The sequence below is a fragment of the Miscanthus floridulus genome, chromosome 4 (assembly GCF_019320115.1).
Source record: "Miscanthus floridulus cultivar M001 chromosome 4, ASM1932011v1, whole genome shotgun sequence".
NCBI lineage: Eukaryota > Viridiplantae > Streptophyta > Magnoliopsida > Poales > Poaceae > Miscanthus > Miscanthus floridulus.
The window spans coordinates 96,010,679-96,082,767 of record NC_089583.1 but is presented as its reverse complement, the minus strand read 5'-3'; the positions used below and the strand labels follow the sequence as shown (position 1 = coordinate 96,082,767).

General features: G+C 45.6%; 3 protein-coding genes and 1 pseudogene across 3 annotated transcripts; 3 read left to right on the top strand and 1 right to left on the bottom strand.

Moving 5' to 3' along the window:
- The first annotated feature begins 2,345 nt into the window (after window positions 1-2,345).
- LOC136548854 (extracellular ribonuclease LE-like) lies at window positions 2,346-4,319 on the top strand (annotated as a pseudogene).
- Window positions 4,320-31,593: 27,274 nt separating this feature from the next.
- On the top strand, window positions 31,594-33,873 carry LOC136552206 (ribonuclease 3-like). Its single transcript, XM_066543742.1, has 3 exons — window positions 31,594-31,752; window positions 33,025-33,186; window positions 33,334-33,873. Exons 1-3 carry the CDS (start codon window positions 31,657-31,659, stop codon window positions 33,835-33,837), a joined length of 762 nt encoding a protein of 253 aa, XP_066399839.1. The 5' UTR covers window positions 31,594-31,656; the 3' UTR covers window positions 33,838-33,873.
- Window positions 33,874-41,373: 7,500 nt separating this feature from the next.
- Window positions 41,374-44,382, bottom strand: LOC136552205 (peptidyl-prolyl cis-trans isomerase CYP21-1-like). Its single transcript, XM_066543741.1, has 7 exons — window positions 44,114-44,382; window positions 43,396-43,471; window positions 43,200-43,247; window positions 42,687-42,710; window positions 42,421-42,603; window positions 41,895-41,970; window positions 41,374-41,819 (listed from the first exon to the last, which is right to left on the bottom strand). The coding sequence occupies exons 1-7, from the start codon at window positions 44,189-44,191 to the stop codon at window positions 41,654-41,656; spliced, it is 651 nt and encodes a 216-aa protein (XP_066399838.1). The 5' UTR covers window positions 44,192-44,382; the 3' UTR covers window positions 41,374-41,653.
- A 4,806-nt stretch (window positions 44,383-49,188) lies between these two features.
- LOC136548853 (uncharacterized) lies at window positions 49,189-50,232 on the top strand. The gene has a single exon (XM_066540230.1). The coding sequence runs from the start codon at window positions 49,189-49,191 to the stop codon at window positions 50,230-50,232; it is 1,044 nt and encodes a 347-aa protein (XP_066396327.1).
- The last annotated feature ends 21,857 nt before the right edge of the window (window positions 50,233-72,089 follow it).

Sequence of the window (72,089 nt, the reverse complement as noted above, 5' to 3'; positions counted from 1 at the left end):
CTTGACTCTCAAGGGAATATAGAGAGATATAAAGCGTGACTTATGACAAAAGGCTTTACACAAAGATAAGGGATTGATTATAATGAGACCTTTTCTCTAGTCTCATGTAAGGATTCCTTTAGAATCATAATGGCATTAGTGGCATATTACGATTTAGAATTACTATCAGATGGATATAAAGACGACATTTCTCAACTGGGGACTTTGGAGGAAAATGTTTATATGGCATAATCGAAAGGTTTTGTCATGAAGGAAAAGAACGAATGGGATGCCGCCTAAAGAAATCCATTTATAGATTAAAACAAGCTTCAAGATAGTGGTACTTGAAGTTTGATCAGACAATAAGGAATTTTGGGTTTAAAGAGAAAGTAAACGACAATTGTGTCTATGCAAAGTTTAAGAATGGGAAGTTTATCTTCCTTGTCCTGTATGTGGATGATATCTTACTTGCTAATAGTGATGTCAGTCTACTACTGGAGATAAAGAAGTTTTTGTCCTCAAAATTTGATATGAAAGATCTTGGTGAAGCTTCATTCGTTCTAGGGATCGAGATTCACTGAGATAGAAGTAAAGGGGTATTAGGACTGTCACAAAAGGCATACATAGAAAAGATCTTAAAGAAATTCAATATGCACAAATGTAGTCCCTCACCTGCTCCTATAGTTAAGGGCGACAGATATGGGGATTTTCAATACCCTAGGAATCAGTATGAGATCGATCAAATAAAAATGGTTCCATATGCTTCAGCTGTCGGAAGCTTGCAATATGCTCAAATATGTACGCGCCCTGACTTGGCATTTGTTACCAGATTACTTTGCATATTCCAGAGCAATCCTAGAACAGAACACTGGAAATTAGTAAAGAAAGTCTTATGTTATTTGCAAGGAACGAAAAGTCCTCATGATGACTGTATAGAAGATCATATTCACTCCATATAGTGGGATATTCAGATTCTGATTATGCGGGAGATGATAGAAAATCCTACGTCTGGATATGTATTCACTCTCAGTAGGGGAGCTATTTCATGGAAAAAGCTCAAAGCAAACCGTCACTACATCGTCCACAATGTATGCCGAGTTTGTAGCGTGTTATGAGGCAACGGGGCAGGTGAACTGGCTAAAAAAGTTTATACCCGGTTTGAAGGTGATTGACGACATCTATAGACCACTTAAGTTATATTACGATAATAATCCGCAGTACAGTATGCTCACAATAATAAGTCAAGTGGTGCTGCCAAACACATTGACATAAAGTATTATATTGTGAAAGATAAAGTCCAAGATCATGTCATAAGTCTTGAGCATATAAGTATCAAAAAGATGCTCGCGGGTCCGCTTACAAAAGGCTTAACACCCAACATGTTCAGAGAACATGTAGCCGACATGGGTTTAAGAGAAAACCTATAATTCCTTGATAAAAGAAGGCCCAAAGTTAAGTATCTATTTCAAAACAGAGTGGTGTGTTGTAGTTGTTAAATCTATTGGCAATTGACCGTGATGATGATACATGCTCTGTGCGCTAATCTGTAATGGAATGAACAAAAGAAAATGATATGAAATTGAAAGATGTAAGGTGAGATCAACGCCCTGATCGGGGGCGTTCAACCATTTCATGGTTGGTGGGCCCCTGTCGCATAGCACTATAAAGAGAGGTGGGGACCAGGGCTCTAACTACGAGGTTGACCTGAGCCGCCATGACCCACCAATAGACAAACATAACCCGATCTAAAGAGGGTGCTGCCAGCGACGGGAAGACCCACTGACTTCGCCGTCACCACCAGACCGCGGCACCTCGCGTCACCGTCGCCTCTGCATCGCCACCACTACGCTGGACTCCATCGCGCCTGAGCTCCCACGACACCGGCGTCCACGCGGCTGCGGCACAACTGCGCTAGGGCGAAGTAGAGGAATCAGTTTCTTCATCTAAGTAAGATGTTTATCCCCTGATCTACGTTTCAGAGGTACTGTGTTCCTAACAAAAAGAACTCATGCAGCTTTCTGGTAATAACATTTCCTTGTACACACAAATGTTTGCTTAATGAGTATGCACCGAATCCTAGTTTGGCTTGGGTTCATATCATACCAGACGCTTGCGCTTATTGCAGTGGATGAGAGAGGAGCACAGCACAGCATACCCGTTTGAATGAATATGAGACCCAAACGGAGTTTAAATGAATATGAGACTCAAATGGAGTTTAAGGACCGAAAATGACATACTTTCTGAGTTCGGTGACCGGGATGACATACCCTCGTAGTTCGAGGACCGACCATGAACTTTACTCTAAATAAAAATGAGCGAGGAAAGTGGTACGGACGCGCGCTCGTCTACCTATAAGTACCCACGCGATGGAGGCCATGCTCATCTCGGTGCCATTCGTGGTAGATGGTGAGTCGCTAGCTAGGCATCCATCGTTTTGGTGTCCACGATAATACCGTGATAGGTAGCGAGGGGGTCCATTATTCCATATGGCTTCCAGGATCCCTGCTCCTGTGCCTTCCTTGGCTCGCTGCTGCTAGTAGCTTCGCCCGCAATTGCTGCTGATGACTCCGGTATCTACGTACTACCAGCTTGCTCTTCTGGTACGCACAGGAGCTAGCTATTTCTTCTTCACTCACTATATGTATTTTGTACTGTTAGTTTCAGTTAATTGAGATAGGTCTTACGGTCAGGTTAATTCAGTTATAATGGCATAAAAAAAACATGTGTACAATCCAAGAACACTAACGCATGATCTTAAAATTTGTGTGTCCTGCTAGTGCTAACGGAGTAGCTATAAGAAGGCTAAACCTGCATGGATTATGTATATATGCACGGATGTCGTTCTCATTAGTCATTATTAATTAATATATGTAGATTGGGCTGTAATGTAATAGGAGTATACACACACACATATATATATATAAATAACAAGTGAAATGAGCAACTCCGGAGACGATGCATGTGGAACCCATCCATAAGCAGATTTGTCATGGACCACTGGCCTGCATGTTTTTCCGGATTGGATGATAATTTGATTGGTACGTGAGGCAAATTATGGCACTGGCCTTGTCATCACAGATAGTAGTAGGCATGGACGTATACGAGAGAACGTACAATCACTTGTATAATGGCTGAACGTCCGACCGCGCATTATTACCGGGCCGCTCCATCAATTCCCTGATCAACTCTATCTCGCGCATGATGGTGTGCTCGATCATGGACGCACGCAGTGGCCCGGAGCATACTGCGAAGCAGACCAGAGCTGGATGCTGCAAGCCGACGACCGGCGTCTCGCCGGCGCGCGACTTCTACATAACGGGCCTCACCGTCTACAACGCGACCACCGACGCTGCAGTCACGGAATGCAGCAATCAAGCTCCTTACAACCCTAACCTGGTTCATACGCAGACTCTCGCTCCAGCTCGACATATATATGCACATGTAGTACGTGTTGTAGGTGTGACACCTTTAATTTGTGTGTGTGCAACAATGTCCATCGACAGATTACCGGCATCGGCCTGGAGCAGTACTGGAGCAACATCAAGTGCCCCAGCAACAACGGCCAGAGCAGCTGGAAGAACGCCTGGAAGAAGGCCGGCGCCTGCTCCGGCCTCGACGAGAAAGCCTACTTCGAGAAGGCCCTCTCCTTCCGTAGCCGGATCAACCCCCTCGTTCGCCTAAAAAAAATGGTAAATTAAACATGCATAGATCGAGCTGACAAGTCCTATGTTACACGACCTGGCTGGCCTATCTTTTGCTGCAGGTATCCAGGATGACTTCGACCTCTACGGCCTGAAGGCGATCAAGAAGGTGTTCAAGAGCGGAATCAACGCGGAGCCGGTGATCCAGTGCAGCAAGGGCCCCTTCGACAAGTACATGCTGTACCAGCTCTACTTCTGCGCGAACGGTAACGGGACGTTCATCGACTGCCCCGCAGCCGCCGCAGTACACGTGCTCCAAGACCGTCCTCTTCCACCCCTACAAGAAGTGGATGCTCAAGCAGCAGCTCAACGACGACTCCGCCGAGTTCTACGAGGCCGCCGCCGACCCTTTCCAGCTGCCTGGCCTCGCCATGGACAACTGATGATCTGCGATCGTCGTCTGCATTTTCGTGAGTCTGCGTTTCGTCGTCGGAGCCACCCGCCGATCCATCATCCATCTACCTCGCTCGTCGTTCGTGAGTTTGCGTACGTTTCAGTGACGTGCGCAAGGAATAATAATGTTTTCTGCCTTGATCCTCACTCGCTCTGGGCAATGCACGGTGATGCCCAACGAATAATGTGGCTTTGTTTATTCGACTTTTCCCCCCTCTGTATTATGGAAATAAACCTTGAGACGTACCCGGTGGCCCTTCCAATCGTCTATTCTATTTTCTATTTCCTAATATTAAAGATCAAAAGGTTTATTTTGTTCATAATAGATTCGATGGGGATATCGATCCATGGACTCAATCTCTCTCTCCCGTACCTGTACAAGTAAGAGTAGCGTATTAGTACGATACCAAACGAATTGAAATACAAAGTGTTTCCATGGTCCACCAATCTCTCAGTATGTCCATACGAGAGTTAAGTGTTTAGGCGTGGTGTGGAGTTCGATCTCAAAATGAAATGAACACGTGAGGAAATAGTTGATGATTCACATAGCACGGAGTCGGAGTTCAATTCCTAGATGAATTGAAATACATGGCATGATCGCTAAATAAATCTTGAAGCCACAAGTTGTCTAAGCAGACACGCAACAAACTGAACATCCTGTTGCGACACACATGTATGTTTGCTAGTTAAAAAAGGAGAAAACCTACACGTACAAGTCTGAAACGCTTAGTATGGTACCTACATGATATAATATATAGTTACACGTACTAGTAATTAAGTTAATCTTAATTTACCATGGGCAATTTAATTAATAGTGCAATCCTAATTGCTGACCACCCAAAACAGTGGATGATGAGGAATAAGGGTATAGTATATACCTAAGTAGAAGTAGATTGATTAATCTAAAGGACACAAAGAACGAAGATTTTGAGTAATACAAATACGTATGTGTGTCCCATTTTCCAATGTACGTGAGAACGTCCTTAATCATGAACCCTAAGTTGGACAGTATATTAACAGAAGCAATGCTAGGCGCAAAGGAAATGATTAGATCAGGTCAAATAATGAGACTCGTGACACTAGTAGAGAACAGACCTTTGATCCTCGATCAAAATGGGCTCTAGTCCCGGAATTTTTTGCCCCCGGGACTAGAAATACCTTTAGTCCCGATTGGAGGCTTCATCTGGGACTAAAGGTCCCTGCCCAACGGCTACTGCGCCAGACAGAGGTGGCAGGGACCTTTAGTCCCGGTTGGAGCCACCAACCGGGACTAAAGGTATACTTTTACTCCCGGTTGATGGCTCCAACCGGGAGTAAAGGTCTACTCCCGGGCCGTGGCTGCGCCCGGGGTTGGAAAGTTACCTTTAGTCCCGGTTGGATCCATCAACCGGGACTAAATGTTCTCCCTTTATAAATCGGCCGTCTCCTCCTTCCTCCCGGCCCCGAGCCCGAGCTCAGCACATTTTGAAGCTCACTGCAGTAGTGTTCTTGCTTCCTCCCTCTCTCCATTGTTCCTCCATCCATTCTTCGATTCCTCCGTCGATTTCTTCGATTCCTCCGTCGATTCTTCAATTGTAAAGGTTACCAATCTCATACTCTCATTTTTTACCATTATCTTATGCCGTTTTGTTCACTATATATATTTATGGTTCTTTATTGTGGTTTTTTTCATTTGTAAGCAATTTGAGCTCAAAATCACTTCAAGCTTGTATATTTACATGAAAGAAGGTTAAAGTATATATAAATATAAAGTTAGAAAATAGTTAAAAAATTATAGCAAATCCTTACTAGTTGAACTTGCGGACCGTGTTCAGGTCGGCAAGGATGTTCTCTACCGAGCGGTAACGGACGTCAAGGAGGAGCTTTGATTCTACGAGGGAGAGCGACAACGGTCGTGGAAGACCGTATTCCCTTCCTCGTAGAATCGGAGCTCTTCCTTGACCAAGTACGGTGTCGTTCAGTGGAGAAATGCTCGCCGAGCTGATCACGTAAGCAAGGTCAACTAGTACGGATGGTTATTTATTCACATGTCCCGATATCGTCGCAGTAGTCTGTCAATCACCGTACCTAAACGTAGTAGTCTGTTATGTGTGTACATTCCCATTCTTCTGTTAATTTGCGGAAATATCATATGAATTACTTACCTGCCGCAGTAAAAGACGAGAACACAATGACCATTAAAAATATCATTGTTTAGAGATCTAGATAATTTTATAGTTTGTTAATTTTATTTGTTTATAAAAGGAGAAATTTATAGTGTATTAAAAAATGAGTATAGAGAGTAGATGGCAACTGCTTCCGGGTCCTCGGCCTCTCATGGGTTTCCAAAGCGACTTAGGCCGGGCCTTCCTCTCATTCCATGCGGCAAGTGTCGTGATGAGACGAATATTGTGATGGAGTACCGAGTGAAGAAGGAGGGTCCCAACAAGGATCGTATCTTCTACAAGTGTCCGGATCGCAATGTGAGTTATTTTATCGTATTTAATGATTATGGTTAGTTTATACCTATTTTCATGATGGTTGTGATTAAAGTTCTAATTTTTTGTTTTAATTTCAGTGGGATGGCAGTGGACGATGTTCAGGCTTCTACTGGGAGGAAGAGTATGTTGAACTCGTGCAAAAATATCTTGCACAACAGGCAGATACGGCGGCTAATGAGGCAGTGATCCAGCCGAAGAAGCCTAAAGATGTTGCACAATCGGGGGATCTATCTGTTTTAGTTGAGATTGGTCGCGAAATCCTTGTGCTCCTGAAATGTATTTTAGCTTTAGTTCTTTTAGTGGTAGTTGGGATTGTCTACATTGTAGCGATGCTTTCATAAATTTGTATCTTTTGTGGTGGCACGCATGTTGTATAAATAATTAATTATGATCTAGGTTTTAATATGATATTTATGTCATGTAATGCAGATGAGCCGTTATTGGATGTATAATGCTGATCGCCGCTCCCAAGAGTTAATTGACGGCGTGCATTCTTTGTTACGTGCGGCCGAGGCAAACAAACGCGACTGTTTCATGTGCTGCCCATGTGCCATATGTAAGAATACGGTGGAATATCCTTGCTCAAGGACTCTTCATTCACACTTGTTCAAGTCGGGTTTCATGCCAAACTATATTTGTTAGGCAAAGCACGGAGAAACCGGTGTTGTAATGGAAGAAGGTGAAGAAGAACAATGGGACGACAATGATATTATTCCTGATGGTGCGTGCTTCAATGATACTGCAATGGGAGAAGCTGAAGAAGAGGTAGCCGCAGAAGATGAGCCGGCTGATGATCTTTGTCAGGTCATTCGTGATGCACAAAGAGAATGTGAAAGTGAAAAGGAGAAGATCAAGTTCGAGCGGATGCTAGAAGATCACAAGAAATTGTTGTACCCAACTTGTGATGCAGGGCAGAAAAAATTGGGAACCACACTAGAATTGCTGCAATGGAAGGCAAAGAATGGTGTATCTGACAAGGGATTTGGAGAGTTACTAAAAATCCAAAAGAAGATGCTTCCGAAGTACAATGAATTGCCCGCCACTACCTACGAAGCAAAACAAGTTGTCTGTCCTATGGGGCTAGAAATAGAGAAGATACATGCATGTCCTAATGACTGCATCCTATACCGTGGCAAAGAGTACGAGAAATTGGATGCATGCCCGGTATGCCATGTGTCGCGGTATAAGATCAGGCGAGATGACCCTGGTGATGTTGAGGGCGAACGTCCACGTAAGAAAATCCCTGCCAAGGTTATGTGGTATGCTCCTATAATACTACGCTTGAAACGTCTGTTCAGAAACAAAGAACATGCAAAATTGTTACGATGGCACAAAGAAGACCGTAAGGTAGACAATATGTTGAGACACCCTGCTGATGGGTCCCAGTGGAGAGCAATCGACAGAGAATTCCCGGAGTTTGCAAATGACACAAGAAACTTAAGGTTTGCTTTAAGTACAGATGGTATCAATCCTTTTGGAGAGCAGAACAGTAGTCATAGCACTTGGCCTGTTACTCTAAGTATCTACAACATTCCTCCTTGGTTATGCATGAAGCGGAAGTTCATTATGATGCCTGTGCTCATCCAAGGCCCGAAGCAACCTGGCAATGACATCGATGTGTACCTGAGACCACTTATTGACGAACTTCTCATTTTGTGGAATAAAGAAGATGTACGTGTGTGGGATGAGTACAAACAGGAACACTTTGATCTGCGAGCATTGTTGTTCGTAACAATCAATGATTGGCCTGCTCTAAGTAATCTTTTAGGACAGTCAAACAAGGGATATAATGCATGCACACACTGCTTCGGTGATATTAGAGGTGTATTCTTGAAAAAATGTCGAAAGGTCGTGTACCTTGGCCATCGTCGATTTCTTCCTGCAAATCACCCCGTAAGAAAGAAAGGTAAGCATTTTAAAGGGAAGGCAGACCACCTGACCAAGCCTCGCAAACCGAACCGGTGAGGATGTACTCGATATGGTCAATGATGTGAAAGTCGTCTTTGGAAAAGGACATGGAAGCCAACCTATTCCGAAAGACGCTAATGGTCATGCACCCATGTGGAAGAAAAAGTCCATATTTTAGGACCTACCCTATTAGCAAGTCCTGGAGGTCCGTAGCTCGATTGACGTGATGCACGTGACGAAGAATCTTTGTGTGAACCTGCTAGGCTTTATGGGTGTGTATGGAAAGCCTAAGGACACATTTGAAGCACGACAGGACCTGCGTTGTTTGAGAGAAAGAGACAACCTGCATCCAGAGAAGACAGATGATGGACGCCATTACTTACGTCCTGCTAGCTACACTCTAAGCAAAGAGGAGAAGGAAATCATGTTTGAATGCTTAAACAACATCAAGGTACCATCTGGATTCTCCTCGAATATAAAGGGTATTATAAATGTGCCAGAGAAGAAATTCTATAACTTAAAGTCCCATGACTGTCATGTTCTCATGACGCAATTACTTCCAGTTGCATTAAGAGGAATTCTACCTCCAAATGTACGTCTAGCCACCGTAAAGCTATGTGCATTCCTCAATGCAATTTCTCAGAAGGCAATTGATCCAACTGATCTAGCTAAACTACAGAATGATGTGGTTCAATGTCTCATCAGCTTTGAGTTAGTGTTCCCTCCTTCCTTCTTTGATATTATGACACACCTCCTAGTTCACCTAGTCAAGGAGATTTTCACTCTCGGTCCTGTGTTCCTACACAACATGTTCCCCTTAGAGAGATTCATGGGAGTCCTGAAGAAATATGTTCACAACCATGCTCGCCCAGAAGGAAGCATCGCCAAGGGCTATGGAACAGAAGAGGTCATTGAGTTCTGTGTTGACTTTATTCCTGACCTTGACTCGATTGGTGTTCCTGAATCGAGACATGAGGGGAGACTAAGCGGAAAGGGGACACTAGGGAGGAAAACATATATTGGTACGGATGATGATTATTTCAATAAAGCGCACTACACAGTTCTACAGAACTCCTCTTTGGTAGATCCGTATATTGAGACACACAAGGATCTCTTACGATCCGAGTTTCCAGGGAAGACTGAAGCTTGGATTACGCATAAGCACATGGAAACTTTCGGCGGTTGGTTGCGAAAAAAATGTCAAGGTGATGAGAGCATCCATGAGCAACTGTATTTATTGGCTATGCAACCATCATGGCATATCGTCACATATAAAGGGTACGAGATAAATGGGAATATATTCTACACAGTAGCCCAAGATAAAAGGAGTACCAACTAAAACAGTGGTGTCCGCATAGATGCCACAGACCCGAATGGGAATAAGCAGACATATTATGGACGCATAGATGAAATATGGGAACTAGAATATGCACCTACTTTGAAGATCCCATTGTTCAAGTGCCAATGGGTCAAGGTGACCGGAGGCGGGGTAACAGTAGACAACGAGTATGGAATGACAACAGTAGACCTTAGTAATATTGGGTACAAAGACGAACCATTCGTCCTTGCCAAGGATGTGAATCAGGTGTTCTATGTCAATGATATGTCTACCAAACCAAAAAGAGGGAAAAACGATAATGACTCAACCAAAGAGCCAAAGCGCCACATAGTTCTTTCAGGGAAAAGAGTCATCGTGGGAATTGAGGACAAGTCGAACATGTCAGAAGAATATGAAAAGGATGACCGAATTCCGCCCTTCAAAGTGAACAAAGACCCTAGCATCTTGGTAAATGATGAGGACACTCCATGGTTACGAAGCGATCATAACCAAGGGACATACGTAAAGAAGAAGTTCACTGCTGTGCCCACTTGATGATATAGTGATTTAATATAGTGTGTGTTTGAGATATTATGTAATAATTGTGAATTCAGATGTTTATTATGTCATGTTTCAAATTAAATCAATGTTTGATTTGGTGGGATTTCTCTCTCAAAAAGGTAAATTAGGATACTGAGTGATGAAAAATTAAAATATTAACGTTAAAATGATGTGAAAACAAATTTCCTGTCCAAAACCAATAATTTTAATAATTTTAATTAAACACTACATTTTTGCATTAACGAAATAATAAATATTAGTTACATTATGTTTTATAATTCTAACAAAAAATAAAAAAAGTTAGGTTATCGATTTTTCCTATGTGCAATAAACAAAAATAAAATTCATATTTTTAACAAAATAATTTTATGCCTTTTATTTAATTTACTATGTATTTAATAAAAACTATTGCATTTCTATTGTATTTAACAAGACTATTGCTTAAAACAGGCGGGAAACAAAACTGCAGGCCACCTTTACTCCCGGGTGGGAAGCCCACCCGGGAGTAAAGGTGGGCTGCAGTTTCGTTACTCCCGGTTGGTAACACGCACCGGGAGTAAAGGCACATTTACTCCTGGTTGGTAATACGCACCGGGAGTAAAGGGTTTTTACTCCCGGTTGGTGGCTGGCACCGGGAGTAATTCTCTCTGCTATATAACCTCCAGCGCCTGGCAGATCGATCCGCTCGTCTTCTTCCTCGTCGAACACCGCCGCCCTCTTCTTCCTCGCGCCGCGTCCGTTCGCCTTCCGTGACACCGGCGCCGCCGTCTTCTTCCTCGTGCGGCCTCCACCGCGCGCGCCCGTGCCCCTCCTCCGCGCTTGCCCGTGGCCCTCCACCGCGCCCTCCTCCGCGCCCGAGGCCCTCCACCGCGCGTTGCCCCACCGCGCCGGCCCGAGGCCCTCCAGTACACTGCCGAGCTTGATCGAGGTGATATATTCGTCGATCTCTTTGTACATTCGTCCGAGCCCTCCACTGCCGAGTTATAGATCACGTCGAAAACTACAACTTTGGTGTAAGCCATGTCAACGGTCGAGGTCGATTGAAAATTTCAAATTTTGAATCACAAAATCTAGAAACTAAAAATGAATATTTGGAACTCTAAATGATTTTAAATAAAAACATATCTTAAGGCAAGTTTTGAATATTTGGATATTATATGGATAAATTAGCAAGTTTAATTAGAGTGTCAAAAACTGCATTTTATGGTACAAAAATACATTTTAAGATCACTGGGACCTGAACTCATGACAAGTATAATTAAGGATCACCAATGAAATTACTTTAGAAATTAATTAGATCGATGTAAATACATGGCTTGTATAATAAACACGCTATATATTATTTGGAAACAACGCTACGAACCATCCGCTAATGATCCAGCCCATCAACCGCCATATATTCATCACTATATGATATGCCATTATTTCAAGATGCAGTTTCAATAGAAGAATTTTTTCTATCTTCATAGATCAATGTTTGTTAACGAAATTTTATCCAAATATATTCATGTAGGGTCTTTTTTTTAAGGATTTGTTGTAGGATATATAATGGTCAAATAGGAACTCAATTTTGATACCTAGTTTGTAAACTAAGCGTTTTTTAGTTTATCAAAAATATCACATGTGATGATGTTAGCAGTTTTTGTTGGACTTGCATGCATGGCTACAGACAAATGAAGGAAAACTTCAATGTTTCTTCATTTGTGAACTTTGAATATACAGATATAATATATTAATGTTGCTAAAGTAATATGAGCATTACATATTTTTTTCCGGGAAGACTATCTTCAAACTTTATATCATAGCATCAGAGATCGCCTGTAGAAGAAGAAAATAAATTCTTATCATTTCGGAAATAGTAATGGTTATATGAGCAATAAGACACATATACTTACATTTCATAATGACTTATACTTACATTATTAACATAGAATTTTCTCATATGATGAATGACTACATGGTTCACATGGTACATAGGATCACAACATCACGCACCGACACCGCCCCGGCCCGCCTCATGTCGTCGTCGTCGTCAGCACGCCGGCCCGCCTCACGTCATCGTCGTCAGCACACCGGCCACCGCGCCGACACGTATATATACGTCATTTGTATTCATATGCATTTCGTCCATGCGTTTCTATGTATACGGCGGAGCACCGCCGCCCTCGTTCACCCATGTGTACAGACATATATACGGCGGAGTGGAGCACCGCCACTCTTGTCACACCGCCCTTTCTCGTGCCCTAATTCGCCCTAGTACCGACGTAGTTCGTCCTAGTGTGGCGAATTGCGTCCGTGATCGAGGGGCAAGATTTAATAATTCATATTGTTTGTAGATTTTACGCATGTAATAAGCAAAGATTTGACGTACTATATATTGGTTTTGTTTTTTGAAGCTAGATGGCCGACCCGAGAAATATGGATGATGAGGAGTTGATGATGAATTTGATCAACACTGGCACTCAAGTTGCCGGCGATGATGGTGCTAAAAATAACGTGCAAGAGGATGTAGATGACGGGAGTCAGTACTTAGCTCTTGAACAAAATGAGCAACAACATATTGGCCAAGTATATATTTTTTATTATTAGCTATATATATATATTATCATATGTCTTATGTGTGCTCATGACATTAAAAATAATGTTTATGTTTTGTAGCCCTCTGGATCGACATCAACAACTACAACGAAGAGTAAAAATGTTCGAGGTCCCAAAAAGCCATTGGAGGGTCGCTTCATCATCTCGGAGTTCAATGTGGATACAGGAGAACCGGGGGGGCCGAATAAAATGAAATTTGTGCACCACTGTGGTTACCTTGTACGGGACCGGCTCCCGATTAGTACCCGTGAATGGAAGAAGAAGACCAATGCTCCTCATATCAGTTTTGTCTCCGATCGTGACAAGGCGTTAATTTGGAATGATGTCTTGGTACATTTCATGCTCCAAACAGATGGTTATGATGATATAATAGATGGTGATGAATTGAAGGAGCGAGTTAGGGATTGGGCAATGAAGAAGATGGCCACCCAGTTTCAGACTTGGAAGAAACACCTATACACGACGTATGTCAAGAAGAACATAGCACCAGATTTTACTGTCCCAGGCCCGATCTCAAAGCAGAGGCCCTATTGGGATGAGTTTGTACAGTACAAGACTTCGGAAGAGGGTGTGAGTCGGGTGATAAAGAACCAACGTAATGCCCAACAGAAGACATACCACCATACCTTGGGATCAGGTGGCTACCCGACTACCATTAAGAAGTGGAACAAAATGGAAGCAGACCTTCTTGCCAAGGGTATCAGACCAGAATCACTCGAGTGGGGAGAACGTGCAAAGAATTGGTTTTTCGCTCATGGGGGAACACTAGACCAGGAGACAGGGAAGTGCGTTTATGGCGCAAGACTACAAGAAGCAGCAGAAAGATTGTTTTATGCTCAGAGAGCTACTGCTAGTGGTGCGTTCAGGCCCAACAGAGAGAAGGATGAGCTGACATACGCCATCGGGACTATTGAACATGGTGGCCGAACTAGAGGCAAAGGAAGTGTCTCGTGGGAGCATGGATTCCCTCAGGACAGACCTTCCTATAGAAGTCGCCAGAGAAAGAAGGAAGAAGAGGCACAGCGGCTCCAGAGGTTGGAGGAAGCGGTGCGTGAAGCACAGGAGCGGGAAAAAACCTTGAAGCGAGATACAGGAGGAAATCAAAAGGCAAGTGCAAATAGCAGTGAGTGCAAGCAAGCAGGCATCAGAGCCAGGAATCAACATTAGCCAATCTGTTCAGTTGAAAAGCAGCTGCGCTTCCATGGAGATACCAAATCAAGGGGACACAGGACTGCGCTTCCCTGTGGATGACGTCACTGAACCTTGTACAACGTGTGAGCTACACATTCCGAAGGAGAATTCCACAATCAAGGTGGCTATCGGTCTTGTTAATCCTATCGACCGAACCAAGACACCAAGGATTCATGGGAATATAATCCAAGAAGGATATGCTACCATCTCGGTAGATAAAGCTGAAAAAGGTTTTAGTGATTTGCCTCTTGACATTCCTGGAGGTGATGGCGAGAAGACTCTAGGAGAAGCGGAAAAGACATTCATTCTATGGCGCAAGCGCTACATCATCATTCCAGGGATGTCGGCTCCACCTCCTCCTGAACTACCTCACCATAGGTACGTGCGGATGAAAACACTACATCATTAATTTGTATTGGCTTAAATAATTAACAATCTGCTCATAATAATATGTCATTCCTTTTTTTGTAGCAGATCCTCCCCCAACCTAAATCCAATTGTTCAATCGCCAGATCATCATAGTGCTCTATACGATGACATTGTGTTGGAAGACGAGGCTGCATCCACACCCTCTCCAAGGAGGTCTCCAACGCCGCAGCCGCCACCTCCAAGGAGGTCTCCAACGCCGCTGCCAACACCTCTAAGGAGGTCTCCAACGCCTCCCCCGCCCCCGCCTACCAAGAAGCCTAGCAAGAGGCCAGCCCCTCAAACGAAGAACCAGTCCCCGCCTGCAAAGAAAGCCACCGTGAAACCAAGGGCTATTCCTAAAATAATATCTGAAGAGAAGGAAGAAGGAACTGATGCATATAAAAAAGACATGTCTAGATTCTATGACAAACTTAAAATGAATCAAGAAGCAAGGAGAAACCTAGAGAAACCGTACTTCTTCGTAGCTCCGGATATTTTAAGAAAAAAGGTGACTTCTTACCAGCAACAACAGCGGGAATCTCGTAAGCCGTCCAAATCAACGTTATCAGACTATGACCGCACTCTCACCAAGTCAATTGAGGCGGCACAGAAAAAGAAGCGGGCAGGGAAAGGAGTTGCCCAACTTGGACAACAAGCGCACCAATCAATCCCCCCGCTAGTTGTTGGTAATGAATATGGTTCGAATTTAGGATTAATGCATCAGGCAAACATACCTCCGGATGTCGATTTGGATCACCTTGGTGAATTTCTTGATGAGACTGGTCTCGACCGTTACCAGATGTTTGGTGATGGAAACATTGAGAGTGCGGCGGAGGTTGATATTTGGAAGAAAAAAATTGTACTAGGCCAGAGTCTATACAACCCTCAAGCCTTATCTGATCTGGGGATGCAAATGTACCTGCTAAACAAGTGGTACATGCAGGCGTCTACCAGTGGAGACTTCTGCGTTGGTGTCAGAATTAGAGACGAACATTGGTTCCGTGGCGATGATGTTATGTATGTTGACTTTGCAGAATTTCATCAACTATGCCACCTGACCTCTCTGGACAAAGTTATCATTAGCTGCTATTGCCTGTAAGTAATAATTCTTTCGATCTATTATTAAACTCATCATATGTGTGTATATGCATATAAATTATCCTAACAAGTACTATATATATGCAGATTTACAATGACAGAGCTCAGAAAGGAAGGCTGCAATGAAATTGGTTTTGTTGATCCCCATATAGTATTCAAAGACCCAATTACTCCAATGGCTAATTGGAAGTCTGAGTCAGAGAGTAACCTCATGAACTTCTTAGTGAACCAACGCCACAAGAAGGATATACTCTTTCCCTATAACTTCAAGTGAGTGTTAATCATGTCGATCATAGCCTTAATGGCTCATATGTTGATTCTAGTTAATTAATGAGTGTTATGCGTTATATCCTATAAACACATGCAACAATCACTGGATATTGATGGACATCGATCTGGTGAAAAGTCACTTGATAATCTATGACTCGATGAGAAAACCACAACAAGACTACCAAGATATGATAGATATTATCCAGAGGTAATTTCGGGATCTCTAGCAACTATATATACACACAAACATGATGATTAACTATATCTGATGACGTGGCAAATTTTTTATTGGGCAGTGTTTGGAAAACCTTTATTGAGAAGCAACACATGGAAAAATGCAAAGCGCCACTGAATGTAATCCCATTGAAAGTAAGTCCCCTGAATCGCATCATCTTTATTAATTAAACATATAGCTTTCACCGGATCACCAGATTGGATGACAAATCTTTTTCTCGTAAAGTGGTGTCTGAGGCAGGAATAGGGGAACAACTACTGTGGTTACTATGTTTGCAAGTTTATCAAGGTGCTCTCCCAAAGAACTCCTACAGAGAGACTCAAAGTACGTTAAAAATACACTATATATTCATTTAATTATTATTATTGATTGTGTTACTATGTCTTTATATATATATATATGTACATATATTAATTTATTTTCCTTTAATTCAAACCTGTAGACTCGATGGTTGGAGGAAAAGGTCATACGGCAAGACCAAATCAAAGCAATTCAAGAGTCTATAGCCGGATTTTTTAATGAGCAGGTCATCGATTCCAAGGGCGAGTTCTACTTCGACCCAACACTGCCATTGAAGCCAAGCTAGAGGATGAGAAGAAACTTGTTATGTCACAACAACTATAATGCAATCTTTTGTAATATATGCACATGAAATAATATAATGTAAAATACACATATGCATGCATGCATGTATATATATATATATATATATATATATATATATATATATATATATATATATATATATATATATATATATATATATATATATATATATATATATATATATATTTCTATGCTTGAATTGTGTGATTTAATACGTTCATTGTGCTTGAACCGAAACATACTATATGCGCGTATAAATGTATAATTAGCAGCGTACAATACGACTTCGAAAACCTATTTTGAAAAGAAAACAAAAAAATGAAAAGAAAAGAAAAAAGAAAAAAACCTTTAGTCCCGGTTCGTATTACCAACCGGGACTAAAGGTGCCGGCCATCGTGGCATGTCAGGAGGCACCTTTAGTCCCGGTTGGTGTTACCCACCGGGACTAAAGGTCATTCTTTAGTCCCGGTTCCTGACCCGGGACTAAAGGACCCCCCTTTAATCCCGGATGCTTGCTCCCGGGTGGGGAACCGGGACTAGAGGGGGTTCCCCACCGGGAGTAAAGCTCGGTTCTCTACCAGTGCGACGTAGGATGTATGGTATTGCTTCACATTATGTATTAGGTACGAATGCACATTATTGAAATAGTACATAACAAGCACGAAAAAGAAGAACATTTTCTCAAAGTAACTCCATTGATTTAGTGATTAGTGTGTAAGTGACTTCACCGATAGGTTTTAAGTCGACAATCTCGAAGAAATTAAATTGGAAGAGATCGGACAAATGAGCTCAGGATATGCACCGGGTGGTTGGGACGACCTACTTAGGGGATCATCCGGTGGCACCGTGTACAACTCAGTTTGAACTTGATCGCTGTAGTGTGTTGCAACGTATGATCCGTTGAGCTTGAGTGGCTCACAGAGTAACAGTGGATCATCTTGTGGTACTGTGACTTGACCGTGTCAAGTAGACAAGGTACTATGTTTCACCGTATGATCTGGTGCACCTGCGTGGAGCATGACGGATCACCCATTGATGGTGAACACATTAAGCTTATGGTCTATTTTTGGTGCATGCTTCTTATGGTGCGATTCCACAGCATATGAAGCTGATATATTTAACGATGTCATTAATGATCAAAGGGTCGAAGGCAACCTAACAATGATATCAATGTGTATTTGGAACCATTGTTCCACGATGTACTCAAGTTGTGGAATTAAGGTGTCAATGTGCGGGATGAGCATACGTGACAACACTTCAAACTAAAGGGACTGTTGTTTGTAACAATCACTGACCTGGGCTAGGTACCTTACTAGGCCAAGTTATTTATAATAGATGTGTAATGTGCTTGGGGACACTAATGCTCAATGGTTGAATCAAAACAGCACTCAAGCGATTGGTGTTACCAACTAGCCCTTATATTTCTAGAAATGCGATTTTCAAAGACAGTTAGTAATTTGAACCAACCTGTAAATAAGTGCCACAAAAAAAATCAGACTTTTTTGTATGAGGTTGAAGACAAACTTTATATTAAAAACGTAGATCTAAAAATATGTAGTTGATATTATCTAAAACGATGTCATTGATGAGTTTTATATTTGAAATCGTTTAAGAACCCAAAGATACGTTTTAAGTTCTCGGATCTTATAATTCAAATTTAGAATTTTTCAAATGACCTCGTATGGGGAGGCACAAGTGCTCTACAAGAGTTTTTCATTTGAGATAGTCTTCGAAAATATTATGTGCCATAGTGCAAGAAGATGGTCTACGTGCGTCATCGCATGTACCGCTGGAACAAGAAAATCATTTGATGGGAATTAGACAGATATTTAAAGTAGTGAATCGACTTAGAGTTGTGCTTGGAAAGGGCAAAGAAGTGTACGCGCACTGGCTAGTTCTATGTTGATAAAAATGTCGGTGTTACAGAAATTGGTCTTATAGGTTTATGGTTGAAGTAATGTGGAGGTTCCATTGAAAGCCTTTTAGTAGTCCATTTAGCAATACCTAGACATTTTTACGATTTACCTATTTGACTTGGTTGATGTTAATATTCATCTCCATAAATTTAGTTAAACTTAGGATGGATATCATAATATATTTTATTTGACTAGCAAACATGTATGCTCGTGTGTTTTAATTGGACATACAATTTGTTGTGCAGTGCTCATGTCAATGATAATGAGGTAGCCATTTTTGTTGCATTTAATCGGGTTTGACCCAACCTTTAAATCAAATAATTCCAAGCATGACCCATAATAAATGCCAGTGCAATGGCTCGCATGAGAAATTGATACGAGATTGACTTTAGCTTAAATAGGTGATCGACTGTATCACCCTGTGTGAGTTTAAGAAAGGCGGAAGAGGAGCCATGACGCGAACGGGCTCGAGCGACCAAAGGATCGAAAAGGGATAAGGGATGAGCGAACAAATGTTTTTATGACTCCCAACTCAAAACATGACGGATAAGAGTGAGAGACGATGACCAAAGGACCGAAGGAAAAATGATAGAAGATCGAGAGGTGGTGGACGAACCAGAGTTAAAAATGAAAGAAAGAAATTTTCGTTCTTTCTTCAATAAGTTGCGAATATATATATACTGCTTTAATTATAAACAGTCCAAACAGCTAGCGTGTACTGGGAAAGCGTACTATGCGTCGTCACTTGGCTTGTCACCTTGTTCGGCGATATCCGAGAGATCGACTCCGATCCGCTCGACGTACGACGTGCGTGGCCGGTCGAGCACGCTCTGTCATGCAGGACGATGGGCGTGGCGGCCCAGCTGCCCACGCAGACTGAATTATTGTCCTCCCCGTCCGCTAGGTTGCTGTTGCTGTGTCGTTGCAGCGTCGAGTATAATTTGTCAGACGCGGGTGGGCGTCGATGTCGATGCATGCTGCGACGACTCGTGCGCGTCCACGGACGCACCTTTCAGCTGCTCGTGCTATAGCTAACCTCCTGGCTCCCGCCCGGAATATGCTCTGGTCCTCTCGTCTCGTGTGCCTGGTGATGATATCGCCGTCCTAGCTCGTCTCGTGTGCACTTGCACGCAGCAGCTCGGCGCGCGCTCCTCCCTCCGCGCAATTGGAGAGAGGAGGACGACGACGCGCACGTTAATGGTCGAGGAGAGACTGGAATGATGAATGCCTAGTCTCATATATACGGTGTGGTAGCTCCGTGTGCTAAATAGGCTAGGCACCACACAGCTAGTGATATGATGTCCGGTTTGGCCGGGCCCCGGCCGCTCCTTTCGTTCGGCCACTTGTCTACGTATACATGCAGACGCTGGCGTTACATGCCGACCAGATCGAGACACGCGTATTGTACTCACTACTCACGTGCATTGTAGCACGTTGCGGAATATCCTCGTCCCGTATATATACGACGACGCACAATGCATGCGACGACGGGTTGGGCCCGTCTGATTGTAACATTATCCGTCTGCGTCGATCTCGATCAATGGGCCGGCGGCCCCGGCCGCGTGACCGCGCTCATTCTCCCTCCATCTCTAATACATAAATAAAAAATCCTACAGATCTTAAGCCATTTTTTTATGTCTAACTAAACTTATAAAAATTTATAACATCAAGCTACTATCATTAAATAATACCATAAAATATATTTTCATAATATGTCTATTTGGTTTATTCTTTTCTATAAATTTAGTCAGCTAGCGCTCGCGGTATAAGAGGGTCCTTTTGTGAAGAAAAAAAGTGGTAAGTTGTAACCCTCACCGTCACGAAGATGGCATGCCCAATTAGGGGCGGATCCAACGTGGAGTCAAGAGAGAGGCCGGGCTCCAACCTCTCTTAAAGCATCTCCAAAGAGTCGTTTTAAAATTTTACTCTCTAAAAGATCATTTAGATAGTTTTTTTTTAAATAAACGACAGGAGCTCTGCCTCTCAATTAAGGAATGAATGAATAAAGGAAGTTTATCTACATGTCGTAGTCTGACACATTGGGTAAACTAAAGAAATAAGAAGCGGCAAACACGAAGAAGAAAAGCCCGGATTCAGCACAATCTCCGGCTTACATTATTTGGATAGTCATTTGAGTAAAAATTGCTTTGTATATCTCGTCTCCAACAGTTTTTCTATATCTATGTGCACTCTAGAGATTTATTCTCGCTCTCCATCTTAGGCTAGCGAGAAATCTGAAATAGAGATGTCTATATTTGAATATCCAAAGAAGTTGTTGGAGAATATTTTTTCACTAAAATTTTCATTCCTATAAATTATGAAGCATATAAAGAGTCTCTTGGAGTTACTCTCACCCATGTTGGTACCAACGAAGACAGGAGACACTATTTTGTGACGATTAGAACCACACATCTTCTCGTGCAGCACCTTTCAGTTTCACATTCAACAATATTTTGTGAGATTATGTGAAAAGGTCTAAATGGACACTGTGTGTATATGTTTGATACAATCCAATGAGTTGATTGATAGAACCTTGTATTGTACTCCTCTATTCCATTCTAAATGGTAAGTCGTTCAGCCTTTTTTTACTTAGTTTTTATTGTCTATATCTAAGTATATAACACAAGTTATGTACCTCAAAAATCTAAAATAACATAATTATAATTTAAAATTGAGGAAGCATAATATATGATGTGACAATTCAGAAAGGCAAATATCACCTTCCTGTTAGATTGATCTCCACCAGTTAGCCCAACGGCCAATTGAGCCCTTGATCCACGCCCTGATCGGGGCACCCAGCCGTTCTCCTAGCTGATGGGCCCCCATCGCGCAGTGCTATAAAGAGGAAGGTGGGGGCCGGGGCCCAAGGTACGAGGTACATTACCAAGTCTGCTTATCTAAGTTAAGAAATTCCCCACTGATCTGCACCTAGAGGTCCTACAAGTCTATTAATGGTATCAGAGACATGGTCCTAGTGTGTAGATCTAGAAGATTGGGATAGAAAATAGAATAGAAATCAAGAATCAAGTGATTCAAAGCGGATCGACCCCAACTCGAAACCCTAACCCTAACCCTAGAGTAAGGACGAAGGAGGGGAGGACCTACCTGGACTCCCCGCCGTGTGTCACCACTGCCGTCGCGCGGGCAGAATGGGCCAAGCCGCCGCTCGACACTTGATCATCGGCGCGTGGGCTCAGGACGCCAACACAGGACCGCTCGACGGCGACGCGCTCACCCACTGGGGAGCGTGGGTCCGACAAGGGGACCCACGGCGGTGTCGCACTGTTCGCCTCCGACGTCGGCCGCAATGAGGAGAAAGGGGAAGATCTAGGGTTTAGGGCGAGTCCACCGTAGCACGTGTGGGGAATGGGGCACGGTCGCCTAGACCGCTCAACAGCGGCGCACTCATCCTAGGGCGAGCGCACGCCCCGGTGAGGGGACTAGCGGCGGCACCGCTACCGCTGCTCTTTTCACTACTCGACTGCGTGTGCGGCGAAGAGAGAGAAGGCCAGGGAAGAAATGAGTTAGGGTTTCAGGCGCAATGCCGCGGTTGCCGTTTTTATTCCGAGCAAAACGCGCGGACGACCGTCGAATGTAGATCAACCTCTCAGAACGCATCAGGCCGAAAGCAGCCCAGGCGGGATCGGAGATTCCCGGCCTAGGCCCAGCTTGAGGCATGGGCACGGGGGAGCAGGCGCGCGGGCGGTGTTTCGCTATTGGGCCACGTACTATTTCAACAGGCTGGGCAAAATGAACAGTAGATACCAAGTCATGTTTATTCATTTTCAGAAGCAAAATTTAATAATTTTTTGTCTAGTTTAAATCCCTGTCAAAATTTGAACCAACGGGATAATTTTTTCAGAGAGTAGATGAGTACAGTGAAATGCTTCTGAAAAGTAGATAAACTATTTTTTCATGTTTCCGCTGCAAAGTTTAATGTTGATTATCTTCTAATTAAATTCGAATCAACAGGAGAATTTAATTTGAAGAGCAGTTACTTTTAGTAAATTATGATTATGTTTATCCTCTAATTAAATTAGAACCAACGGAAAAATTTAAATTAGAGTAGTCTAATTTGTTTATGTTAAATTATAGTATTGTTATTTTCTGACCAACGTTGATGATAACAATATTATAATTTGTTTAAGGTTAAAGTTTAAATATCTGATAAATTTAACACCAACATGGTCAATTTTTCAGAGAGTAGATAAAGATCAAGAAATGCTCCGGAACTAATAGAATGTATTTTATTATCGTGTTTCGCTGCAATGATGTTGATTATCTTCTAATTAAATTTGAACCAATGGGAGAATTTAATTTTAAAGAGTAGTTATATGTCTTTCAATTTAATTTATGAGTTTTATGCATTAATTCTATTTTTTGCCCAACGGTGATGTAGAATTGATGCAGAAGCATCTTGTAAGTTTTATTTTTTAACCGACGAGATCACTCGGCTGCAATGCTGGGGTATGTGAATGAAAAGGCTTGAGTCAAACCAGTTCAGGACAGTTTTTTGTTAGTTTACTAATTTTCTAATTAAATTAGAACCAAGAGAAAGATTTAATTGGAAAATGAGATATAAGTGAATGTTTTAGTCATCGTGACTAAATTTTTCGTTACGGTAATTTGTATATAGATTTAACCAGCATGAGGAGAAGTTTGGTATAGTACTTATGCTAGTCAATCCTATATGGCGGGAGAAGTTTTGTGATGACTCATATATTTTTATATCCCGCATAACGAGAGAAGTTTGGGTAGCTCTTATGCTATCCGAGTATTGACCATGGCACAATAGAAATACACCATCATGGTCAATACTAATTAAAGGACAAGAAAAAGATGCAAGCGTGACTTGCAAAAGTACAGTTAATAAAAGACCTAGTCGAGTTCGTGAAGTGGAATGAGGAAAGTGCACTCCTATACGGATCAAGAAATAACTTTATTTGCATGGCATAATCATGTAAATGAAGTAAGTCATAAGTGTCTCCTCGTTCACAGTTTTCTAAATAGTTCTCAAAATTATGGTAGTATAGTTCATGCCATATTTCGAGGAGGAGAATTATGAGATGAATTAAGAGTAAGAATTAAGATCAATTAAGAAACTACTCTTCATTAATAGTGAGATAAAGATGTTGATGAATATGTACTCTTCATTAAGAGTGAGATATAGATTTTGTAAGAAACTATGTGAGATAAAGATTTTGCTGAATATGACCATCGGTCATAACAATGATACCCCTAAGCAGAGAAACAGCTAAATTCCTAGATTTTTTAAAGTTCCGAGAGGAAGATAGCGCAGTCACCATCAAAGATATTAAAGCGATGCTTAAAGTGCCATATAAGGTTTTAACAGATTGAACCCAAATAAGAAATTGGAAGATACATTATCTTTATAAAAGATGGGACGATCTAGGGGAGCACGGTATGTAGAGACCTCTGACTTGAAGAGAAGCGAAACTGCGTGCCCACTTCGGTGATTCAAAACAATGAATTTCTCGATACCTGTTGATGTTGCATGACTTATACAACACCTGTTGTTAGCTCTTCGAAGAAGATGAATAATATAAACAAGGACCTTGTGATACAGGAGCCTGTAGAATCAATTGCTTCTTAGCAATGAAGAGCAACAACAGCCCCACATAAAAGTGCTAGTAGCTGAGGCCCCAGAAGGTCTCAAAGAATTAGTAAACCAGTTTTCTAATAACTATGAAGTCTATGTTAGTGAAGAAATTCAAATGGAGGGTGATCCCACCTCATTTGTAGAAGCTATGAGAAGTGTTTACTTATTTGAATGGCAAGAAGCTATGAAAGTTGAAATAAATTTAATGAATACCAACGATGTTTGAGACTTAGAAAAAATTCCTAATGGAGCCAAAACAGTAGGCTGTGAAAGGGTCTACAAGATAAAATGTGACTCCAAAGAGAATGTGGAAAGATATAAAGCATGACTTGTAGCAAAAGGCTTTACGCAAAGAAAATGAATAGATTACGATGAGAGTTTTCTCTTGAGTCTCTTGTAAGGATTCTTTTAGAATCATAATGGTGTTATTGGTATATTATGATTTAGAGTTACATCAGATGGGTGTAAAGACGGCATTCCTCAATGGGGATTTATATGAAAACGTTTACATGGCACAACCCAAAGGTTTTGTCATGGAAGAAAAAGAACGTATGAGATGCTGCCCGTAGAAATCCATTTATGGATTAAAACAAGTCTCTAGATAATAGTATTTGAAGTTGATGAAATGATAAGAAAGTTTAGGTTTAAAAAAATGATAAGGACAATAACGTTTATGTGAAGTTCTAGAATGGAAAATTCTTTTTCCACATCCTGTGTATAGATAACATCCTACTCGCTAGTAGTAATGTTAATCTGCCATTGGAGAAGAAGTCTTTGTCCTCAAGTTTCAATGTGAATGATCTTGATGAAGCCTCATTGGTTCTAGGAATTGAAATTCATCGAGATAGATGAAAAGGGGTATTAGGACTATCGCAAAGACATACTTAGAAAAGATTCTAAAGAAATAAAGTATGCATGCGAGTAAACCTACGTCTGCTCCTATAGTCAAGGGTAATAGATTTGGGAACTTTCAGTGTTCCAGGAACCGATATGAGATCGATCAAATAAACATGGTTCCATATGCTTCAGCTATTGGAAGCTTAATGAATATACAAGTAAGAACTTACCCTAACGTAGTTTACGTATCTAGGATATTTTGGCAGAAGTCCAGTCTAGATATAGATCACTGAAATGGAGTTAAGAATGTCTTACAATTTTTGCAAAGTATCATAGGCCTCATGCTGAGTAAGAAAGAACAAGTACCCTCAAATAGTTGTGGGTACAAATGTTAAGTTTTGGCGAGATGTGTAGTGAAATCTACAGTACTTGCTAACACTCACAGTTGAAGTATTATTGTGGTAAAGCTCCAATAAAATAATTATGGTGTCATCAATGTTGCATACCATAGTATAGCTTGTCATGAGGCCTCAAGAACAGGTAAAACTGGTTAAGGGAATATGTACCCGGATTTAACAATGGTAGTCAATAGCAATAACCATTTAAAGTAGTTAACTCCGAAGACAACAGGTCAAGTGTGCTACCAAACACATTGACATTAAGTTATATGTTGTAATGGAGAAAATCTAGAATCATTTTGAAAGCATTGAGCATATAAGTACCAAGCAAGTACTTGCGGATCCGCTTACCAAAGGCTAATCACCTAGTGTGTTCAGAAAACACACAGTCGACATGGGTTTGCAGAAAAGTCTATGATTTTTAGATACTAAGGGCCTAGTTAAGAATTTATTTCAAAATAGAGAGGTGCATTGTAGCTATTTAATCTAATGGCAACTGACCGTGATGATGAGGCATGCTCTATGCACTGATATGCGATGGAATGGGAAAAGATAAAGTAAGTTAAGTTTAAGTCATAAGGTGAGATCAAGGGGGAGAATGTTAGATTGATCTCTACTAGTTAGACCAACGGCCAATTGGGCCCTTGATCCGTGCCCTGATCGGGGGCACCCAGCCGTTCTCCTGGCTGATGGGCCCCATCACGCAGCGCTATAAAGAGGAAAGTGGGGGCCAGGGTGCAAGGTATGAGGTTGTGACAGAACCATCCAAAATAACGCACTTACGGAGGCGCTCGTCTACCACTAGACACTAAGCACCCCAAGAGCGAGCTACATCAGGTGGATTCCGTCGGGCACACCCCAAGGGAGAGCCCGAATAATCCACATTTTTCCTACAGGATCCAATAATGAGACGAGTTTACATTACTTAGTCCATATCATACATTAAGAGTTCTCAGAAAATATATTATTACAGTACCAAATTCAGAGTGCGGAAATTTAACAGCGGAATAAAAAGAAACATCTATCGATAATAAACAAGGATCCATCTGTGCCCACCAGAAGAATCCTTCACACAACGGCTACTCCTCAAGCAGTACCTGCAACAAGGGTAAATAAACCCTGAGTACACAATATACTCGTAAGACTTATCCAACTAGTGGGAATAGTTTCCCGACTCTAAGAAATATGATAAGCTTTATGGTTTGCTTGGTTCTCTTTTTGCGGAAAGCAATACTAATAGTGAATCCTTATTTATGTTATTATTAGCAGTCATGATTAATTTATTATCTAGCCATTCTATGTAAGCACCTGTTCTACTTTCAAACAAGAGTTGAGCAAACAGTTCTATTTCATCACCTTTCATCTTTTAGTTCTTACTATGGTGCTAGACTATAGACAAGTCGTACTGGAACACCGGCGATTCGTGAATCAATGTGCCCAGCTGGGTACCTGGAAACACACGCCTCGCTTGTACCCTAGGCACAAGCAGGACCAGCCCATCACTCTCCTGTCATGGGGTCTAGGTCCCCGTCCAAACTTAGACTCTAAACCCCCGCTCTTGAGTCCCGGACTCAGTGTGGTGCTTAGACCCCCACCATCCCCGCCTCCAATCAGCCGGTCTGGAAAGAGTCGAAACCCACGATAAGAGAGCAACAAGCCTTTCCTACGCCCATACCCAAGTATGTGCTTGGGATAATAAGTCTGTGACTTGCCTAGAACCCAATGCAACAATCGGTCCTTAACCGACATAGATAGGGAAAAAGTGTAACCAAGCTATGCCCTGTTGGTCGTAGGACACAACCTCTTACACCCACCAATATCCAAACCAAATCCCTGCCCGGTCTCCATTTTCCTTTCCACCATTTTATCATGAGTGATCTTAATATCGATTTCCTCTAATATGATAAAACAAGGAGTACTAGTTACTCTATTTATCAACCTACTCTAGGCTATAAAAATTATAGTGAGCACATAATAATCTAATGAACCTACTGCAAAAATTTCATGGCTAAAGCTATCACCAATTTGCCACAAAAATTCCTACAAATATTAAGCTAAATAATACTAAACGTTCCTAAACGAATTAATGATTCTATCATTATCATAGATAACGGTAAACTAACTACACCAACAGATAGATAACATTTTTGTGAACCTAACAAATTTTGTTTCATTATTTTTGGACACCTACAGAATTTACTACAATTTTCCAAAGATCAGCTCAAAACTAAATTGAATAAACATTTACTAATTCCCTGGAAAAAGGAAACCAAAATCCATCCGCGCGGCCCATGAGAGAGCGACGCGGCCCACGCACGCGCCGCGCACGTGCAAGCGTGACTCGCCAGCGCGGCCCACACAGGGCACGTCCCAACCGGGCGGCACGGCCCGCGACGGGGAGGCCCGCGCACACCGGTCACTTATGCGAAAATCCCCTTGACCTACCAATGAATCATCCTGCGACCCACGACACTATTCCTACAGTCAATTCTTTTACAAACACATCCCTCCCCTTTTCTTCTTTACCACCGACAGGTCCTCCGACCACACCCGCGCGCACCGACGCGACGGGCTGGCATAGGACCGCCACGCCGGGCATCCTGGCCTCTCTCCACCCCTGATAGTGAGCCAATGCTCACCTAGGCACAAACATGAAGCGGTGGGCGGCGAAGCGACGATCGGACATGCGGTCTAGAGCCCCCCTCACCGGTGGTGGACAACCTACGACAGCGGCAACTCCGTTCAGTCGAGCTCCACCATCGGAGAAGAAATACAGTTAGCGAATAAGCTATAGGGTCTCACCGTGATACTACCCAAAGTGGTGGTGCGTCCAGAGACTGCCCCAGTTGAGCCGGCCACGTGCGCGCGGCAAGGCGATGGTGAGCCACGTAGACACGGCCACGTCAGTGCCGCGAGGGAAACAGTGAGGGCTTGGCTAAGGTGCGCACGTCAAGGAGGGCTATGAGGTGAGGCTGGGGGTGCAACCAATTGGGCTCAGGAAAACCAGGCGGGTAATGTCCACCGCAATGGCGGCTAAGACTTAAATGGCACGACGGCGGACGCCGGCTCCAAATTGGAGCTTGCCTAAGCACGATTGGACCCGATGCGGGGTCGGTTGGCCAGCAGACTTGAAGGCAGAGTCAGAAGCGCGTTGAATTGAATGGACACGACCTCACCGTGTCAGATTGAAAGCGCGGCCTGGCTGGCCCGACAGTAGAGGAGGGAGGAGAAAAGAAAAAAACGGGGTCCGACTGCTTGCCCGAGCCTTGGCGGGACGTGACGACCGCACCCAAGAAATCAATGCGAGCCAGTGTAGCCAAAAGAGGGAGCATACCTGCGTTCGGGCGGTGGCAGCGCAGCGGTGCGGCCGTGGCGCCATTAATGGCGAACGATAAGCGGTGGCCTCGGCAAGGCCACATGCACTAAATCGAGACGGCAATGACGTAGAGGCATAGGTAGACGCGACGACACATGTAGTGGCGCGACGGTGACAGCACAGGAAGCACGATGACGAGACGGCAGCGTGGCGACGCAGGCGGACGTGACGCAAGCAGTGTGGGTGCAAGCGGGCGACCCAGCACTCACGACCGCAGCTAGCAGCAACGCGATGACACAGCGAGGCAGGCGGTAGCGGATCGGCCAGGGCAATCGGGCCCACGACGATAGCGGCGGAGCAGAGCGGCCAGGCCCGCCGACCCCCACCGTCCCGCCGAGCGTGGTGGTGCGCATGAGTGCGGGCGTGCTTGCGTGCGTGAGTCACGGGTGCGGCAGCGGCGATGCGGGGCCTGCTCGATGGTGCGCGCATTGGGCACGCCGGCGCGGCGACGCCGAGAGCCGAGGCATGGTGACCGCGCTCAGTCGCTGAAACCGGCCAGAAACGTGCCGTGCATGCTTTTTAAAGCGTCCAAATAAACCTAAAATATTAATCTAATCGACAAACCACCTATGTAATTCTTAAGAGGGCATATTACGCTATCAAAAGCAGCCATGAAACCATACCACTAATTAATCCAATTCTCCTACAAAAATTACCAAACTTGGCCTTGTCAAATCACTTTTCAAACTTACGAAATCAACTAAGTCTTGATTGGATTCGCAGCAAATTCGATTTCCAAGCTATTAAGTATGCTAGCTAGTGAATTCTTTTCTCGACCGCATGTATTTCATCGCCATCTACAAAGTTCATACTTCTAACTCTACTAAAATTCCGTATATACATTCTATAGTGTTTTCGTTTAATAAAAATTGATTTAAAACCCTAAGTGATATAACTTGACTATGAAATGTAACTTTCGTTTCGCGTTTTCGATGATCGTTTCAAGTTACAAAATTGATCTATCCTTTATATTACATGCATTAACACATAACCATGATGCTCATGACATGTTTTACCAAAAGATTTACAGTGTAACACCGAGGGTGTTACAGAGGTACATTACCAAGTCTGCTTATCTAAGTTAAGAATTTCTCCACTGATCTACACTTAGAGGTCCTACAAGTCTATCACTTCCTTCGTTGGAAATTAAGCTAGCGGGGCCACACACCGAAACAATATAGTCCTATATACCTATCTAGTGCTTTCTTCTCCACAAACCATAAAGCACGATTTTAACTTGGAGTAGTCTTCAAAATCATATTTTGACCGCTAACTATTTTCCTATATATAATACATAATTTGTGGAAACAAAAGTTTCATCATTAGAAAGTATGTATAAATATAAATCTCATGTGACCACTTTTGTAGTATAAACTTTTCATATCATTTGCTAGTCAAAGATAACAAAGTTTAAATTTTAAAATATATGCATGGCTTATATTTTAGGATAGAGGGGGTAGGACACTACTACATAAATTATTTTACCAACGCTATTTTTACCATCAGTTCTGTTAAAACTGCATTGATATATTATCATGGCCAATTCATTACGAACCAGTGGTGAAAATCATTTGCACCCTTGGTTTGTAAGATAACCGACATTGGTAATGACTTTCACCACAGGTTTGTGTATTCAACCAGTGTTGAAAACCAGCCTCAAGTATATATATATACGCTCAAACCCTAGCTTCTCTCTCACACCCACACCTATTGTCGAAGGAATTACCACTGACAGGGCAGATGTTTGTGCGAATGGAATTGGGTGGGTAGCAAGGACAAATATTTATACTGAATTCTTAGTGGGCTAGATGAACTTGGGCTCAAGGAGTAGTTTTAAGTTTAGAACAATAGCAAGGCTAAATAAAGAAGGTGTTATACCCAACCCTCCAAGTTTGATCGTTATACTTTTGATACCTCCTATAGAAAGTGTCGAGGGGGTATTTATACATATAATGGACTTGAGTGGTGACCAAAGATGGGGAAGGGGTGAATTGGGTCAGTAAAGACTTAGCTATGTGTACTATTCATCATCCTGTGCTTTATCCGGTGGAGAATATTCTCCTAGGGTCTATAGTACTATTCATCATTAGGTCGTAGTTTGTTCTTGTCGCAATCTTGTCAGATCATCTAGTGCTCTCAATTGCACAGAGTTGTAACTGCACAACACTACGGATTGGACTACACCTAATTATCTACTAGATGTTAATTCCTTGCCGCCAGACCTTCCGACGCGTGCAATGTTTACACACTTCGTCATTTTAACTATGTTTCTTTGTCAGTCTTTGCACCAGACTATTGCTTATCTTATAGTATTTTTTTCTCACACCATTTCAGTCAGAACAGTGTTTTCAATCACTTTCAGCCAAGTTTCAGTAAACCGAACGGGACCTTAGTTGTAGTGCTTGTTGTCATCTAAATCACTATAAAACCATATATGATCGTACATTTGGGCACATGATTCTTACAGCCTGTATCGTTCTTGGACTATGCTAGAGGAGAAACAATTTTTGCGATCTTATTGAACAAATTAAATAAGTATTCAAGCAAGAGTATATATGATTATATTCATGGAGGAAAATAAACAGAGAAAAATTATCGGAGGGTCGTCACTCCTTTGCGCTTCATTTGAGGTCGACTTCTATGGAGGATGTTGCTCCGCTCCGCCGATGACACTCGACCTCCTCACTATAAATACCACCTACAGGATCGCTTGAACAGGCAGCCTGCAGCAAACAGCCTTTCCCCGTTGCCAAAATAGCAGAGATGGGAGGCCGCAGAACAATCGTGTTGAGCCTGATCCTTGGCTTACTGGTAGCTGCCAATGCGGTGCCCTTTGATTTCTTTTACCTTATCCTCATGGTATGAACCTTATCAAATGCTTAATCTCCTGTTCACAGTTAACAGTCTACTAACATTGCTAAATCTGATGACTGTACACAGTTTACTTTTCTTGACCGATCTGGAATCACAAAATTACATTTATTGTTATTTTCTGTCTATAATATTTCTCTTCCGATTACAAGGTGACTCACATAGTCCCTCTATCCCTAAATATTGGTCGCTACGGTTTACGTGCCAATAAGTTTGGCTAGATTTGTAAAAAATATTAGCAACGTCTGTATCTCCAAATAAATTTATTATCAAAATAGATTCAACGATTTATCTAATGATATTAATTATATATCATAAATATTAATATTATATATATATATATATTTAGTCAAAGTTACTACTCGAGAAATAAAAACGACAGTTAAAAAAAGACGGAGGGAGTACACCACTAAGCACACTTGCGCCTGATGCTACATTTCAAAGTGCATTTATATTAAACAAAAATGTCATTTAGAATTTGTTTCTTCTACCGTAGAATCGTGTTGTACTACAAAAGTAATAAGTTCCAAACTGACAATTTTGTTTAATATAAAAATGATGTGTGTACCTCTAATCTATTTACTCTCCCCGTGTGTTGGGTTGACCAAGACAATTGTATCCATAAACTTCATTGTCATCATGCAAGTGTATAACACTCTTCTTTATGACAGCATATCTAGAATTGAGGGCCCTATAAATTATTTGTAAGCTAAAATTGCTTTTTTTACAACATTTGAATGTTAAGATTGGATTGTTTCTGAGACGGCGGATTCAATCTGGAGATCAAAATGAACCTGCAGAAAATAATAATGTTGATAATTTTTTTCCTTAAGACAATCGCCAAACAGATTCAAAGTTCAAAGTAGAAACCCAAATAAAGATAAGAAAAATGTGTGAGTAATGGGGAGGTAAAGAAAATCCTTGATTTTGTTATCTTACCGGTGCAAAAATTATCTTTTCAACTACAAGGCCCCTGTTTATAGGTAAAACCGTAAAAGTGAATCGACTCCGGGTTATTTTGTCATTTTGCTATTGTTACTTCCTACAGTTTTTGAAAAAATCCGGGTGCACACTCGAGGGCAAACTGGTTATTAGATAAATCAATTTACATTACAGAATTGGTATTTGTTGAGTTGATGTCATCTTCATCGAGAGCTTCCTAGCTAATCCCATAATTAGTAGTGTCGTTGTTAGTAGGCCAGTGAAATCATTGCAGGCTTGCTAGCTAATAAATCGATGGATGGATTGCTGTGTATGCAGTGGCCTGGTGCATACTGCGAGGACAGCGACAATGGTTGCTGCGTGCCCAAGTACGGCTACCCGGCGGAGGATTTCTTCGTCGAGTTCTTCCAAACCTTCGACGTGTCCATTAACAAGCCCGTAGTCCGTTGCAGCAACGGCAGCCCCTTCGATGCTAAAAAGGTTAACTAACTCACCTCTCTCTTAAACCCCCTTAATCAACCACACGCATCGCATGCATCACCTGGCCACGTACACAGCAGCTCTGTCTCACCTGACGCACTGCATATATGCATGCACATGATCCCCATTCATCGATCGATCGATCAGCTCGACAAGATCGAGAACAACATCAACCACTACTGGAGCAAGATCAAGTGCCCGCCCACCGACGGCGTGAACGCGTGGAAGAGCGCCTGGAACAGCTACGGCGTCTGCTCGGGCCTAAAGCAGCTGGACTACTTCAAGGCGGCGCTCAACCTGAGGAGGCAAGCGGACCTCCTCGGCGCTCTCGCCGACCAGGGCATCCTGCCGGACTACAAGCTGTACAGCACGGCGAAGATCAAGTACGCGGTGACTCAGAAGCTTGGCGTCGAGCCGGGGCTGCAGTGCCGGGACGGGCCTTTCGGCAAGAAGCAGCTGTACCAGGTCTACCTCTGCGTGGACACGGACGCCAAGACCTTCATCAAGTGCCCCAAGCTGCCGGCCACACTGAGCTGCCCCGCGTCCGTCGTATTCCACCCGTTCTACACCTGGATGCTCAACTCCACCGCCACCGCCGCCGCCGCCTTCGACTCCAAGATCCTGCTCCCCACTCAGACCATGTTGAACTGATCGATGAGCTGATCGATCGGACTCGATTATATTATTATTATTATATATATATATATATATATATATATATATATATATATATATATATATATATATATATATATATATATATATATATATATATATATATATATATATATATATATATATATATACTATCCTGTAGTTGGCTACAGAATAACTTATTCTGTAGCCACTTTGAGTTATGATAATTACTATGTTAATTTACGAGATTATAGTAACTCCTTACTAAGTGGTTTAATATAACGTTATGGTAAATATCCCCATGTGTTATAGTAACCCAACTATTGTAAAATATGTATTGACATTATGGTAAATTAGTATATAAAATTATAGTAAATAGAGGTGGCTACAGAATAACTTATTTTGTAGCCGGCTACTGAATAGTCTCTCCCTATATATATATATATATATATATATATATCGATTTCCAAGCGCTAGCTAGCCTTGCAACCGCATGCGTGGCTGCTAGTCGTCATCAGCTTAATTAATCTGCTCTGTCAAACCGGCCGGCCGAGAGCAGCATGCCAGTTGCTCCCGGTGAATGGATCGGTGCTTTTTTTATTGTCCCCATAAATAATAAACCATCCTGTAATGGTATATGTTTAAGATCTTTCAGATCTGCGAGCTACATGCCTACATGTATGCAAATATATATGTGCAAATAAATGTAATAGCAATAATAAATATACAAGAGTGTATGCATATGCTACCAAGTATCGTGTTGTCGTATTTGATTCAAGGCCTGATATGGGCAATGCAAGCTAGTTCTTCAACATGGACTGGTACCCCGACTCGCCTTCTGCTCTGCCCATCTCATGCCGTGTTCCCGTGACAGCGCACCATTTTGTTTATCCTGCTAATCGTCGAGATGTTTTTGGCGCCGGTGCCGCCAGCGATATAGGCGTGGGGTCGGGAGGAACGGATGATACTATCCATTTTATCTGGCGTAAGTGAGTAGAATGATACGATCTTTTAGATTATACTTTTATCATTCATTTGCTTTATATTATATTATTTATGCTTATAAATTTATAATTATTGTATAGTATAATTTCTTACAAATCCAATCATATAAAGTTTGTACTACAATATTTAAAAATTATTAGCCTAATTATTGGTCAAAGTTTTTAAAGTTTGAATCTTGATATGCGTGTGCGCGATAAAATGGACCGGAGGGAGTATCCACCGTCTTTTCTACACGCACATTTTTATTGGGCTAAAGAAAATACACTGAGACGAATTTTCACCGTAGTGCGGGTGCCCGGACATCCGGACGCTCGCGCCTACACTTCGCCCCCGCGCAAGCCCGACGTGGCGTCTGCGCCCAACCCGACCCCACGCGGCGTCTATGCCCCCGACTAACCCCATGTGGCGTCTGCGCCCCACCTGACCCTTCGTGCCCCCTCTAGCAGCTGCAACAGACGGGTGACATTGCAACATATGCAAACACCAGATCTACTTTTAAAACATCCAGATGCAACAGTTACAACATATGTCTGAATACAAATAAAACACTTCAAACATGCTTCTGAAACACTAAAAAAACACATGAAAATGCTTGAAAACCATTGCACACATAAGCAACATTTAGTAAAACACTTACAACATAGTATGCGTGAAACATATGCAACATCCAGATAAATACACTTATAACATACGTCTGAAAACACAGATGAAACATTAGGAACAGACACCTACAGCATACATGTACAACCATTGCAATATATGCAATATCTCTGATCTACTTTTGCAATATTCGTATAAAACACTTGCAACATACCTCTGAAACATCTGAAACACTTGCAACATACACTTACAACATGTGCTTTCAGCGTAGCATCTCTTTGCTGCTTAGGAGAATGGAGGCTCATAGGCGTGCCGGAGGCAGCGGCCCGGCGGTGCTTGTAGGCGGCGGTGGCTCCGCAACGTGGCGAAGAGGCAGCGGCTGCACGACTGGGAGAGCGCAGTCGTGCGCCACATCGTCCTACAACAACGTCTCGGTGGCGCGGAGGTCGCCGCTCCGGTGGAGAAGGTCGCGGCAGGTCCGGCGGAGAAGGCCGTAGTAGGTCGCTCTAGGGGAGAAGGTAGGCAGTGTAACACCCCTGGTGTTACGAGCTTGCTTAGCACTGAGATTTAGGTTCGAGAAGAATTAGCCAAAGAAGTTTTTGGGGTTTTAAAATTTTATAATGCGCCTGAAATGATAAGCGAATCATATGTGACTCACTCTGGTGGACTCAAATAAATATCCAAGTTAACTTACTTGGTGCGTAAAAGTGCTAATGAAAATCCTAACAAGAAGAATAAAATAAGTAGTTTTAATTGTTTGGTAAAAAAAACACTTTCTATAAACAAAAATAAAACATAACTTGTATTTAGTACTTAAATAAAAATGGAAGTACAAGTTTAGTAGGTAGAAATGCAACTTTAACTTTTGAAAAATAAATATTGTTAACTAGTGTTCTTGAGAGCTCAAAAATCAAAATTTAACGTTAAGATAAGCTCTTTTTTGTTAAGTCGGCAAATCCTTGAATTTATGTTTAAAGTACCAATTGTGGTGAATTATATTGAGCAAAATAATTAAAGAGTGCTTGAATGTTTTGCTCCTATGGGTTAGTATGAAATATGGACTATTGTGTGAAATACTTGTTGGTTGAAGTTAATAAGGTTTAGACATTTTAAAAATTATAACAAAAATGTTAATGGCTGTTAGTTCGAACTAAACCTTAACTTTTCCAAGTATGGGAAAAGTAGTATGATAATGCTACTTTGGCACTTAATTCCTAACAAAAATGTTTAAACACTATCTGTTTGTTTTGGTATTGTTGATTGCATCAAAGTGAGTACTTGGGCATGGTATAGGTGGTTGTTGTGTTGGGTGTCACCTTGCTCTCGTAAAAATTGCCCAAATTTCGTTGGAACGCACTAGATTATGTTGTGGGCACTCCATTCTTGAACCAGCGCTTAGCGCGACGAGCTCATGTTGGCATCCTTCCAGTTCCCTCTCTGGTCGTTCTCTGGGAGCGCGGTTTGCTATACTAGCTAGGTGATAGTATCGGCCCTAGGTTGGTAACTTTGGTTGGACCTCCACTGAGCTAGGTTTGAAGTTTGGCACGCTCCAAAAATCGTGCAAGCACGTGGTTCGGCCGCTCGGCCCCAGGGACGCGGTCACCGCGTCCGGTGTCGCGCCGTCACGGGCTACCTGCACTGCTGCCGGATGCTGCTACGACACGCTGTGTAGCGCGTTGGCTGGCGTACCCTATGGCCGTGACCACTGTCCCACTGGCCAGCCGTGTGGCGTCGCCTGCTCGCCGAGCCAGGCGTGGCCGCAGCCGCTCTCCGCCATGCGCGGGACATTGTCGACTGTGGCGTTGTCCGAGCGCACATGCAGGGCTGCGCCTTGTCCTCTTGTCATTTCGGTTACTGAAGCGCTCGCCCTGCACCACTCAACCCACCTACCCCAGCTCTATTTTCGGCGCCGTGGCATGACTTGCCACGCCACGAGGCCGCGCTGCCGCGTGCACATGGCTGCACGGGCACCCCCTAAAGGCTCCACCCGAGCATTTAACAACACAACATATGCCCTCGCTCGTGCGGTCATATCCCCACGCTGTTGTGCCTCATCGGGTCGTGGCCGGGCCACCTCTGCTGGGGCCGCTTCCCGCGATGTGGTGGTGGCAGTGCACCGCTCTCCCTTCCCCTTTCTTAATTACCAGCCCGAGGCTTCCTAGTCCAATTCCTCATGTCAGCGAGTAGCAGAGGAAATTAGCTAGGTGCCCCGTTCACATCGAGTCCGGTCGTTGTTCGTCGTGGTTGAATTTGGTTTCTACCCACCGCCGGTCATCTACACCGTCGAACCGGTAGGTCGAGAGGTAAGGCATGTAGGAGTGGTAGCAGTTCAATTGCTCGTAACCCTGAGCTCGCCTTGACTTCCTCCATCCAGTGCTCGCGCTATTTTGCCTAGGGTGCTCGTCGTCGGTGGGGTGACGCGCCGGTGTCCATCGCAGAGTGCCGCCACCCCGCTCGGTCGTATGTGGCCAGCCTTTTTGGACCGCCTCTGACCAAACTGTCACCACGAGCAAGCTCGCTATAAGCTTCTCATGCTCACTCGCTCACGCGTTAGTCCTCTGGTGGCTCTAGCTCATCGAAACTAGCACACCGCCGTCGCGGATAGCCGCTCACCGCTTCAACCCGCGGTAGTATGCCTCCGAGTCCCTAACCGCCACCCATCTTAGCGCGTTTAGCCATAGATGGCGACCAACCCGCTAAATGGGTCCGCGTAGGCCCCTGGTGGACGGCGTGGACGCCCAGTGCCACCGGTCACCGTGCGGCCGTGCACGGGATGGCCAGGGGTGCGTGCGGGGAGATTTGATAAAACTTAGGGGGTTAAGTAAATTCGTCAGAAAAGGGAAGAAATGGTATTAGGACCTAGTTGTGGTTCGAAAAAAGTTCGATGGCTCATTTGCTAAAGTGCCAGCGCGGGCTCCCCGCCGTGGACCGCACCCTACGTTGGGCTGCTGGGCCGAATGGTTGCCACCGGCCCTTTTTGTTTTCTAAAAGAATTTTCTAATTTAGTTTTAAGGTAAACTTGTAAATTCAATATAAAATTGTGTAGTTAACCAAAAATTATGAAATCAATTTTGTTAGGTTCCTAAAATCATGTTCTATCTGCTAGTATATTTTGTTCATATAGTTTTATAATATTTTTGGGAGTTATCTAATTAATTTGAGATGCTTAATATTGTAAAATATAAACTTATCAGAATTTTTATGATTAATCAGTGCAAGTGTTAATTCTGAAACTTTCACAGTAAATTCTGAACATTATTAGGTGCTCATTGTAATTTTTTAGTTCCATAATAATTAGTTTGCTAAGGTAGCTAAATGAGCCCTAATTCAAAAATATATATTTAATCAATAAAATACCAAAACACCTTTGAGATTGTAGGACTAAAATGTTTTTTCAAAGATAAAGCCTTACTTGACGACGTGGATATGTAGACTAGCACGTTAGTCATTAAAGCTAGCTCGTTAGCTTGCGGAGCGTAATCATATTTTAGAGTTGTAGTTGCCATTGATTATTTACATCTCTACGTTGCATCCACGTATATCATAATAGGAACAACGATGGATTATGGAGTCGACCGAAGTAGCGAAAAATATGGTGCCTTGATGATCGTGTCACCATGATAGAATGCTAACTTTTGGTTATATCTTATCCAGGCAAGCCCCAGTGCATAACCCCTATTATTCTGCACTTTATCTTATGCTTGAGCATTAAGTTTTAAGGAGTTGAATAAAAACCACTTGTGTATATATATCCTTATCCTATGAGTCCTACTAGTATGTTAGGATCGTGTAGGTTGCTATGCTATAGGATCCGGTAGAAGTCGAGTGATTACCTATCACTCGCGAGAGATAGAAAATATATTATTGTCGTTATTATATTACTATCATATGGAATATATATGAAAGATAATTAGAGACCGGGCGGAATGGTACTTTGAATCGGGACTTGGTTCGGCATTCGAGCGAGGCTCGGATTGTACGTGTTCCGCCTGTGTCGATTGAGGACCGTCCGTTGCTGTAGATGGTAGTCAGATCATAAACTTATTATCCTGAGCACATACTTGCTTATGGGAGCGGGAAGGCTCGTTACGCTCTTATCGTGGGTTCTGGCTCTTTTCGGACCGACTGATTGGAGGCGGGAAAAGGTGGAGGTCTAAGCACTCAACTGAGACCGGGTCTCAAGTGTGGGGGCTTAGAGTCCAAGTTTAGACAGGGACCTAGACCCCTTAACAGGAGTGGAACGGTTGGTCTTGTTTGTGACTGGGGTGCAAACAAGGCGTGTGTTTCGGGGTATCCAACTGGGATACATTGATTCGCGAATCGTCGTTTCTGTGAGACGGTACGACTTAGCTATGGTCTAGCACCGTAGTAAGAACTGTAACGTGAAAGGTGATAAAATGGTTCTGATTGTTTACCATCTGCTTGAAAGTAGCATAGGTGCCTACATAAAATGGTTAGTTAATGAACTAATAATGACTGCTAATAAAATTGAATATAAGGACGCACGTTTAGTAATGCTTCCGCAGATGCAATAACCCACAAACCAAATAAGCCTTGCATATCCTTGGAGTCTTTTATTTTTCTCCTATCGGGTAAGTCTTGTTGAGTACAATCGAGTACTCAGGGTTTTATTTCTCCTGTTGCAGGTGTCGGAGGATACTTAGAGCTGACTCTTGTGTGTGGAAACCTTCTGGTGGGCTCAGAGAGGATTCCTTTCACGCTACGACCGTAGTGTTTATTTATAACCCTAACTAAAGGTATTTATAAGAAAAGATATAAAATCTGCTAACATCTCTTGTATAAAAATGTCCACTATGTTAATGCTCCACCAAGTCATTAAATTAATCTTGCTTCCTCTATAACTCTAATAACAGTGTTATATTCCGCTGTTATAATCAAATAAGGTAATATTTTGTTACTGTAATAAAGTGATGTAAGAAATGACTTAAGAATATTGTAAGTTGTATTCTCTTATTTATGATCCTAATAGAAAAATATGGATTTTCGTGTTCTGCCTTGGGGTGTGCTCGACGGAACTGCATAGTTTAGTGTCATCTCTTGAGTACTTAGTGTTTAATGGAAGACAAGTACTTCTGGGAGGCATTAGATTAGGTGGTTCTGCCACAGACGGGAGGCGTGGTAGAGAGAGAGGCGCGATGGAGAAGAAGACGAGCGGGAGCGCGCGGTGGAGAGGGTGGCGCAGTGGAGAGAGGCAGGCAGGAGGCATGATGGAGATGGCGGGCGGGATGTGTGGCAGAGCGCGGTCGTAGGTTCACGGCGTTGTGGTGAGTTTTTTCTTTTTCTTTTGTTAGAAAACTATGGTGTCTGGAGGTGAGTGGGTAGGAACAGATAGGAGAGCCTTCTGGGCCTCCCGGCCTGCGAGCGGGGCTGTCCAGGGCGGACGGGCGCCTGAATACAAGCATTACCGATTAGATTAAGGAAAAAGTCCCCAAACTATCTTGGGAGGGTAGATTTTCTCCTTAACTCCAAAGCCAGATAAATTGCATATCTCCCTTAACTGTCAAAACCATTTAAATTATCTCTTTGCCCGGTTAGAAGTGATTTCAATCATGTTTCATCTTTTTTTTAATTTATTAAAATAAATCCGTTAAACACCATATAAGATTTTAAATCATGAAAATGTAAGCATCCGTTAAGCACATTATCAAAGAGCACATCACCCACCACTAAAACATAGCGGCATTTCTTCCTGTCCAAGAAATGCAAGCATCCGCGCGCAAGATGTTTGGTTAAAACCAACTGTTTCTTCACGTCTGTTGTAAAAAAAAATGTTGTCAAAAAAACTGTTTCTTCACGTCTAAGAAAATGTGAGCACTCAGACGAACATGATGAAACCGGATTGGCCAAATTCCGCCACAAACCAAATCAACTCAATGCTAAAAACTGCGTCCACTAGCATAAGTTTAGGTTCAACAAAAAAGGAAGGAGGAAAAAATGTTCCTTATGTACTATATATATAGCTGACGAATTTCATACACAAGATGAGCAATCCAGGTATCAAGGTAACAACGCTGGCTAAAGACTTTTCACGTCTCCACATCACAACCCAAGGGATCAGAGTCAGTTCGACTGGCCATAAACTAGCTACGATATACAGCATTCCAGAAGTATTGTTTAACTGTGGCACACCATTTTGGTCAAGGACAAAAGAAGTATATGGCCGCCTGATTTGAAAATGGCATGGTGACAAGGAGTAGAGCACAGCCTACGCTTCCTGATCACCCCATTTCTCCTTGGGTATCTCACCAGAGTCAGTGATCACCGCCTTCTTCCTTGGCTTGCCATTGTAAGTCCCAGCACCCCCTTCAATGGCGTACACGGTATCCATTCCCTGGATCACCCTGCCGAAGACAACATGCTCTCCATCCAACCTACAAAGTTACCATTTCAGGAGCTGCAGCTTCAAAGTTAATCACTGGTGAGACGTGGTGTGTAACACAACTCACCAGCTTGTCTTGATAGTCGTTATGTAAAACTGGGATCCATTGGAATCAAGTCCAGAATTTGCCATAGCAACAACCCCTGCAAGACAGCAAAGCAGGAGTAGAGTTGGAAATGACCATTCTAATTTAATAATTTTCAGATAGACCTGTCAGAAGATCAAACACGGATTCAAGATTTGGCCACACTGACCAATTGCCAAAAGCCAACCAAGTCAGGATGGAAGAAATATAAACAAAGTAAAACACCAGAATATTTAAACTTGTTGCCGACAAAAAAACTCAGTAGGTCTCAGTACATAGTTTTCTTGAAATCAAGTGTAGCTACATAGTGAACAAATCAGAAACCAGACCCTGTTGTAATCTAAAAAAGATGGCATCAACTAAAAGTCTTTAATAGAGATAGCATCACTAGTGTCAAATAAAATAGTGCTGGTTTCCTTGAAAATAAATGTGTAACTAAGTACACATGAACTTCAACAAAGGCAAAGTGCAAACTGGATGATAAAGTTCACTAGCTGAACAATCGCACCTGGATGTGTATGTTTTACAGTGAAATTCTCATCTGGGAAGATGCCTCCATATATAGACTCACTTCCTTTCCCGTTGCCTCTAACTATGTCACCGCCCTGAATCATGAAGCCAGGGATAATACGATGGAATGGTGTTCCTTTATAGTGAAGAGGTTTGCCATTGGACCCGACACCTTTTTCACCTGAAATGATGAACAAATTGACATGAACTATCAGCTCAGGTGGGATTTTGGTGGCAACAAAATAAGCCATGGAAAGAAAATACCTGTACAAAGGGCCCTAAAGTTTTCTGCAAAGTGTAAAACAAAGAAATTTAGTAGATGAACTATAATCTGTGAAGACAATTTTATTTCATATATGTTGCCAAAAAAAAAAAACTTTGACAGTATAACTGTAAGTTTGAAGCAGTGAGGTTGGTCTCAGCCAAAAAAATTCTTCTTTCAAGAAAAAGAATCCATAGGCATATATAACCGAAATCATGAAAGTAGGAAGAATGCTAACAACTAGATCTTCATTAACCACACAACAGCACATTGATAGGAACAGAAGGATGGAAGAAATCGATATGTATCAACTAAACTTCTTCTACTTCTCGAACAGGGTAACTTTTAACCAAAGCAATGGGGAAACTCATAAATGCGTGAGTACATGACTGCCACATGTCAAGAGTCTAGAACAGAAGCACAAGAAGCACCAGCCGTGCAAAGGAGTACACAAACTTTGAAAATCAAAATCAATAAAAGAACATGCTGGAAAAAGAGAAGTATAATAATAATACCAATTGTTTTTGGAACAACCTCCCCATAGAGACCAATAACAATTCTACCTGCAATTAGGGGGTCGGGTCAATCAAGAATTAAGCCAACAATGTAATTATGGTTATGACTAATGAAACATGAAGAAATAATGCAAGCAACAGGTGGCCAAAGATTTCCATTAAAACACCCAACAATGTGCTGTTAATTGCAATGTACCTATGTGTTGGCCATCAATTTCTACATCTAGGTAGACCCTGTGAGTAACTGCTGGTAATTGAACCTCTGCAATGCTCTGTGCAACATGAGAAAAAAGATAAGATACATCTTTTGAAATCCTTAGCATTCATCACATTATTGTCATAGTAGTTCCGTTTTTTATTTTCTCTGATAAAGTGTCATAGTAGTACATACAATGCATCTCCATCGTCTTGGGTAATAAAGAAATAAATACATACCACGCATCATTCAAAATGTCACGCAACATGACTAGCTACTGAAAATAAAAATAAAAAATAGATCAATACACATGATAGTTCCAATGCTGGAGCCAAACCACACTACGACACAATTCAGCAGTAAAGATAATGGCATCGACAAAGTAGAAAAACAAATCTCATGTATGCCTTACCACCTCCACTGCAAAAGTACCGTCGACAGGGGAACCAGCTCCCTAAAATTACTTAGTGACATCATACTGGCAACAGGCATACCTCAGACATCACATTGCAGAAATGCTACTACGAGCAGCTAGAGCTCGAATCCCTACAGGATAAAGCGATCCCGGCACAGAGAGATCCACTAAATTCCCCCTTCAACGTTCCATCTCGACCCGACACACTAATTAATCTGAACTATCTTAGAAAACTAAGTATAGTCAGTCAGACATCTTAACAACTGAACCTGACCAGACAAACTGGAGAACGGACAGCCGCACCTGGCGACGGGAGTAGGCGGAGACGGCGAGGTACAGGGCGGCGCAGGCGATGAAGGCGACGACGGCCTTCCGCAGCATACCAAAGCCCGGATGGTTTAGGCTTCTATCTCATCAAAATCGTCGAGAGCTCGGTGCGAATCCGGAAGGAGTTGCTCGCGATTGAGGGGGTAGCGGCGGCGACGGGATCGGCACCCTCCGCTCCGGCAGACCGGGCCTCTCCTCTTTTTTTTATTAATTCCTTTTTTCTTTTTCTTTTCTTCGATGAGCGGGCCTTGATTTTGGTTCGTTCGATTGCACGTGAGGCAGTCCCATGAACTCATAGGCCTGAATTTTCCAGCCCACAAGACAACATGCATGACTGGGCCCAAAACTCACCTTTTTATAGCAGTGCGGCCCATTACTTCAGGCTCATCAAACCTCCTAAACCATAATATAATAATACTCAGTCCCAAAAAAAATGCAAAACAATTTCAACTTGAAACATCTGTGTACAACAAAGTACTAACAATTTTTATATAAAATTATTATCATTATATTGAATATAAAATATATTTTCATAGTAAATCTATATAGAGACATAATAATTGTTGGCATTTTTTCTATAAAATAGGTCAAACTAGAGAAAGTTTGGCTAATTCCAAATCTAGAATTACATTCTTTTAAAGATGTAGGGAGTACTCCCTTCATCCCAAAATATTTACACTTCTACGTTTCAAATTTTGTAAAAAAAAATGTGCACATATAGGCATAAAGGTGTGAGATCTGATGTCTATAGGAGTATTGGACAAAAGTTTATGGATCAGCGTGGGACCAACGGAAAGTCTGGCTTGTAATAAAAAATAGAAAAAAAGAGGAAAGGACGGTGTGCGGATGTTCTCGTTCACTCGTTTTTGCACTGCAACACATGTCCCTTGTTCCTTGTTCCGCGCTGCTGCATCTGTGTTTATGTCACCACTAGGCAGCAGCAGAACTTACCAGCTGTACTGATAATTTACAAAATTGCGACCTCGGATTTAGAGAAGTGCGATTACTATGGGACAGAGGAAGTAGATACGTAAAGGGTAAATCCAGTATGACGGCGCAAAACGGCAAAAGTCCCCACTTACGTAGTAACACGAAGAAGCAAGCACCAAGTATCCAGCTCGTATACCGCTGGAGAGTACCCGGTTCGATGGATCCATTTATGTACCCACGAGAACTTAATTATTACAAGTCGCCAGCCAAAATGGTGAACGTATACAACGACGACACCCAAACTCACCGATCCGGAGGAGAAACTTAAGGACTTACAGAGACGCAACGTAAATGTATAATGCAAATGAAGAAGCACGAGGAGCACGCGTTTACCGGTTTACTAAGCAAAAACACACTAGCGGATGGCTCGGTCCGCCGCCGAGGGGTTTTGGAAAACGGCTGCCAGAAAGAGTGCGTGGAGCATCAGTATCACTGTATCAGTCACGATGGAGAGGCGCGATTAATTCCGAGCAGCCGCCCAACACACACAGCACCATACAGTACACGCAGACGCAGGACGCAGCGGAGAGAACGCGGCAAACTGCGGAGCGAGAGGCGGCCTATCGCCACATGTGAGGGAGGGTCCCGACTCCCGGGCCCGGGCCCGGCCCGACCGACCTGATAAATAAAGTGATAAGGCCTGCGGCTGCGGCTGCAATCGACATGCAGCCTGCTGGCTTCGTCGTGAACGATCATAGATTATTTATTGCTAGGACGTAAAAAAAATACTATTTTAACTTATAATCCATGATCGTATACGAGCAAGCGAATAGGCGGATGAAGAAGTGATTGCTACCGGCGCTGGATCGACCTGTGCTCTCCTGATCTGGTGCCGCAACGACCAGTCCATGGGAGCGGCCCACAAGAATTGAAAAACTGCATCGATGCTAGCCCAGGAATGAGAGGGGAAAGGGTCCTTCTGAGGCCCATTAAGGAATGTGGGCCGGTGTTCCGCTGCCCGGCGAACGGGACGGAACGAGCGGAACCGATGTTTCGGGAAATCATGCAGCTGGAGCTCATGGAACCAGTGCGCGCCAGTCCGGGTCGACGTTGGGTTCGCCGGTCGCCGCAACAGCGTCCGCAGCACTGGGAACGTCCAACGTCACTGCGCGGGCGGACGCTACGCTTCGAACGTCCGCTGCGGCGCGGCAGGCAGAAATTGTGGCTTGGGTATGCATCCCCCTGGACTCGCCTATCATTAAGGCGGGGCCGAAGCTACGCAAGTCGAGGACGCCGGCAACAGTGCTGTCTATCAGGAGGAGTCGTCGTCTTGCGGCCAAGCCGCGGGCAGCCAACGCCACGCTTCAGGCACAATCCGTCCTAATGCAGAAGCTTGGAATGGTGGATAATCTCCCGCCGGCGGATTTGGAGGCATTCGAGAAGTATTTGGCGACCTTCGCAGAACCGTTGACTCCGTCGAAGCTGGAGGCACTGCAGATGCTTGTCGCGCCTGATTTTGATCCCGTGGCCATGAACCTCAACTTGGCCGAGTTGGAGGGGGAGGCGCTGTAATGGTGCCTGGGACCGTTTTCAGTCGCGCCCTCTGTTTCTCAATGATATCATACAACTGCTGTGTTTGGAATGTGCGTGGCCTGAATGGTCGTGCCCGTCGCAATGTCGTTAGGGACCTTCTGACCTAGCAACGCGTTTCTCTCGTGTGTCTACAGGAGACTAAGCTCTCCGTCATTTGTAACTCACTGGCTAATGAAATACTGGGATCTATGTTCGACTATGACTATCTGCCGTCTGCTAATGTAGCCGGGGGGATCTTATTTGGCTGGCAGCGTGAACAATGGATGGTTTCCCAGGTGGATAAATGCCGCTTCTTCTTATCGGCTAAGGTGGCCAACACAGCTGCACCACAGGACTGCTAGTGGCTGACGGTGGTCTATGGGCCACAGGCGGACTAGGAAAAGGTCGAGTTCCTGGACGAACTCCGTCAGTTCAGGATGACGGCTGATGGACCGTGGGTGCTATGTGGGGATTTCAACATGATTTACAGAGCAGAGGATAAGAGCAACGATCGCCTCGACCGTCGTTGTATGCGTCGTTTCTGGGCATTCATCGATGCCGTCGAGCTGGAAGAGCTCAACCTGGTCGGTAGACGGTTCACCTGGTCCAGTGAGCGGGACCAGCCGACTCTGGAACGGTTGGACTGTGTCTTCGCCACGGCAGGCTGGTTGCAAGCGCACCCAAATCATATCCTACGGGCGCTTTCCACGGATTGCTCTGATCACTGTCCGCTGCTGCTGATGGCAAACGTGGTGCCATGGGCAAAAAAGAGGTTTCGATCTAAACCACACTGGACCAAATTCCCGAGGTTCATGGAGGTTGTGGAGTCTGCCTGGTCAGCAACTCTGTTGCATGCGGACCCATTCCGTGTACTGGATTACAAACTCAGAAATGTGGCACGGGCGCTGAAGAGCTGGAGTGATAAGAAGATCGATAGTGTGCGGATGCAGCTAGCCTTGGTCCGGGAGGCAATCACACGTCTGGATGTGGCTCAGGAATCCAGGTCGCTCTCTGTGCAGGAGTCACAACTGCGTAAATCACTGAAAGTCCGCGTGCTCGGTTTGGCATCCCTACTGCGTACGATGGCCAGACAGCGATCAAGAATGATGTTTCTAGCTGAGGGGGATGCAAACACCAAGTTCTTTCACCTCATGGCTTGCCACAGAAAACGCAAAAACTTTATACGGTCTCTCCACGTGAATGACAATGTGATTGTTAGTGGAGAAGGAATGGCTGATGCGCTGTACCATTACTATGACCAAGTCCTGGGCACCATCTTTGTTCCCTCCCAGAGATTCAACCTTGGGATTATTGGGCTGCCATCGATGGACCTTTCCAGCCTGGAGGTCCACTTCACTGAAGCTGAAATTTGGGCAGTGATCTCTCAAATGCCCAATGACAAGTCGCCAGGGCCAGATGGCTTCACAGGCCTCTTCTATAAGACGGCCTGGCCCGTAATCAAGCTAGACATTCTAAACGCCTTCAACGCGTTTTGGGCGCGCGACACTAGAAACTTCAACTTGCTTAACGATGCTTATATGATCCTGCTAAGAAAGAAAGATCAGCCCGAGGAGATCAAGGACTACCGCCCTATCAGTCTCATTCACAGCTTTGGAAAACTGATCATAAAATGCCTAGCAGCAAGGATGGCACAGGTGCTAGACAGTTTGGTTCGGCCAAACCAGACAGCCTTCATCAGAGGTCGCTACATACATGACAATTTCCAGCTTGTGCGCCTCTCCTGTAAGGCGATTCATGAAAAACGAGTTCCCTGTGTCCTGCTCAAGATTGATATAGCCAAGGCTTTTGATTCAGTGGCATGGAACTTCTTGCTCGAGGTGTTGGCACATTTGGGCTTCGGCCAACGGTGGAGGGACTGGGTCTCCAGCATGCTGTCAACTGCTAGCACAAAAATACTTCTGAATGGTAGGCCTGGGAGAAGAATATGCCATGCGAGGGGACTGCGCCAGGGTGATCCACTGTCACCGATGCTTTTTGTGCTCGTCATGGAGGTTCTCAACCATCTGATCTACTGGCTGGATGTCCAGGGTTTCTTGTCACCCTTGGGGGTCGCTGCGCTGCCTTTCAGGGTCAGCTTGTACGCTGACGACGTCGTCATGTTTATAAAACCAAATTTGGATGATCTGCTTGTCCTAAAGGGGGCGGTGGAGCTCTTCGGCCTGGCGTCTGGGCTGTTCTCCAACTTGGATAAGAGTGTGGCTACTCCGATTGGCTGCTCGGAGCAGGAGGCAGAACTCGTGCGTGACACTTTATTTTGCAAGATCGAGGCCTTCCCATGTCGCTACCTAAGTATTCTACTATCAATTTTCAAGCTGAGGAAGAGCGTTGAGCAGGGCCTGGTAGACGCCGTCGCCTCCAGGATACCATAGTGGAAAGGTAGATTACTGAACATGGCCGGGAGGACAGCATTGGCCAGAGCCACGCTCTCGGCAATACCGATCCACATGTCCATAGCGTTGTGCCTTTCGTAGTGGGCCATTGAGCAAATCGATAGGCGGCGACGTGCTTTCATTTGGTGTGGCGAGCAGATGGTCACTGCAGGCAAGTGCAAAGTGGCCTGGAAATCATGCTGCAAACCAAAGGATCTTGGAGGGCTGGGCGTCATTGATATGCGGCGTGCTGGGGTGGCACTGAGGGTCCGATGGGAGTGGAAATGTTGGGTGGATCAAAGACTGAATTGGTCCAGCTTGCATAGAAAAAAAGAAAAGATGGTCACTGCAGTTTTCAAGGCAGCCACAGTGTCCATTGTTGGCTCCGAGGAATCGACTTTCTTCTGGACGGACAACTGGATTGATGGTGCAAGCATTCAGTCATTGGCGTCGGCGCTCTTTCAGGCTGTTGCAGCAAGGTGTCGGGGGGCGCTGGTACGTGATGCACTGCTGGGTAATGCTTGGGTGCGCCACATCACCGGAGCACATACGGTTCAGGTCATCAATGAGTTCATGTTGGTGTGGCAGCAAGTTCGGAGATTTCTGCCCTTGCAGGGAACACCTGATGTGTTTCGGTGGAGGCTCACACCGGATGGAGCCTACTCTTCGGCCTCGGCTTATGGAGCCATGTTCTTTGGTGCTTTGAGGACTCTTGGGGCAAGGGAGATTTGGAAGACCTCGGCGCCGCCAAGAGTCCGTGCCTTCTTCTGGTTGGTATTGCACAAGAGATGCTGGACCGCAGAACGGCGGTTTCGCCATGGCTTGCAAGACAGTGACATCTGCATCACTTGTGACCAAATGACGGAGAGTATGGATCATATCATCTTGGGTTGTGTCTATAGCAGGGAGGTTTGGGCCATTCTACTGGCCAAACTCCATCTCCTGGATGTTGTGCTCGTTAATGAGGAGGATGTCATGGAGTGGTGGATGCGCAACAGAAAGCTCGTTGTAAAACCGGCGAGAAAGGGGTTCGATTCGCTCTTCTTCCTAGTTGGCTGGAGACTGTGGAAGGACAGGAACTCGCGCACTTTCGATGGAGCTTCTACTGACGCGGCTGGGCTGGCTTGCTCGATCTGGGGCGAGGCCGAGGAGTGGTGTTTGACGGGATACAAGCACCTCCTGTCTTTGCTAACACTCATGTAGTCTTCAGGGGTCATTCACGTCGCAAGCATAGTGCTATGTAAATCAATTTCACTCGTTGCCCGTGGGCCGGAGTGCTTTGGTAATCGGTGGATTACCATAGCGTTTAGTTGTAATTTCGTGTAAACTCTCTTCTCTTCTCCTGCTTAATGAAAACCGTGCCCGAGGCGCGTTCGAGAAAAAAAAAAAAGAAGTGATTGCTGCACAAGAATCTCTGTCTCAGGCCTCGTGAAGCTCTTTGTTATCATTTCTCTTTTTGAGATGACGTGATTGCAGGTTGTGTATCCACTGGCCATTGACGATTGCAACTAGTATAACAATACTACTACTAGTACGCTTCCCTAAAAAAAACAATACTAGTACAGTACGCACCAAGCGCTGAAAGGACGAGTATAGCATGTTCCTACGTACGTTACAATACAACATATATAACTTGTGCTTTGAAGGTTTATTCAACAATCGCGTTATCTATCCTAATATAACTTGTTATCTGACTTAATATTATAGGTTATACGAATGATATTGAAAACATAGTGTGGTAGTATTAGATTTGGATTGAGAATATGTTGATGACAAGAATGAGATGCTGGTGGCGAGGAGTGATGTGCGAGGGAATACACTGACGGACAAAAAAGTAATAATACAGCAATATATATATATATATATATATTAGACATGTTTGCTCCGCTTAAATTATCTACGGCTACTTATAAAATTCTATCTACACAGTAACTAGCAATTCGTATATGTATCGAACAGGCTGATTACTTTTACTATTTTTAGGTAATATCTCCGGCTGTTGAAAACACCGAAAGGCCGGCCGGGCAGCCAGCTTGCCACAATGCCACTGCCCGCCGGGGCTCACCGCGGGGCCCCGCTACACCTTGCTCTCGCGGATTTTTTTAATTTTAACACTTTTTGTAAATTAATTTTAAATCTAACACTGTTTGTTTTTTATTTTCAAATCTAACACTTTTGGCCGCACCTATTGCCATGGCGCGGCGAAATGCATGTGCCGCGCCATGCATGGTGGCACGGCGGGAAGGATGACGTGGCAACGACCGGAGCGCTGACCGATAACGTGGCTGGGTCTGCCGCGCCACCGATCTTGACGCGGCAGTGACGCGCCACGTTTCATGGCATGGCAAGGAGGGGTTAATTCACGGGCGGTGCAGCAGGCCTTCCCTGTGCCGTGCGTGCGTAGAAGCGCCTTTTCAGAGTCTGACGTGCATTATTTGATGTGCTCTTGTCACCTCACTGGGGTCTTGTTTAGATTGCAAGTTTTTTCACTCTCTCTCTCCATCACATCAAATCTTTGATACATGCATGGAGTATTAAATGTAGATAAAAAAATAACTAATTACACAGTTTGATTGTAAATTACGAGACGAATCTTTTGAGCCTAGTTAGGCCATGATTGGACAATAATTGTCAAATATAAACGAAAATGCTACAGTGCCAAATACTGATTCCTAACCCCAATCTAAACAAGGCCTGGATTCATGGCCTTACTCCATCCACGTCGTGTGGTGCATCATATGATTTCCTGCTGCCATGGATTCTCCTGTCCCTTGGGTCTACCATGCGTGTTCTTCATGTTGGTGCAAACCCTACGTCAAACATCTATCCTCTTCAGAAAATACAGAGAAAAAAGTCGTTTTAAATTAACAAAAAGTTTGTAGTACTACTTTATTCACAGATTAAAAAGAAATATAGTACTCCCTCTGTCAAAGAGAGTGTCGCAATGAGATTCGAGCCAGTAAAACTTTCTTAGATTTTACTAAATTTATAGAAAATATTAGCAACATTTGACTCTTCGTGGAATATTAGAAAATATTATCCACAGATTCGAGCCAGTAAAACTTTCTTAAAAATAAATATTAGAAAATATTAGCATGGCGCGGCACAGGCGTTTCGTCGCGCTATGACAATAGGCGCGGCAAAAAATGTTAGATTTGAAAATAAAAACGTGTTAGATTTAGAATTAGTTAAAAAAAAGGTTAAAATTAAAAAAAAAATCGCCCTCGCCCGTACCGGGGACGGGGAGCTAGCGAGACGTTGAGCCCGTACCGTCGCAGTCGTGTAGTACGACCGACGCGATCTTTGGAGTGTCCCGTCACGTAGTCAGGACGCGCAGCGCCGGCCGCCGGATTCCTCCCCCCCCCCCCCCCCCCCCCCCCCCACCCCGTCCCTGTCACAACCACTTTTTGTCTCCCTTGTCCCTTGTCTCTTCGTGGAAAAAACCGGAAACCTGACCGTGTTCAAGATAAGGCTAATTAGGAATTTGGCCCTTGTTTAGTTGGCAAAATTTGGAATTTAGGGTTACTGTAGCATCTTCGTTTTTATTTGATAAATAGTGTCCAAACATTGACTAATTAGGCTTAAAACGTTCATCTCGCAATTTCCCACCAAACTGTGCAATTAATTTTTCTTTTCGTTTACATTTAATGCTCCATGCATAGGCCGCAAATATTCGATGTGATAGGTACTGTAGCAACTTTTTGGATTTTGAGGTGGGACTAAACAAGGGCTCATTGCAGGTTGTGACTTGTACTCTACGCGGAATACTCCAACAGTGATCTGTAAAGTGACTGCACTGACCTTTTGGCGGCCGGGACTTCGTGTGAGTTACTGCCCGCAAAAGATTCTTCACGAATCCATTCTTCCTCAGGCCCTCAGCGTCATTCTAGTACCGCTGTTTTCTACTTCCTAGATACCACTGTCTTTTTAATTTAACGAAGCCTTAGGTACCGCTGTTTCGCCTGAACTAGTACTAGACTACTCCTAGAAAGCACGCAAGCGCATCCAAATTTTAACCACATTGCTTAACTGCCTCTGAGGCTCTGACCGAGCTGTAAGGCACTTCCTAAAATAAAAACACATGGGAAGAGCTATAGCTGACAGCCCATTTGTTCGACCGCGTCCGCTCGGCGACGGCAAGCAATCCCGGGCGTGCTTTGCTTCCTCAACAAACAGGGCGCACCCGCCGCAGCAACGATCATGGCCAGAACCAGTGTGTCGCGTCGCGTCGTCTCGCTGAAACATAAAACTACTCGTACTAGATTTTGATTTTTGGACAAGCTGGCAAAGCTGCCATGCTAGAGATCCATCGAAGTCTGCCGAAGAAGACGGCAGTGTGGTAGCACTAGCGAACTTGGCTTCCTCGCCGGCTCCGGCCGGCGGCCGGGCGGCGGGCCCCGACATGCAGCACGTGCACGCGGAGGTGAAACCTGGAAGTGGCAAGGTATCATCGTGGGCGCAGACGCATGCAGTTTCCTACGCACAGTTGGTATGGGCTGCTAGAAAAAGGAAAACCGACGGACTTCCCAACCCAAGGATAGATCAGAATGATCACGTTGCGTCATGTGGGCCGCCAACGAGCCCGTCCATGCTGCCTCCGTGGCACCGTCTGGCGAGGTCTCCTTCGTTTGTTCGCGGAGCAATGCCTGGTAGTAACGCATGCATGGGTTGTTCTCGGCTTCCTTCTCATTTTTTTGGTGTAACAAAATTTTTGGACATGCCGTACATGCTCCAAAAGATTGATGGAGCAACAAATGTTTTCCATGATAAACAGGGTAATACGAACAAAGAAGGGTATTTTAGGGAAAAAGATGGAAACGTTTGATTGGACATCTTTGGCGGCACGTCCTGAACCTGATTACCTGAACATACTTATCGTTCGGGGATGCTTACGGGTTCTCCCGGGTGAGAAGGAAGCAACCATTTTCGTGCTGCACAATGGACCCCGTGCATGGTTTGGTTTCAGAATTGTTTAGTTTTATTTACGCGGCCGAAACAGCCATCGACAGACAGGCAGTTGGCAGTTGGCAGATGGCGATGTGCGCGTTGCTTTTGTGCGTAGACTGGCTGCGTCGCGCCGCGGTTTGTTCCTGAGATTCATATTCACGGGTCCGTCACGCGCGCCGACAAATCACGCGCATAGACGGGCATAGGAATGATTTGAAACATGGAGAATATATATAGACTGTATTATAAGTAATAAGGTAGGTAGATATACATCGGAAAAGTTCAGATGATATATGCATACATTTGAAACTTAATTATAAGAGAAGACGCATGTTTGACTAATGAATTGGGAATTAGGTAAGAGTGACACACAAATATATGTATATGTACTACATATGGTGTAAGACTGGAAAACCTACAGAGGACTTCATAGGTATGTATCGCATCTGCTATTCGAAGGGCCTTTTACTTACATATATCCACTCATCCTGCAAAACTTGGCTGGAGTCGTAGAAGAGGTGTTCTTATAGCTCATGGGCGCCAAGAGGGTGGGAGGTAGAGCATGAGCCGACCTGAATCTGATTCTATTTTGTCAGTAAAAGCAGGTCCTTTTGTTGTAGTCAGTGACAACAATGGATGACCTTACCCAAAGTAGCATCTAGGAAATTATTGTAGAGGCCTGTACGAATCAGCCTGCAAAGGCATGAAACAAGGCATTTTTTTGTGCGTGGTAAAGGAAGCAATAGACAGCATGGGGCTACTCCAAAAATAGACGTAGATTCTAGCTGATAAAGCAGAATATGAACAAATTTGTTAGCTCAATCTATAAGACAAACAACTGTGATGATACTTTTTAATCTTATACTTTAATTCTACTAATCTGAGGGCATCAGCAAGGAGAGGCAAAAACAAAAATCAGCAGGCAGTCATGATGACGGCTTGAGCAATGAGAGCAAAAAAGAGAAAGCAACAGGCAGTCAGCTTTCATCACCTGGAATTTTGCTTGCAAAAAGAGCATAAGATATTCAGATATCACTTTCAAACTGGTTGTCCATCAACATCTTGTATGGTCTTCTCATACTGCAACCAAAAAAATCAGGGTATATTCAGATAAGTCTGGAAATGGAATGGTTCAAAAGAAAGGGTACTTGCATTTGTCGGAGTCACTCTATAGGCAGAATAAGAAAAACAGGGAACCCAAGCTGCTGGATGCACGCCGAAATTCCATTCCGTTAAGCCTTCTTTTTTTGTGTGTTTTTTGGTTGAGATTTTAGATATAAACTTGAAATCATTTGTATGTAAAAAAAAATGAATTTAGAGGCTGTCTGACAAGCTGTGCAAATCACAATTACCAGAGGCAATGAAGCTGGGCTTCATGAAGTGCAGAGGATAACCGGCAAGCGGCTTCAGGACTTCACTGACAGGCATGGTCGTCTTCTCCTCCAACCCCAGGATTAGAAGATCAGATAACATCCTTGGAATCATCTTGAAATAATATGTCAGTAATTACCATACGGGAAATATAGAACACAAGCAATGATACATTAATAGGAAATAACAGATATGTATTGCACAGATAAATATTGCATGCATTTATATTGGTTTAGCATCTATGCAACTGGGATTTGTCCAGGCTCAAAACTAAGGACCTATGATGCATACGAAGCCATTAGCCATTATGTTCAAATGGAAAACAAAGAGGGACTTGAAAAAATGGGAAGCTGCGTTCATGTTCTTATACCTTTGAGTTTTTGTTTTCATCAACATTAGAGCACTACTAAACTGAAGCTAAAATCTGCACCATTGTTCTCAGCACAAATCGAAGTTTGAATTGAACCAAGTAGCAAACTTATTAAAAAAACAGGTAGTCTTTAAATTCCAAATACGCAACTGTATGTGCTAACCTTATATCTTTCCATACTGTACAGCGTGAAGTATAAGTGTGCAAAATGAAAGAACATGGCTAGGCAGTTTTTTTTTTCCAGCGTGACGAAGCTGCTGCATCATCCTAATGTATACCCGATGATCTAATCCTGGCCAGGCACTAGCTGATTGCAAAGGCCGCACCACGACACGAAGAACTCAACCAGCATGGCAGCACCACATCGTTGGAGCCTGGCACTTGCATGAACTTTAAAATATGGCACACCACTCAGAGAAAACCCAAAATGGAGGTGTTGATGTGACAGTGGAGGGGTACTGATCTGGTGGCTGAAGGGTAGAAGTCAGAAGAGACATTGGGGTTGTGCTGGAGGATGAGGGAGGCCACGAAGCATAGCCAAATGGCCATGGAGGCGACCACGGCGAGAATCTGGACACATTAAGCAATACTCAGACCATATCATAGAAACGGACATATAAAAACACCCCACAATCATATTGTATCTCGTACCACTTACCAAGCTCGTAGATGTGTAGAGATAGGTTCTGCATCCGAGAGCCCTGTACTTGTAACCCAAAGGAACCAAGCCAACCACAGGAACAGACCTGCAAATGAATGGAAACATGACTTCTGTGGTACATCCGAGCACAGTTATGACTGCATACTCTCAAATGGTATAGTTGAGAAGAAGATATTTGGTGTCAAGCAATACCTGCAGCGACATGTGCGGAAAAAATCTGCAAAATAGCAATGGCACGTAAATATTTTCAGGTTTGACCTATATGAATACCTCACTCGCAACGACAAAGCAAAAAATCATAAAAGAGTGATAATCATGATCGGTTCTTGCAGGCCTTCCATGTTAGAAAAAATCACATCGTATATTTCAGCTAAAGACATTTGTTTGCAGCATCATCAGCATCGACATATGTTCAACCAACCAAAATGCAAAATAGCAAAGGCACAATAATATGTTTAGGTATACTAAAAGCATCTCACAGTCATCATCACATCATCAGCAATGGCATATGCTCAGACTTAAATAAATAAAACAGCAGCATAGTCACACACTTATAATCCAGAAGAGGCACATAGAGGAGACCGCAATGGGATCAATACAGAGTAGAGGGATGGTCTTACTTCACCCAGGAGATGGCAAGAAACAAATGCAACAGAGGGGGCACCACGGTCACAACCGTTGGAGGCACCCTAAGAGGCGTCGCAGCGCGCAGATATTGCAGCTCACCAAGTAATAAACTGCCTTCCTAGTAAGGCCAACCTGCTAATACATCATCGACAATGGGTTGTGTGCTCAGTAATAGAACAACCGATAAATTGTATGAAGCAAAGACATCATTGACAATGGCTGTATACTGACTAACAAATGGAAAAAATGTGCAGGTAATATAACGACACAATCACGACGAAGGCACCGAAAATAGCAAGATCCATGGAAGAATGAAATAATTATATAATCATCACTGCACAATTCCATTGTCTCAGTCTTTAAAGAATCATCATAGCACAATCCCCAAGCCTCAGTAGACGACATGAATGAAACAATTAGTCATCAATGTACAGGTAAGGATATCAGTTCTGCATAGGAGAACAACAGGACACGATGGACACCAGGCGACCTTGCTCGCTGCAGCTAGGGGGCGGGTACGATCCCCGTAGTGAGGAAGGGGAGGGAGAAGGGGAGAGAGCGCACGGTGCAGCTTAGGGTTTGGGCCGTACCTAGGGTTTTCACCGAACAAAGGAGCGCACGCTCCCTGACTAGAGGAGGAATTGAGGAGGCCATGCGAAGGATGGGGGAGAGGAAGGAGGCCACCAGGCCCCACCCATGGCGGCGCGCCCCCCGAGGGGGGGCGCCATCGCGAGCGCCCCGCGCTCACCGCCGCCTCGGGAGGGAAGGGGAGAGATGGAGAGTAAGGGGAGGGAGGGCAGAGGAGGAGGAGGAGGATGGGTGCCGCCGACCGTGGACCGCTCGTAGCAGGCGTACGGAGCTGGCTGCAACATCATAATAGAGCAGAGGGAAGCGGAGCACCGGGACAAGACACGCATGAGCCAGTGGGCAGCGTCGTCGTTGGGGCACGGTCCTCCACTGTGGCAGCAATGACCATGGCATCTAGAAGGTTCCTGCCTGCATAGATCGGACGGGAGGATAGACGGATCCGGCCATGGAGGCACCGGATCCACCAGATCTACCGGTTTGGTCCTCCGTCGGCAAGGAAGACCGAGCCGAGAAGGCTACATCGATGTCCGTCCCCGACGCCCAGCGAGGGAAGGGGAGGGGGAGGAAGGGAGACACCGAACCTTAACCTACGCAGTGATCGGGCAGCAGAGGCCAGTGGCCAGGGCTTCCGCGGAAAGTGCCGGACGACGGCGGCCCCGTCGGGTCGGCTGCGCGCACTGGGTGCCATCACCCTGACCGCACCAGGAGAGAGAGGAGAGGGGGGGAGGGCACGCCGTGGGGTGGGTGGAGGGGAGGGGGGAGGGGGAGGAGGAGGGTGGCCACAGCTACGCCTGGCCCGAGCATGCGCTCCGTGCACCGTGGCCATGGTGGTATGGATCGAGAGAGTGAGAGAGAGAGCGGAGAGGACGAGGCCTATCGGGGTTGGGGAGAGATGGGGAGGATTTCGTTGCGGGGGCGGTGAGTTGTAGCAGGGGGTGGAGGCAACACGGACTGGTCGATAGAAGAATCGGATGTCCTAGGGGAAATCGGGGCGACGTGGCCACCCTTGAGCGGCGGCCAAAGCTCCCTACTTTGATAATAAGAGATGCGTTCATGATGAGCATGCTGGAGATGTTTTGAGAGCGGGATTGGCTATGCTTGTACGAGAACTGGCCTGCACGCTCCGCTTTCGATGATGGTTAGAAGTTGAGCGGAGTACAAACAAGAGGAGGAGGTAGTCCGACTGTCCAAGGGTCAGTTTTTTTTCTCGGAACGAAAGAAGAATTATATATTACTGTAGAGTTAAATGCACTAGAGATCTATTAGCTTGTGATAAGATTTCAGTTAGGTCCATCAACTTTTAAAGTGGTTTTTTGGGTCCATAAACTTTGTATGTCGTATCACTTAGGTCCATACTTCTCCACATTGGCTTCTCATGCTGATGTGGCATGATGACTAGGCTCAATGAAGCAGCCCTATGTCAATGCATTTTGTCAAATAGACTGTAGGCCCATGACTAGGCACCGTCGCCGTCACTATTGTGGCCATGCTGGCGTTCGAGCAATTACTGTCGTCGCTGCCACACGGGCACAAAAGCAGGCCCGCCGTGGTGGGCGTGTGAGGAGGCGTCGTTGCCACCGCTATGGGCGCATGCGAGCCGCTGCCGTGGCCACACGGGCGCGCGAGCAGGTCCTCCTCCGCGGTGCCCACTATTGATGTTGTCGTTCCCCTCCCTGTCTTCGTCGTGCAGTCACGGACGATAGGGGTTACGCCTGTAGTGGCCTTCCTCCAACTCTACGTGTTCGTCGACGCCGCGCTCTCGGTCTACATCCTCGCGATGGGGGCCGCCTTCATGACGCTCATGTAGTGCGCGCTCTACCCACTCATGGCGCACCTGGCACACCACGAGGGTCTCGAGCGCTGCCTCCACGCTAGCCTCGCCTGGTGCCGTCATGGCCAGCGCCCTGCTTGTAGGCGCGCAGGTGATCCCATGTGCATCCGATGTTTAGCACCGAGGCAGTGGTGCTCGCCCACAAGCTGTTTGATAAAATGCATTGCCAAGAGCTGCTTTAGAAGGACATGTCAGCAGACCACGTTAGCATGAGAAGCTCGCGTGGAGGGATATAGAACTAAGTGATATGGTATACAAAGTTTATGAACCCAAAAAACCACTTTGGAAATTGATGTACCTAACTGAAACCTCCTCACAAGTTAATGGACCTCTGGTGTATTTAACTCTATTACATCGTAGCTAGGGTACATCAATACATTACAAGCACTCTAGATTACATAAAAATCAAGAAACCGATTTTCATCTAAATTTTACCCACGCTGTGAATAGCTCTAGATCTCAAAACCAAACATGTACGACGTTTTGCAGTATGGATGATCGCACAGGCAAACACTTCGGTGAAAGGCCTGAGAATAGATGCCCAACAAATGACTGGCCAGCATTCATGTAGGCTGAGTTGAGAAACTTCTTCTTTCTGGTGTCTTCCATCTTCTTCTTTTGTCACCGAAGAATGAGGAAGACTTGATTTAAAACTTATTCTCACTAATCCTTCGTCGTGGTCCTCTGTCCTCCAGTGATATGTTGGAGGGGGAGGAAGGGGACCAGCGGTGGTGCTAGGAGTCACGAGTCACGTGGGGCTATGCAGTGACCTTGTGCGTGGTGCCCTGGTATATGTACTGTCGGTGTCGAAAAGTGACCAACAAGTAAATATTTATAGTTTTGCCATACGTTGTGATCGGATGTGGCCTAGCACTCAATGACACTAGGGTTTATACTGGTTTAGGCAACATGCCCTACGTACTAGTTCTAATCGGTCAAAGACTTTATTCCTGAGCCTAGGTGCTCGAAGTTTGCTGTGGGGTTACAAACGAATAGGAATAAGCAGGGGGTGTCGAAGGTCTGGTCGAAACTCTAAACCGAAGGGCCAAGAGTGATGGAAGCTCCAACGTGCGCTAAGTATTGGAACGTATGCTCTATGTAGCTTTAGAGTTCTAGAGTTGTGGAGCTATTCGAGTGCTCAGAATGTCTAAAGCTTAGCAGAGAGAGACAGGGACCATCCTTCTCTATTAGGAGAGAGCGCATCCCCTTTTGTAGGTGAAAGGGATGGCCTTACAAGAGAGAGAGAGAAAGAGAGAGAGTGAGAGTGTGTGCTACCTAGTCTTATTGCCCACACCATCGGTTGTAAGACAGTTTGTCGGCGCCCACAATATAGTTGATGCCTAGATGCATGTGGTAGGCTCCATCATGTTCTTCTGGTATGGCAAATATCGGCGCCTACCATACTGTAGGATAAATGATGACGCCCATAATATTGTTCGTGTTCTGACATGTTAGAAAGGTTGCATAGCACCCTTCTAGTATGGCCTAGTGGTACTATCCTACAGGTGCGTAGGGTACAGTCCTCGGTACTACGGTTGACTTGAGCGCCTTGCCTTATTTGCTCTGCTTGATTCTTGGGTCCTCATCAAGCGGGCATCTGTGGTTAGTTGTTCCCAGTTGGTTCCGACTGTGTCGGTTGGAGCAGAGCTGTAAGCAGAGGTTCCCTGCATTCCTGGTCGAAAAAGAGGGTTGGAGTCAAAAACGAGCGTGGTCCCCTCCTTGGCCAGGCCTTCTGGTCGGAGAAGAGCTGTAAGCAGAGGTTCCCTGCATTCCCGGTTGGAAAAGCTGGTCCGAGTTGAAAGCGAGCGTCGTCCCCTCCTTGGCCAGGCCTTCCGGTCAGAGACTAGTTCACTCTTTCAGCCTATCATTAGGTAACTTGGTCGACCCAGGAGTCGTGTGTTGTTGTGATGCCATCTGCTGGGCCAAGCTTTTGCTGGGAAGCAGACTCATCAGGGACCCTAGGTTTATAAACCAGACAGGAGCCCCCGAGCCCTATTGGGACTTCTGTAAAGTCATGAAGGGGTTGTTTATACTCATTGTATGAGAGCAACAGATGGGTGTAAGATCACGAGTCACCGTCAGGCGCGACGGAATGCGGACCCAGGCGTCGGACCGATGAACCAGCATGCGGATCGGCTATCATACAGAGCGTAGGCAGCATAGTGACTATGCACCTATCACTATGGGTCGATGTGAGTCCCTTGGAACATCATGTCATAGACATGGGTGATGCCAAGACGCGACCAATCCCTGCATGATGCCAGAAGTTTAACCTAGGGGTCGTAGTGGTTGGCGGCGATGTGAGCTTCCATTAGGAACTATGTCTAAGAGATCAGGCGAAGCGGGGCTAGCCCTCAGACGTCGAGCAAGGCAGAGCCAACCTTTGGGAGTCGGACGAGGTGGAGCCAAACTTTGGGAGTCAACCGAGATGGGGCCAACCCTCGGCAGGTCGGACGAGGCGGAGCCCAGCAAGGGGTGTGGCCTTGATCAGGACAAGACGAAGCATTGTGATGCATCAATTGCATATGCAATGCTTTGGATGTATGGGATGAATGAATGATAATGCATTTAGAAAATAAAATAAAGTATGAAGGTTTGGTAAAGATAACTTGATGACTTGAGTGGCGGGTTTGAGGAGCTCTTATTGGATATGTCCGAATGGGATCCGTGTCCATCATTCGTGATAGAGTCAGCGTAGCCCATACGGGGCATCCCACTGCTCTTTACCTGTCTCTCGGCAGTCGTCTGAGCCATCCGATCGACTCAGGTAGCCCGTTGGTCTTTCCTCGATGGAGTCCTATTGGTGGGCCCTTCCAAACCCTAGGAAGGCGGAGGGTCATTTGCATGCGGTTATGCCTTGTTTCCTATGCCTGGGTTGTGGTAGTGGTGGGCCCAACCCAGGTCACGTCATGTTTTAATCGGGCGATGTTTCGTTGGGCAGGGTGTGTCCCATCAGTCAGGACGCATCCCATTGCATGCCTATCCACATTAAATAGGGGAAGGGAGAGGGTTTTCATCCCATTCCTTTGCCTTTCTCCACCTACCGCCTCTCCTCCTTCTTCCTTCTTGCCAAGCCTGTTCGTGCGCTGCAGCGGTTTCTAGGAGAGAGAGGGTAAAGCGAGGGATATGAGAACTCACAGATTCATTCATGAATTCGAAGCACAATGTCGAACTAGAGGCCATCCAACATAGATGAGGCGGTGCTGGCCGCCTTCGCCAAGAAGGGACTGCTTCTGGCAAAAGAGGTGGCGCATCGAAGGGCTCCTGCGCTAGGGGAAGCTGTTCCATGACCATGAGCCAATGAGGTTGTCTCCTTCCTCGCCTTCCATGAGCGTGTGCTTGGATATCCCACGCACTAGTTCTTGCACGGGCTCCTCAACAAGTGGGGCCTAGAGCTGCAGCACCTCAATCCGACTAGGGTGCTGCACGTTTTTAGGTTTTGTCATCGTCTGTGAGACCTCTTCTAGTGGATCTTCATCAGGCGAGCCTTGTCAGAGAAGAAGCCACCCAGAACCATGCCGTTGGGCTCCTATCCTGCGTACTCCCCCTATGACTCTAATCGGGGGTGGCATGGTGAGTGATTCTACATTAGGAACCCAACGGAGGTGCCATTCCCGCCGTTCACCGGAAGAAGGCTGGAGAGACGGGAGAGCTGGTCATGGGGTCCCTCTAGTTGGTAGAACATGCTGGAGGTCATCGAGGCGGAGCTTTAGAAGCTAGTGTAGCATAGCCTCGATGGGCTGCGGGTGTTCCACACCTTCTTTCACCGTCCAGTTGCCCCACTGGCGGGGAGGAGGCGAACGATGTGGGTGTACTCTGGCCTAATGGATCCCAACTGCGCGTCACCAGAGGAGTGGCTGAAGGACGAAGTCTGGAGTCGAGTCGACCGAGTGCTCCAACTGAGGGATAAAGAGTCCCTTGAAGGAAAGCTCAGACCTCTTCACACCACGAAGTAGTCCAGTCTGGTATGCTCCCCTCTTTTTATTCTATGACCTTTTTCCTTCTTGCTTTCCCTTGTTTTGACTTCGAGTCATTCGTTTCGTAGGGGCTCGTGGGTTATAGATCCCGTCCGCATCTTCTAAGGGGGGCGGAGGGTGTAGCTTAGCAAGCTGCTCTAAAGGAGGCAACGGTTGCCAAAAAGAAGAAGAGAGCTGAGAAGGCCTGGAGGAGGTTCGAGAAGGAGAAGGAAATCGGCCGGTGGGTCCAGGAGGACAAAAGTAGGAGCAACGTGGAGGCGGAGCTCGAGTCGGAGGAGCCTATGAAGATGGGTGGTGATGCGAGCACCTCTGAGGATGAAGGAGATAGGGGCGTTGTCGTGACCTCAGTGGAGCGTCGTGAACCCGTGCCCATGTCCGTCAGCGATGGGCGGGAAACGGAGAGGCACGGCAACATTCCTAAGTCAAGGAAGCGCGCTGCGAGCTCGGATGCTGCCGTTGACCGAGAGGCAAAGCGGGCGTGGTCATGGTCACCGCGCCCTTCAGAGGTGTCGTTGGCTTTGCACCCTCTTGCTCCGAGCGTGGCGGGGCATGCCGACCGATCAAAGTAATCATCGTTGGCTTCGCACACTCTGCTCTAAGCGTGGCGGGACACACCAACTAGTCGGAGGAGTGTGCTCATACCCCCGCATCTTTAGGGTCGGCGCATGTGCGTGACCCACAATGGGGTGATGCCCCATCAGTTGCTCCGGTGGGTGCACCATGAGCCGACGGGCGTGGCCATTCACGGGCCGATCAAGAACCGGTCGGGTCAACTCCTCCCTTGATCGATACGAGGGGGCATGAGTCATGACCCATGAGCGGTCCTCATTTAGCGGGCTCGTCGCTAGTGGGTTGGGGCTTCAGGGCCCTACCAGTTTCGTCTAGGTATGTATCTATGTTCCTTTTCGATCTCACAGTTGAGTTCTTTGAGCATGACTGACCTGTACTTATTTGACAGCGGCCAGGGACTAACGGTACTAGGCATCGCCCTGCCTCCCGTGTGGGAGGAGTGGAGACCTAGCCTGCAGCGAGTCACGATGAGCAGCGGGGAAAGCAGGCGGGCGGCGGTGTGACCTTGCCTTCTGGGGGTTGCGCCCTCCTGGTCAATCACGAGTACGGCGGCAGCAGCGGCGGTGGTGATGGTGGACATCCCCATGGTGACAGTAGAGGTTGGGTCAGAGGTGACCCTTGCGATCCCTCCTCCAATAGCCAAGGCAGAATAGAGAAGGGAAACTAGGCTTCCTGCCTCACTCGATGGAAGAACACATGGTTCGCCCTCCTGGTCGGAGCGGGAGGGGTTGGGAGGAGATGTGGCCAAGTCAGATGTCAGAACATCCACCGGTGGGCCACGAAGTTCAGATAGTGGAGACCCCCTACTCCGGCGATGTCGATCCTGTAAGTCCCATTTCCTTCGAGAGGAACACGGTCGGAATGGAGCGGGAAGCTATGATGTCATGGTGGGTCGACAAGCTTGAGCGCTAGCTAGAATCCACCTGCCATGAGTCCCAAGACCAGGCTGGCCGAGGAGATGGGAGCACGAGCGGTGGAACTGCTCATGGCGGAATGGGTGACTGCTATCGAGCGGGGGATTGACGCAGCGAAGGTCCACCTAGCGAAGACCAAGGTGGTGTTGTAGAAGTCCTTGGAGGCTCTAGAGACAGAGCGGAGGGCCCGATCGGAGGCTGATCAAGAAGTGCTCATGCTCCTGGGGGCAGGTTCTTAGGGACGGAGGAGTCAAACGCTCGACTACTCGAGAAGGTGACCCAGCAAGAGGAGGGACTCTCCATCCTCGAAAGCACCCACCTTGGTATGTATCTGTTCTGCCTTTAGTTGATGCCTTGGTTTTTTCTTTCCTTTGCTTCTGAACTTGTCGTCCTTTTTCCAGAACTGGGTGGAAAAATTGGTTCCTTGGACTGAGAGCTAAAGATAGCCAAGGTGGCGATAGGTCAGAGCATGGAGGCTCTAGCCAAGTCCCTTGAAGAACGACGTGCTCTCGAGGGGGAGCTCGACTAGATTTGCAACATCACCTAGGTGGTCATTTTCTGAGGTGTTCGGGTCGACGTTGAGCACCAATACGCCCAACGTCTAGCTAGTGGAGGTCTCGACAGGATGTTCTATGGGACGTCAGGGGTGCTAACCTCAGTGGCGATGCACCATCCGGACCTAGACTTTGCTGCCATTTGCAAAGGATACACCGACGGCTAGAGCATGGATGTAATCCATGCGCTTGGAGAGAGCTTGGTGCCATACGCACAGATGGTTGCCAAGCAAGTCTCCACACAGTGGGTAATGGAGGCTCACTGTTCGAGCATGGTTGAAGGCATGCACCAGGAAGACATCATCTAGCCTGCGGACATAGTGGAGACCTGGTCACAAACGAGCATCGTCCTACCTCCGACCAAGCTAAACATCGTCCCATCGAAAAGCGAGCAGCCCTTATCCTCGTCGGCCATGCCGTCAGCCGATGCCGCTGGGTGGCCACAATAGAATTTAGAGTAGAAGCAGTCAGTATATGTAAAATATAAGTTCATGAGGGAGCCCCCATAGTGAATAGTTTTTTGTATTCATGAATACTTTAATTTCATTTTGTGATGGAATCTTCATAAGGGGAAGCTTGTCCCATCCGTTCCTTGTTTTTACCCTAGCATAGCTTTGTTTTTATCCTTTCTTTTTTGTACCTGCCCGTTTGACCCATAGGCTGCAACCTTAAGAATCTGGGCATGGCCCACGAGGCTCAGCTGCTCGTAACCATAGGTCGTGACAGGGTGTGATAGGTCAGGAGTTTAAAACATAAGTTATATAGGATAATTAAAGGAATTGACTACCCTTTCGTTTGGGTGAAAAGTATTTACTATATGATAGTAAAAAAGAGAGGTGGTATCGCACCCTCATGGAGCCCTCGAGCGACCTAGGGCGATAGTGCTTGGGCTAGGGTGCTTGTAGGAGCAAACATTGAATGAAAGAAAATAGTTAAGACCGAGCTTTAGGGGAAGAAACTGACGTAACTATTTGATGTTCCATGTGTTGGTGAGAATAGTTGCCAGTTGTCGTCCTTTAGTTGGTAGGCGCCCTGTCGGATCACCTCGTTCACCGTATAGGGTCCTTCCTATGGTGGAGAGAGTTTATATTTCTCCTTGGTTGATTGGGTTCTTCAGAGCATAAGATCACCGACCTCGAGGATCCTCCCTCTGATTTTTTCTTTCATGGTACCTACGGAGAGTTTGTTGGTAGCGAGCGGAGCGGATGATGGTCGTCTCACGAGCCTCCTCGAGCAGGTCAACCGCGTCCTGCTAAGCCTCCATGGCATGGCCTCGGTCGAAGGTCTTCACTCTTGGGGCACCATGGTTGAGGTCGGAGGGTAGCACCGCTTCAGCTCCGTAGGCCAGGAAGAAAGATGTGAATCCTATGGATCAGTTTGGGGCCGTTCTTAGGCTCTAGAGGATCGCTGGGACATCTACAACCCATCGCCCTGACATGCTTATTGAGTCAGTCGAAGATGTGTGGCTTAAGTCCATGGAGGACCATGCCATTGGCCCAGTTCGACCTGACCATTAGTACATTGATGTCCGACTAAGGCCCAGTCGATCCTGATGCCTGTATCCATCCTAGAAGTCTAGGAACTTCTGCCTAGTGAAGTTAGTTCTGTGGTCAGTGATGATACAGTTAGGAACACCAAAATAATAGATGATGTTAAGAAAGAATTTGACTGCCTCTTCCGAACGAATGTTGGTGATGGGCTTCGCCTCTATCCACATGGTGAACTTATCCACCGCTATGAGTAGGTGGGTGAAGCCATCTAGGCCCTTTTTAAGGGGTACTACCATGTTGAGGCCCCAGACCATGAATGGCCATGTGATAGGGATGGTTTGAAGCTCCTATGTCGGCAAGTGAGTTTGTCGAGCATAGAACTGGCATCCCTCACACCTACGGATGACCTCCTCTGTATCTTATAGCGTAGTGGGCTAGTAAAAACCTTGGCAAAAGGCTTTTTCGATCAGCAACTTAGGGGCCGCATGGTGTTCGTAGATTCTAGCATGGACCTCGAGGAGGAGTTGTTTCCCTTGGTCGGTAGGGATGCACTTCATGAGTACTCTCAACGGACTTCGTTTGTATAGTTTGTTACCATATGTGATGAATGTCTTAGCACATCGAGTGATTCATCATGCTTTAGTCCTTTCTGGTGGGAGAATGTTCTTGAGAAGGTAGGCGAGTAGTGGTGCTCTCCAGTCAGTTTGATTGAGCGCTACTACGGCGACAGTCGGTGGGCGACGTCAGTCATGGAGGCATCGAGGTTGGAGCCCCCGAGTGCTAGGTTGGTGTCGGAGCGTGTCTGGATCGAACCTTCCAGGATGTGGGCAGACGACTCGTGAAGGTCATTGATGAAGACCCCATCTAGAGATGGAACCCGTCTGGTAGCCAATTTTGCGAGAAAATTAGAGGCATCGTTGTCCTTTCGGGGGACATGATGTAGTTCGATCCCCTAGAATTTATCCTCGAGCTTGCGCACCTCCCGGCAGTATGCTACCATGAGGGGGCTTTTGCAAGAGGGCTCCTTCATGACTTGGTCAACGACCAACTTTGAGTCATCAGTGGACGTACAACCACAGTAGCGCCGAACCCAATGGCGACTGCACAGTCCGTTGATGAGAGGCCTCATATTCTGCGACATTGTTTGAGGCCAAAAAGTGGAGATGGATCACATAGCAGAGCCTGCTCCCATCCTGGGGAGATCAGAACCACTCGAGCCCCTGAGCTAGGTGCCATCACCGACCCATCGAAGTACATCAGTCCTATACTCGTGGATGGCAGTCTGGGGTCGAGAGCTAGACCTCTGTCCATTCGGTGACAAAATCTACAAGCGCCTGAGACTTAATAGCAGTGCAGGAGATACACCTGATGTCAGTGGCCCATTAGCTCGAGTTCCCACTTGGAGATCCTCCCTACAACATCATGGTTGAGAACGATGTCTCCTAGTGGGAATGAAGTGACTGACGATGACTTCGTGATCGGTGAAGTAGTACAGAAGCTTTCGGGTCACCATCAGCACAGCGTATAGAAGTTTCTGCACCTGAGGATACCAAACCTTGGCATAGGTGAGTACCTCCTCGATGAAGTATACGGGTCATTGGACCTTCAGGTGGTGTCTCGGCTCCTCCCTTTCGACGACTAAGGCTGGCTCTCATGACATGGTTGCTTGCCGCTATATAGAGGAGGAGGGGTTCTCCCTGTTCAAGAGCGACGAGGATTGGGGCCGATATCAGTGATGTTTTGGGGCTTTCCAAATCCTGTTGTGCTTTCTTAGTCTAGACAAACACGTCCATCTTTTTGAGAAGTTTGTAGAGAGACATCCCCTGCTCGCCTAGCTGGGAGATAAATCGCCTTAGGGCGGCCAAACAGCCAGTGAGCCTCTGTATGCCCCTGACGTTGCGTATAGGGCCCATGTTAGAGATGGCTATGATTTTTTTGGGGTTGGCCTCGATGCCGCGTTTGGACATGATGTATCCAAGTAGCTTTCACTTTGTAACTCCGAAAACACATTTTTCAGGATTCAATTTGATGCTGAACCTTTAGATGTTTGCGAACGTTGTGGCCAAGTTCGTGATCAGGTCACAAGCTTAAGCTGTTTTGACCACTATGTCATCTACATAGACGACGATTGTTGGTTTTGGCCGCTCGACTTAGTCAGGCTAGTCGAGCGGGTCGATTTGATTGGTGAATCATTGCTGCATGCACCGTTGATAGGTGGTGCCAGCGTTCTTTAGACAAAAGGGCATGGTTACGTAGCAGTATGAACCATACTGGGGTGATGAATGATGTCACGAACTGGTCGGACTCTTTCATCGCGATCTGGTGATAGCCTGAGTAGGCATCCAGAAAGGAGAGGGTTTCGCATCCTGAGGTGGAGTCGACTATCTGGTCTATGCGTGGTAAAGAAAATGGTTCTTCAGACATGCCTTGTTGAGGCCAGTATAATCAACGCACATTCTCTATTTCCTAGTCTTCTTTTTAACAAGAACATGATTTGCAAGCCAGTCGGAGTGGTATACCTCCTTGATGAATCTAGCTGCCAGGAGTTTGGCGATGTCCTCGCCTATGGATCTACGCCTCTCATCATCAAAGTGACACGGTCATTGCTTGGTGGGTTTTGAGCCCGGGATGAGGCGTAATGCGTGCTCGGTGACCTCCCGTGATAAGCCTGGTATGTCAGAAGGTTTCCATGTGAAGACATCACGATTGGCGCATAGAAAGTCGGCGAGCTTGCTTTCTTATTTGGCTAGAAGCTTGGCCTCGATCCGCACCATCTTGGTTGGGTCGGTGGGGTCGATTTCCACCGCCTTAGCTTCCTCGATTGGGCGGAAGGCAGTCAAGGAGGTTGGCTTGTTACAGTCTGGGACTACCAGAGTCGACAAATTTCTAAGCTAAGGGAGCTCGGCTGAGTTGATGATGGTAGTGGCGAGCTCGAAATGCTCGCAGTCACACATGTAGGCGTGCAAAAAGGTGCTACCCATAGTGATGACACTTTTCAGTCCCAACATCTTCAGCTTAAGGTAAGTGTAGTTGGGGATCGCCATGAACTTGGCGTAGCATGGCCTCCCCAAGATGGCATGGTAGGACCCTAGGAAGTCCACCATCTCAAAGGTGAGGACCTCCGAGCAGAAGTTGGCATGGTTGCCAAACATTACGGGTAGGTCGATCTGCTCGAGCGGGTATGCCTGTGTCCCCGGGATCACACCGGCAAAGGGAGAGGTCACTAGGCGGAGCTTCGATCAGGGGATGCGCATGGCGTCGAGGGTGTCGACGTAGAGAATGTTGAGGCTGCTACCTCCGTCCATCAGCACCTTGGTAAGGCACTTCTTGCAGACAATGGAGTTGACGACAAGCGGGTAGCGACTCGGTCTAGAGATGTGGGAAGGATGGTCCCTCTGATTAAAAGTGATCGGAGATTCTAACCAGCTAAGGAAAGAGGGGACGGCCGTTTCGATGACGCATGCCTCTCTGTAGCGCACTTTGTGCTGGCGCTTAGAGTAGATGGCATCAGATCCCCCAAAGATCATGAGGCATTCCTCAGGACTAGGAAAGTTGTCCCCATCCTTGCCCGCCACGCCTTCCTTCTTGACCGCTGCATCCTTGCCCTTTCCTTCTTTCAGTCTGTTGGCCTGTCGTAGAAAGCGCTTAAGGAGTTCGCAGTCCTTGTAGAAGGTGCTTGATGGAGTAGGCGTGGTTGGTGCATGGGCTCTCCACGAGCTTGTCTAAGTGGTCAAGCTGGCCCAACTGGGGCTGCTTGCCCACACTATCAGCCACGACGACCAAAGAGGAGTTGGTCGGTCGGCGCCGATCATTCTTGTTCTTTTTGCCCCTTTGCATGGAGGGGCCCTCGTCTTGGTCCTCGTGCTTGGCCTTGCCCTTGTCCTAGCCTCCACCAAAGACCGCTCCGACCGCCTCCTCGCTGGAGGCGTGGTTCGTGGCGATGTCAAGGAGGTCACGGGTGGTACGGGGCTTCAGACAACCAAGCTTGTGGATCGAGGACTCAAAGGTTATCCCAGAGAGGAACACGCCAATGATGTTCGCGTCGACGACATCAGGAAGAGAGTTGCATCATTTTAAGAACCTATGGATGTAATCCGTAGGGACTCGTTGGGCTCCTGCTGTCAGCTCTTAAGGTCCTAGGAATTCCCAGGATAGACATACGTCCCTGGAAAATTCCCGATGAAGATCCTCTTGAGATCCACCTAGTCGCGGATGCTGTCAGGCGGGTGGAATTTGAGCCATGTTCGAACATGCTCCGCCACGTAGATGGGGAGGTATTGAATGATGAAGTGGTCATCATCCACTCCTCCCACTCGGCATGCGAGCCAGTAGTCTTCGAGCCATATAGCGGGATTTGTTTCCCCGGTGTATTTAGTGATGATGGTAGGTGGTTGGAAGCGTTGTGGGAACGACACTTTCTGGATGTGACAGCCAAAGGCCCATGGTCCCAGGCCGTCCAGCCTGGGACTCTGGTCGTCTGGTTGGCGACCATGCTTGCGGTGCGTTTCCCCACTCCCCTCGATGGTCTGGCCGGGGCCCATGTCGCCTACCCTTACCGCCCCTTGATGGACGTCATCATCACACGCGGACTTGACGCCGATTGTTGATGATGCTACGAGCGTCTCGGTTCGGCCCGAGCCATTCGCGCACAGGTGGTCGGTGTGGAGCGAGCGTCGGGTTAGGCCGTGGTGCAGTTGCGGCCTCCTGTTCCACGCCCGACGCCTAGTAGTGGTGAGCAGATGGAGCGATTCGACTGGTGCGCCCCCATTCCCCCGATAGGGAAAGAGACCGCGAGCCGGTGTCAGTGACGCGAAGCTCTCCGCCTGTTGCATGGCGACGGTTGCCACCAGCGCCCGGAGGTTCCGGTGGATCGCCTGCTCCTGGGGGTACGATAGGCTTGGGAAGGCCGCGCAGAAGCATTGCCGCAGCGGCGATGTTCTGGCCAGACCGAGCGAACTGTGGGGGATCATTTCCTCCATCCATGATGTTGCGCTGGATCCTGACGGGCGTGACCCCGGGCGCCGCTAGCCGGGTTATGCACATGTGGCACAGCGTGCTGTGTCGAGCGCCAAGGGTCACAAACGAATAGGAATAAGCAGGGGGTGTCGAAGGTCCGGTCGGACTCTGAACCGAAGGGTCAAGAGTGACAGAAGCTCCAAC

Coding starts and splice junctions, on each gene's coding strand:
- LOC136552206 (XM_066543742.1), top strand. CDS start 31,657: ATGGGAGGCCGCAGAACAATCGTGTTGAGCCTGATCCTTGGCTTACTG. Junction 31,753..33,024: donor TCTTTTACCTTATCCTCATG/GTATGAACCTTA, acceptor CTGTGTATGCAG/TGGCCTGGTGCATACTGCGA. Junction 33,187..33,333: donor GCCCCTTCGATGCTAAAAAG/GTTAACTAACTC, acceptor TCGATCGATCAG/CTCGACAAGATCGAGAACAA.
- LOC136552205 (XM_066543741.1), bottom strand. CDS start 44,191: ATGCTGCGGAAGGCCGTCGTCGCCTTCATCGCCTGCGCCGCCCTGTAC. Junction 41,971..42,420: donor TGTAAAACATACACATCCAG/GTGCGATTGTTC, acceptor GCTGTCTTGCAG/GGGTTGTTGCTATGGCAAAT. Junction 41,820..41,894: donor ACGACTATCAAGACAAGCTG/GTGAGTTGTGTT, acceptor GTAACTTTGTAG/GTTGGATGGAGAGCATGTTG.
- LOC136548853 (XM_066540230.1), top strand. CDS start 49,189: ATGGTCACTGCAGGCAAGTGCAAAGTGGCCTGGAAATCATGCTGCAAA.